Source organism: Ostrea edulis, chromosome 8 (assembly GCF_947568905.1).
Source record: "Ostrea edulis chromosome 8, xbOstEdul1.1, whole genome shotgun sequence".
NCBI lineage: Eukaryota > Metazoa > Mollusca > Bivalvia > Ostreida > Ostreidae > Ostrea > Ostrea edulis.
In genome coordinates, this window is record NC_079171.1 from 11,327,331 (window position 1) to 11,392,251 (window position 64,921).

A 64,921-nucleotide genomic window follows, 5' to 3' on the forward strand; every position below is an offset into this window, starting at 1 on the left:
AAAAATATCACTAAATGTACTCCATTTTGAATTTATATTTTATTGTATTGCTTTTATAAATATAAATACGTTTGTTTAATACTTAAACGAGAGACACTAACACACTTGCAAAACATGTGTTATGTCGGGAGCGATTGTTTTAAGATATTTCTTGTCAGTGTACCCCGGGTCAGAACAGTTTTGTTAGTTGTGATGTGTATTCCTTATTCCTCTTTTCTACAAATAATCAACCATCATGTAATTGGAACCCGCGCAGGCGCAAAAACTTTGGATGAAGCGCATTTGATAGAAGTCTGGGTACAACTTACTTTGGAATCATTTTAATTCGCGGGGGGTAATGTTCGTGGGTAAGCAAAATGGTATTGGTTCGTAGCGCCGTAATGTTACGAGGGTAAGCAATACGATTCCACAACTGTACTTGATTTTAGGAAAAAATATGTTCGAGGACACGTAAATTCATGGGTAAGTGTGACCCGCAAAATTCATAAACATCAATCCCCCATGAACAGTGGTGATTCCACAGTCACTGTGCTGGTTTACGAAGTCTTTTTATGCAGTAGATTCGGATCCGTTGAAGGTATTTAAAAAATATAAATACTAAACGTGTTGAACTTGTGCATAAGCGATTTATTGAAGAAATACGTATTATACAATTACATATATCATAGCATTTATAAATAACTATTTAGATATTTATATGTGTAAAAAAAGCGTGATACTGTATCATAGTATATATCGCTTACATTGTTACATCATTTATCGCTTAGATATTAACTTGGAGCAAAATTAAAACGGCCAGTCTAACGAATATCTTTCCAAAAGCTAAGAAAAGCCATGTTTTTTTTTTATCTTGAACAAGAAATTCACCACCCCACAATAATGAATGAACATTAATGAGACGAAAGTCTTGAACAATTAAGGAATTGTACCTCTACAGAATTCAGGTTACCTAAGTTTAGTTGTTTGTAATGCAAAATAGGTGCCTATGTCAAAATAAGATGTCGTTATGATGATTATTTGCATGAATCAAAATAACTTTCTCTATGATGATCATTATCTGAAATACAAACTATTTCTTTTAGAACACATTCAATGGCATACATATTTACAATATGCACAACAAAGTATCATGATGATTAATAATACACCACAAACATTAATGTATTATTCAAAATAATACAGATCATGTAGTACATATACTATGTTGATCATTTGTTTGACAGAATTATATATACATATAATATAGTCATTCCACACGACGTGCTACCATTCACTACTTAACGGTTAAATTGTTAAAATACGTATACTTTCATTGGTATTGATGAGCCATCCGTTGCTATCCCACTTCATAGAAAGTTTCACTCGCATACAGACGTCACCATTGGTGGTGAAGGGATGCAAAATTTAGGCCTATGCTCGTCGCTTTCGGCCTTTGAGCAGAGAGGGATCTTTATCGCGCAGTACCTGCAGTGACATGGTACGTCGGTTTTTGCCCTCTCATTCGAAGAACAGCCCTATTTAGTAATATTTTACGACAAGCAAGGGGTACTGACGATATATTCTAACCCGGATCACCACCTGCTTTCATCATAGATTTATGATGTAAAATAAGTATCTTTAGGACACAATTTTGTCATCTCTTAAGCGCGCTACATATTTTGATTTTAACAAATCTGTTAAGCGCTGTACATATTGATGCTAACATGTCTGTTAAGTGCAGTATAAATTGATGTTAACAGATCTGTTAAGTGCGGTATATATTAATGTTAAGATATATGCTAAGCGCAGTATATATTGCTGTTAACAGATCTGTTAGGCGCGGTATATATTGATGTTAACATATATGTTAAGCGCAGTATATATTGCTGTTAACAGATCTGTTAAGCGTGGTAAATATCAATGTTAGCAGATCTGTTAAGGCGGTATATATTGTTGTTAACAGATCTGTTAAGCGCGGTATATATTGATGTTAAGAGATCTGTCAAGCACGGTATTTATGCATGTTAACACATCTGTTAAGCGCGGTATATATTGATGTTAACAGATATGTCAATCACGGTATATATGCATGTTAACACATCTGTTAAGCGCGGTATATATTGATGTTAACAGATATGTTAAGCGCGGCATATATTGATGTTAAAAAATCTGTTTAAGAGCAGTCTATATTGCTGTTAACAGATCGGTTAAGCGCGGTACATATTGATGTTAAGACATATGTTAAGCGTGGTGTATATTGATGTTAACAGATCTATTAAACACGGTCTACAATTATGTTGAAAGATCTGTTAAGCGCGGTGTCCTTTGATGTTAACAGATCTGTTAAGCACGATATATATTGATGTTAATTCTTAGGTCTGATCTGCATTACGGTCCCTTTTAACGCCATTTCTTCTTTCCAATCATACCAGTACGGGCTAGTCCAATCTAACTTAGCATAATTGGCGTACTGCCCGTTCAGGTTGCAGTAAGTACAGTTAGCGTGCCACCAGGCTCCTTGATGGTGTACCGCGCAGTTACCGATGTTCCACATCTCGTTATCCTGATCACGTGTAGTGAATTTCTGTCCATTACTGTAATCCAAACTGTCTCCTACAACAGAGTGTTGATAACTGTTATAAATATCAACTGTATCCTACAACAAAGTATTGCTAGCTGTTATAAACATCAACTGTCTTCTACAACTGAGTATAGATATTTGTTATCAACATCAATTGTCCCCTACAACATAGTGCTGATATCTGTTATAAACATCAACTGTCTCCTACAACAGAGTGTTGATAACTGTCATAAACATCAACTGTCTCCTACAACAGAGTGTTAATAACTGTTATGAACATCAACTGTCTCCTACAACATAGTGTTGATAACTGTTATAAATATCAACTGTCTCCTACAGCAGAGTGTTGATAACTGTTATAAACATCAACTGTCTCCTACAACAGAGTGTTAATAACTGTTATGAACATCAACTGTCTCCTACAACAGAGTGTTGATAACTGTTATAAATATCAACTGTCTCCTACAACAGAGTGCTGATGACTGTCATCAACATCAACTGTCTCCTACAACAGAGTGTTAATAACTGCTATGAACATCAACTGTCTCCTACAACAGAGTGTTGATAACTGCTATAAATATCAACTGTCTCCTACAATAGAGTGTTGATAACTGTTATAAACATCAACTGTCTCCTACAACAGAGTGTTGATAACTGTTATAAATATCAACTGTCTCCTACAAGAGTGTTGATAACTGTTATAAACATCAACTGTATCCTACAACTGAGTATTATTAACTGTCATAAATATCAACTGTCTCCTACAACAGAGTGTTGATAACTATTATAAATATCAACTGTCTCCTACAACAAAGTAATGATAACTGTTATAAATATCAACTGTCTCCTACAACAAAGTATTGATAACTGTTATAAACATCAATATATACTGATAAGACTTACTGACACATACTGATAATACTTACTAACGCATACTGATGTAAAACTTATGCGGTACCAGTTTTGGTGCACCAGATGCGCATTTCGACAAGTAATGTTTATCCAGTGATGCTCAACCGAAATGTTTGAAATCCAACATAACGGTGAACTTTTAGAGCTATTTAGGGGTAAACAGATCGCCAAAAAAAAGTGGAGTCAAATTCGTCTAAGGATAAGAGCTATGCGTGAGGGAGGTAATCCTTAATTTTGAAATGAATTTCTAAATTGTATAAGGCCAATTAATCATACATCAGTATCTTCAAGCTAATAACGAAGTACTTACATACTAGGCTGTAGTGACCCTCGTGGACTAACAGTCCACCAGCAGAGGTGTCTACCCAGCGGCCATACTGTAAAACTTATACGTTACCAATTTTGATGCACCGGATGCGCATTTCGATAAATAATGTCTCTTCAATGACGCTCACCCGAAATGTTTGAAATCCGAAATAACAATGAACTTTTAGAGCTATTTTAAATCATGCCTACTAACACATACTGATCATACTCACTGTCATTTACAGATAATACTTACTAACACACACTAACAATGCTTTGATTTTTTTGCAGTCAGATCTTTCATGTGATTTAATGGTGTGTGATCTTTTGATATTGACCTGGAAATTTGACCTAGTTGAAATAAAATTCTGACCTACACAATATGTTTTGAACTACATGTACTTATGGTTGATCTTTCATAATTATCATACATAAATTTCTTATTACAAGGCCTTTTATTTCATATCATATCGTTTGACCTATTAAGCATAACCAAAACTATCTAGGTAGGACTTTCATATTCTGTGTATAGATTTTAAGGACAAAACCTTTTGACAAAATGGTGTTCGATCTTTTGACCTTGGAGTTTGAATTACTTTTGAAAAATCCCTGACCTTTTTAAATTTCCCTGAACTATTTCAGTTACGACTTTCATATTTATATATTAAACCGGTTATACTTTGTTGTTTTTCCTAATGACTATGAAAAACGGTAGGGTTTAGATGGCTTAGATGAGCAGTATGGCCCATTGGCATGCTGATTGACAGCGTACATTTTGCCGTATAGTTTCACATTCAAAACCATCTTTGCAATCCAAAGTAAAATACACTGCGTTATACCCCCTTGTCTTCAAAGTAGTATTGAGTAGTAACCGCAGGATTTAGCAGACTCAGGTGAGCGATGTGACCCATTGTTCACTTGCTTTGCAACGTACATTCTTCCTTGTAGTTTACATCCAAAAACTATCTTTACAATCCAAAGCAAAATACGTTGTGTTATACCCCCCTTTTCTTCAAAGTACTATCAAGCGTTAATGATGTAAGCTTGAAAAAGTGGATGTATCGAACGTTGACAGTCACACCCCGCAGTAAGTCCATATCTTGATAAGTTAATCGGAGTATTCCTCAGTCAAAAGCAGTATGCAAAGAACGTCCTCAAAATCGCTATGTGCTGTAACTTGGCAGACAGCATGTGACCCAATGAATTGGACCCGTGTAGAAGAAGACGAACACTTGCTAACTCCTCCCCCTCGACTGATTACAATTTAAGATAGTGAGGTGTGAGTAAAGATCGTCATTTAGTTTGTGTGTGTTTTTCCTTCTACCCCATCCAGGATTTTGAAGTTTTGGCTTATCTAGATTTTGAATTTTTTGGCTGACTACGAGAATAAACACCACCAGAAAAAATAGAAAGGAAGAGAGACACGACAGTAGACGGAAGACATAATGTCACTATTCCTGTTAGATACCGCTGCCTTGTTACATACCGTCTCGTTATTACATACCGTGCCGCATCACAAGCATTTGACGTATGAGCAATAAATACCCATCTTAGATTTAACTTATATTTAACTCGGTCATGACACGAGCGGGACTCCAATGCACAATATCTCGGCTATGAAGAAAACAATTTACCACTTTGCTACTGCGATCGGTGACGACACACGAACATTAACCAATCAAATGCTCAATTATGTGTGGTGGTTATGCCAATATAGTTTGCATCTAGTGCAAATAAATGCAATGATCTCTTAAGACCATATTCATTGACCGTTTTTATATCTTAAATTTATTTTTTTCTGATATTGTGCTTGTGATTTGAATGTGTTTTGTTTTGTAGTAAGTTAGGATATGTAAAACATACATACCAGCCGTTCCTGAGTACCCCGATACTGTAAGCCGGTATTTACTGTTCTCGTCTTCAACTTGAAATGCGGAGTACAGGGCGTGTGCTTTCTCACCAGAAAAACTCAACAGCTCCACTCGTAGTTCCTGATCTGTCTTTGTTAAAAGATGAATTGCATCGTTTCCTGATGCATGAAAATAAATTATATTATATTCAGTTTGGCAAAAAGATATGCAAAATAAACTTTTCACACGAAATTAATTGTTGTTTTTTTTTGTTCCTCTAGAATTTTCGGGCATGTTTGATTCCAAGCTTACAAAAAGTACCCAACATATTGTGCATGATCTGGTACTGAACATTCGTTACCTTATAACGGTTCCGTGCAAGCAAGCGTATTATTTTCTTCCCGTATATACATTTTAAACATATATATCTTTTAAAGTACCTCATTACACTAAATATCTTTGATGGCTCGTTAAAATACCTCTTATGAAGTACGACTTCACCATCGAAAAGGTGACAGAAGCTCTCATTTAATTATAGGAATATTTTAATGTATCCCGGAATGACAAAAAGGGTACTTTGTTTGCAAATAAGATACTCTAGAGTCTAGATTTTGTTGTGATGTGATGCATGATATGCATTTCTAAGAAAACATGCTTAAACGACTCAGATAAACATTCTATTGTTTTGAATAAAAATGCATTGATGAAAATCGAAAACGTTATTTTTTGGTATCTTTAAATGTGCGGAGAAAATTTTCAGAAGACATGTCAATTAAAAAAACACATATATTAGAAAAATATATTTTAAAAAGAAATTGAAATGAAATGGCCAAAATTAAGAAATATTACAAATTTTCTCATTGGAGCCAAGTTCAATCGGAATTCTTAATCAAAGTATTGAAAGTACAGATGGGAGTTGATTTTATGTAGGTTTGTACCAGATGCTTCTTCGGATTAAAAATAATTTCTCTAAAATATTCCAAAATTGAAAATTATCCCCAAAAAGTTATAAACTTATGCATAAATGAATGTTGTGTCTCTATAACAATCAAAACATAAACTGGTACGTTAACACCTCGTCTGGATTGTATTCTACTTAAGGTATTCAATGTATAATGACCATATTTCATATCTAATAAATGGATGGTGGAATTTTTGTAATCATGGTATCATTTTGAAGGAACCATCAAATAAAAATAATCCACCATAGGAATTTTCAAGAATTTTGTTTACTGTTTGATTTATTTCACCTAGAATTTAACATTGAGGTATATGGGAAAAGCATTTTTTATTACAATATTTTAAGAAGAAATTATATTTTCGTACAAATCTCTTGGTAGAATGTTACATACACTTTCTCTTAATGAAAATATGAAATAAAATTAATCATTGACCACATACATTTTTTAAAAAATTAGATTTTTCTTATTTTTACAAAGGGAAGACAACTCTTCCAAAAAAGTCTTAAGTGCAAAAAGGTCAGCTTTTAATCATTTACCAGTCATGTGAATTTCATCTGCTTCACTTTCATCATTATTTAGCAATAAACATTTATGTTGATCTAAATCCTTCAAAATTGTTCATTATCCTTTCATTATACATGGAATACCTTAAGTCATTTATCCAATGTCAACCTGTTTTCTATTCCATCTGTTCTACTCTCAAGGTGAAGATAACGAACAGTGATCATCTGTTCTACATGTAACATGAATAGTAATCCTACCAATCCAGTAGTTTTTGGATGGGTCTCCAAATCCTTTCTTGTAATCTGTCCAACTCCTATAAAAGTATGTGGAATCATCCTGTCGTTTTTGGATAGCCTACAAAATATACAAACTACAAATTTTATATTCTGTGAAGTAATCAATTCTATACAGAGTTCTTGAGAGTCTTTCAAATGTATGCTTACTATATCCTTATTTAGTTTAGATGGGAGATTAATCAACATATTATACACAAAAAGGATGCTGATCATGTGATCGAAGTGCACTGTGTTCAAGTCTCCATCATGTTTGTCTTCTCTTTACTAGTCATGGTAACACAGCTTATTAAACTAATCTCAGAATGTATAGGAATTGTCGCTACTCTTTGGAACTTAAATAAACGATTCTATCCTATTTAACTGTGTAATTAATGCAATTTAAAAATACTGTAATATATTTGACTGTACAAGTAACCTTAATTTGACCATATCATTGTGTAGTGCGTTTGTATTAGATATTGCCACATGCCACCTATAACGATTTTAAGTGTTCTATTTTAGAACGATATGTGGAAAACCTGAAATACAGTAAGGTATAAACTGTTTATTTCCAATGACATAATTTCAAAACCTAGAATTATCTAGGATATTATATCAATTTTGGTCCAAATACATTGTATTAATAGCTTGAAAATACGGATATATATTTAATTGCTGTTGTAAAATTTACAAATATATTTCAAAATTAAGGATTATCTCCCTCATGCAGAGTTCTTATCCTTAGACGAATTTGAATCCACTTTTTTGGCACGCTGTTTTTCACTATAATAGCTCTAATCTTCATTGTTATTTCGGATTTCAAACATTTTGATTGAACATCACTGAAGAGACATTATTTGTATAAATGTCCATCTGGTGCATTAAAATTGGTACCGTATAAGTTTTACATTGTAAAGTTTGAGGTATGACGCGACATGGTATAATTACTTCTATATTCTATTACTGGGGACTGGACTTAATGACCTATTTACGGCAACGTATAAAAGACACTTATCATTGTGTGTGAATTCAACTTCATTGTTGGTGGTAAATCAACATCGGTCGATGATTTGTGAACATCGATTAGGCCTTCTGTATGTTAGTATCCATCCATTGATATGTCTTACTGTAAATGCTTGTATATAAATTGTTAAATCTTTGAATCGATGTAATGGATTTTTTGGTGAACTTAAAACAGGTGATTTCGACCGATAACAATGCTATTTTTAACTGTACAACTCAACACAATTTGAACACATTGTGTTTGATTTACAATCCGGAGAGGTATGTTATAGAACCGTGCGTTTCATGTACAATTGGGAGATATCTGTTATAGAATCGTGGGTTTGGTGTACGGATATGTCTGCTATAAAACCGTGCGTTTAGTGTTCGGAGATGTCTGTTACATAAACGTGTGTTTAATGTAGAATTCCGAGAAATTTCTTATAGAATCGTGCGTTTCATGTAAAATACGTGGAGATTTTTTAAAGAACCGTGCGTTTGGGGTACGATTCGGAGATATTTGTTACAGAACCGTGCGTTTGGTGTACAATTCGGAGAGATTTGTTACAGAACCGTGCGTTTGGTGTACGATTTGGAGAGATTTGTTACAGAACCGTGCGTTTGGTGTACAATTTGGAGAGATTTGTTACAGAACCGTGCGTTTGGTGTACAATTCGGAGAGATTTGTTACAGAACCGTGCGTTTGATGTGCGATTTGGATAGGTCTGTTATATAACCGTGCGTTTGGTGTACGATTTGGAGAGATTTGTTACATAACCGTGCGTTTGGTGTACAATTCGGAGAGATTTGTTACAGAACCGTGCGTTTGATGTATGGAAAGGTATTTATAGAACCATATGTTTGTTATGGAACCGTGCGTTTTCTGTACGGATATGTTTGTTATGGAACCGTGCGTTTGATGTACGGATAGGTCTGTTACAGAACCGTGCGTTTGCTGTACAATTCGGATAGGTCTGTTACAGAACCGTGTGTTTAATGTACGGATGTTTGTTATGGAACCGTGCGTTTGATACAAATGATGTACCTACCTAAGTGCACCTCCCAACAAAGTTTATTTCTGGAGGATTTAAGTTTCTCATTTTTAATATTGCCAATGAGATAAGGTGACCACTCTACTATAGTGTAGGCTATCGCCAGGTATCTGTGACGTCACCGATTACTCGTATTTAAAATGAATGTAAACCAAACCATCTAAATGTTGTTTTTATAATATTGTCAGAATTACTCAATCTCAAATACACAATAATTCGATTTATAGAATGATGGCATGTAGCTGGCAATTGTTGATACAACGCTCAGATCCTTGATATATCTAACAAAGAATATGTGGGATTACAACAGTATCTTCACTTTCTAGAGAAAGCCTTACGGTTTGTGTTTCTGATTTATATGTACTCACCGTCCAGCCCCCTCCATCTGTAGTCATGTCACAGTACACTTTCTTTTCCTGATCATTGACGTTTATTGAATATACCCCATCTTTTCCTTCCACGTCTGGGTAACTTTGTAAAATCTCCATACAGCTTTTATGCAAATGTTGCACTGAAAGAAAGACGTATACAGTTATTGATTGCTACAAATAATCTAAAGTTGTAGTGCTAATAAATGTACATACTGATATAGGTATTTTAATTCGGTTGTCGACGTATGCATTTTTGTTAACAAAACAGAATATAAAAGTTTTAAAGGATTTGCTGGATAAGATAAACGAATGTGTGTGTATGTATGTGTGTATGTGTATGTGGATGTGTGTGTTTGTGTATGTGTGTGTGTGTGTGTATGTATGTGTGTATGTGTATGTGGATGTGTGTGTTTGTGTATGTGTGTGTGTGTGTATGTGTGTGTGTACATTTTGTACTTCCAAATGAGGATGTGATGGGACACACACCAACATTCTATGTAATATATTCATGAACATAGTATGTAAAGTCCTAGAAAAGTTCAACCCCCAAAAATTAGGTTTGTGAGACAACATACCGTCAGGATAAAAATTCCTCCATCCTCTTTCAATAATGATTATGTCTGATTGGTCACATGATTGATGGATGCGGCATTTCTGTAGTTGGGGATTAAAACCAAAACATGCACAACGTTCACCACCACATATAGCGGAACATTTAGCGAGGGACTCCGCATGATGTATTGCCATGAGGCTGACATTCGACACTTTGTTGTCAAGTGAAGATTTCATCACGTAGCTTTGGGGTTTTACATCTGCTTTTGATGAAGTACATAAAATGATGTACATCAAACAGCGAATCAATATAGTGATGACTTTCATTTTTATACTAAGAGAACTAACAAAATTATAAGCACAAGTCCGATTAAGTAATGATCAAAAAACCCCACAGCCAAAGACAGAAGTCCTCACTATCTCCTGTCTGACTTACAGAAGTCCTCACTATATCCTGTCTGACTTACAGAAGCCCTCACTATCTCCTGTCTGACTTACAGAAGTCCTCTTCATCTCCTGTCTGACTTACAAAACTCCTCACTATATCCTGTCTGACTAACAGTCGCTTTGTGTACATGTACGGTTGTTGTATTATTAACGACTTCTATTATTGTTGCCTTTTAGTTCCATTATTTGATCCGATACCCTGGCACCATGCATCAGGAAACTAATGAACCAATTGAAGTTGGCGTATCTGACACACAGTCAACATAATACAAAACGTTTAGGTTTATTCCTCTTGGGTATCAAATGCGGTATCAAATAGCAGTATTGTTAAGTGCGCGCAGTTATTTTACTGTCACTATTCTTCAGTGACGTGTATGTGCATTTATCATCATAGTTAGTATTTCACCGATGTCTCACATCTCGCAGTAGACATATTAATCAATATGACGTGCATATATTCATAAAGTTTTGATATGATCATCACAGATGAGAAATTGCAGAGGGGGATCAATTTTAAAGTGTTTAAAGTAATTTGGACATTTCTGCAAACTGCACAATTCACACAGTACTGACCAAATCATTTACAGTCAAGTGAAAGACTAATGTTCAATGGTTATGCTATCGAATTGTCTGTCTGTCCATCATCCAGAAACCAACATCAATTACTTTTAGAATTTCATGACATGCACTAGATTACCATTATTATTTTTTAAATCATACAAATTCACTTTTGGAATAATATTTTCCATATTGATGAAGAAAATATTGCAAAAACAAAACCTAATAAGATATTCTTACAGATATAAGATCTTATGTCATACTGTCATTAAATTTAATTTGATTGTGTTTTATTGTTGCCTTCCTCGCCTTACCCTTCAAGCGCGTCTTAGAGTAATTTGTGTTATGAATATGAATAGTATCATCTTTATCTATCATTATCATTATTATTTACGATTTGCAGGTAAGAAGATTAAGATATACATTTAATTGTGATAACATGTATGAGGAGTTCAGTAAAGGCTTGTGGAGGACTTGTCACCTGCCCTCTCTTTTGTTGTGCCCAGGGATTTGTGTTTACCATACCTTGCATTCGTGGTAGGAATTGAGACTTAAGCTTCTCTATTGTCATATTTTCTTATAATATGGGACGGCTGAGAGCAAAATAGGGCATCATTTGTTTGCATTTTACTCAAAGCTGATGAAGTATTTATCAGCGGAACATATTTGCGTGTGTGATGTTTACCACAAAGACAAAATCTAAAACTCGAGGCCGAACCCGTACACAAATCAATATAAAAAGCAATGACAACATAAAGTTGGGCAGTGTTATTTTTTCTTCCCAAATTCGATGTTTTATACGACAAACAAATAGCAAAATTTTTCCTGATTTCATATCATAGGGGAAACATCCAATCCTTCAAGACTTCTAATAAAAGAATAAAAAAGATACAAAGAGAGAGAGAGAGAGAGAGAGAGAGAGAGAGAGAGAGAGAGAGAGAGAGAGAGAGATATGCAGAAATACGGTGACAGAGAGAGATAAATAGATATATAGATAAATGTGGTCGTTATAACGACCTATTTTACCAAAACAACATTTCAATGGGTCAAATAAGTGTCTGTCGTGTTTCATACCGATTCTTGACAAACTGATTTTGACTACAAATAACCTCATTTAAGGCTTAAGGAGGGTGTGACTGCTCGACAGAGGATGCTTAATCCTCATATGCACCTGGTTCCACCTCTGGTGTGTCCAGTGGTCCGTGTTTCCCCAACTATCTATTTTACATTGCTTATTTTTCGGAATTGCAATATTTCGGTTTGAGCATTACTGAAGATATATTATTTGTCGAAATGCGCATCTGGTGCATCAAAATTGGTACCATATACGTTTACATTATACGAGCTCTGCACAATTTTCAGCAATTCTGCAATATCTCTGGTGTTTATGAATCGTATGAAATATCTTCATTGCGAGCTCAAAGCACTGCGAGCTGCAATCATAACCACCTGCTTTCAATTGTCACTCTTGATTTTCTGAACCGATTGAGCTATACAGTAAAATTCGAATATAGCGAACACGGATAAAGCGAAATTACGGCTATAGCGAAGTGAAAACGATTTTCTCTGCAAATTCTTTATATATTTTATATAAAAATCTGCGTTGATAACGAACACGGATATAGCGAATTTACGGATATAACGAAGAAAATTCCTATTCCCCTTGAATTAAAAATGAACGTAAAAATCACCTTTTATAACGAATTTATTTTTTTCATTTTAAACTCTTTGTGATTTTGAACAATCATTTTCCATTGACATAAAGGATCCACACTTATTACAAAATTTCTGTATTTTTTTAAAAAAAGGTTGTTAACGCAAAATAATACTTACACATACGTTTAGGAAATATATTGTCGGTATTGTTTACTATTCTCAGTAATTAAATTTGAAGTTTGGTTGCATTTATTTTATCGTACACTTCTTTATTTGTGTAAAGCAACAAGTAAATGACAATTGCAATAGACTGTCTATGTATTTATTGCGCAAAATTTTGTTGACATTTCTCTCTCAACATGTTCTTGCATGCCTTAATAATCCATCAAGATAAATTATCATATATAAATCAATGTGTATATTTCTTGTATAAAAATATATAGGCTTCATTTCTCTTAAAAACAACATAAACGCAAGTATATCGATTGCTGATTTCTTATAGAACTGATATACATATATAAGAAATCAGTTTTATAACGAATTCGTTATATTTGAATTATGAATTCACTATAAACATATAGCGAATTATGCTTATAGCGAATTTTTATAGAGGGTCCCCAGAAATTCGCTATATCAGAGTTTTACTGTAATTGTGTATGTATGTTATATGGGACTGAGCACATAGGTTTCATTCATTTGTATGTTTGTTTGTTTGTTGATTTACTTATCTAGAGAGCAAGGAGGGACAGCGCAATGAGTGAATCAAATACAGATATTGAGAAATAATGAGGAAGGGTGGGTGTTCTTGAGGTTTTCACGAGTGTCCAAACGAGTGTCTAACAGGCATAATGTAACTTGATCTGAGGTCACTAACAAATCTGCTGTGCATAAGAACTAACAACCCCATATTCAACAGAATGACCTTACAACATAAGGTCAAACGTTATATTGTCGGACATATTCTCTCTCTCTCTCTCTCTCTCTCTCTCTCTCTCTCTCTCTCTCTCTCTCTCTCTCTCTCTCTCTCTCTGGAGGTCTGGAAGATAAAAAACAATGTACAGATAACAATGGCACCACCACCACCACCACAAACAACAACAAATATAAATATTTCAATAGCAACAAAACCAATCAATACCAACCAAAACAACAATAACAAATACTGTGATTATAATGATTTAAAAAAATACACAATAGAACAAGTAGAAGACGAAGTAGAAGACGAAGTAGAAGATTACAAAGAAGAAGAAGAAAGAGGAGAGGAGAATGAGTTAACAAACAGAGCCAGTTTGTATTCACTTTAAAACAAAATATCGATTCTTCTTGGCTGCATACAATCCTAACATCTTCCTAAAATCAAGAAATGTTTTTAAAAAATGTACATTTGTATGTCCTCCTTATGGTGCAAAATTGAAAAGGTGAGTGTAGCCGATAAGCAGGGGATAATTGCTCACCCAAGGCACCTGATTCCATATCTCGTACATCCAGGGGTCTGTGTTTGACCGACTCTGTTTTTGTATTTCTTATGGAAGTTATTAGACGGATCACTGTTCCTTAGATCCACCTTTCAATTACATTTGTATCATAAAATTCATAGATATGCCAAAGTAATCCAGCACATTGAGCACCCACTATCTTCTTATGCCCAGAGTCGATTGACTCTTGCTCTTTGACCCTGTGACCGGAAGATTAATAGCCGTAAACTATTTCCTAAGATATAATAATGTTCCAAGTTTGATGTCTGTCAATAAAAGGATTTTCAAGATATGGAGCGGCTACGTATTAATAAATGAAGGTTATTATTATTATCATTAATGATATGGAGTTGATACTTATCAATACGTTAGGACTTGTTCTACAGTCCGATTGACCGAAAAAGCAAAAATATGCCCCCTCGTGTTCAAAGGCTGCATAAAATTAATACATGTCACAATAGGTCATCAGAATTGAACCTCTCTCTGTTGGATTACAACTCAGGTATACTCATTCTAAGATGAGTACGGAACAAAGTCCCCTTATGTATTCAAAGACTCGGTGGACACGAATCACCGAGGCTCTGTGAAGACGAAAGCATTGGTACGAGGGGTGTTTCGACTTTGTTGTTCATACTTTTTTATTTAAAAAAAGCAGGATGTAAAACTTAAACGGTGCCAATTTTGATGCACCTGATGCACATTTCGGCAAATAATGTCTCTTCAGTAATGCTCGACCGAAATTTTGGGAATCAGAAATAACAATAAACGTGTAAGAACTAAAATGAAAAACAGAGTTCTAAAGACTGGACTCAAATTCATCTGGGGATCAGAGCTATGCATGCGGGACATAATCCTTAATTCTAAAATGAATTTATAAATTGTATCACAGCAATTAAACATACATTCGTATTTTCAAACTAGTAATGAAGTACTTAGCTACTGGACTGTAGCATTCCCCAGGGACTAGCAGTCCATCAGCAGAGGTCTCGACCCAGGGGTCTTAATGTAAAACTTATACGGTACCAATTTTAATGCACCAGATGCGCATTTCGACAAATAATGTCTCCTCATATATCATTTCATATTGAAATGTCATCGAGAGAGAAAAGAGACACTTATTTAGTTATATGCATTTCGCAAGACATATAATTTTTTGCGCAAGCAAATAACAATGGTAAATCCGAAATGCATGAAAAAATATGGCTTTAATATAGAACCAACCAAATAACATTGGTTAATCCCTACATGTTACCAGATAACTGAAAAATTGTTGAGAGTGGCGGAAATCATCAATTAATCAACCAATCATCCTAAATGTTACATCTATTATTCAAAAGACGAATGTGTATGTGGTGATTATAGACGGGTTTTCCCGGTTCCATACAGCAAATTGAAGTTAATAAAATATATTTAGCTGACATATAGATAAAAGAATGAGGGCAGGTGATGTATCTATACAGTTTCAGGAATCATGTTCGCGGTATCGTGGGACTGTCAGGAGAGGAAACACTAACTAAAATCAATGTATAATGGTAATACGGAATATGTCATCTCAGTGTCGTTCCTCCTCACGTTTTAAGGGACTTCAAACTGGTCCATCCATTCTTTGATTGGTGTTCATGAAAAATTCAGAGGTTCTAATTTCTACCTAACCGTTCTTGAAATCATTGACTGAATATTATATAACATACTAAAAGTCAACATTTAAAAGAAAAATGCAACATTTTATAAAGATGCATTCCAAATGAGATCAATTGATCGTGTTTCCAAGCATCTAAGAACAATCAATATCACATGATTAGTTTAAAACGATAATTAGCCTTCAGGAACGATTTGAAATGCTCTGCATTGCGTTTTATATCTTCATTATAACCTTTTTCGCTAACGGCACAGTATATCGGTCTTTAAACACCAAATAACAATATTCTCAAATGGATTTAAATAAGGTAATACCAAATAATCTGGACAAAAACACAGTTTACTTATCCTCAAGCATTAATGTATATTTAGAGCTTTTGGATACTCAATTGTCTCTTTAAATATCATATTTAATAATGGCCACCAATTTTTGAAGATATATAATTTTAATTAGCAAAATAAGACATTGGTTATTTTGTTATATTTTACACATAAAGGGATGAATTAAATCACATATACTTTTAATAGATGTACGTTGTTGTGTTTTCCTGTAAATAATATCATAAAATCGGTTAAGATTGATTTTTTTCAAAAGTAGTCAAAATGCCAAAAACATTTCTCAGCTTCAGGAACAATAGGAAATCCAATATTGATTTATTGATGTTTTATTGTGTACTTGCTATGCTTAACCTAATCTTTAAACAAGCAATAGAGGCATCTGTGCACCAGTAAAATTAATTTGTGTTTGTTTAATCAAAAACATCTTGGGAGCTATTTTCAAGATGTTCTTGTTACGATGGCAACGGAACCTCAATTACGAAGTTTGGTACCAGATTCTATGAGAGGGTATTAAATAATCACTATATGCCAACTTTCAGCAACATCAGTGAGGGCACCTATCCATCCTTATATTGAAATTGTTGATGCTCACAGAAAACGGCTGTTAAGATGGTTTCAATTCTTTAATGTTATTATTTCTTTATTTCATACATAGCATTTTTCTTAAATGGTATATGATCATTTATCATAGTTTGAAAGGTGGTGCTCTTCATGGAGTTGACTTCGAACGAATGCAGATGAATTTTGACATCCCTGTTGAATGTGACTATTACCCTTCGGCACAAACAAGAAAAGACATATGTTGTTACTGTAGTGACGATAATGTTTAAACAGACAGAGAACTTGCAAAGTCCTTTAAAATTGTTCGGCCAGTGTGTCAGAATTGTTTAAATATGGGAAAAACACCTTTGACTCAAAATCTAATAAAACTGACATTCAAGTTAATTGTTATTAATGTTTTTAAAAAATAATGTATCCTACCTACCTACCAATTCCAAAACAGATGGGTCTGCAACTGCAAACAGATAAGGTTTTAATGAAGGGCGAAACTAACGAACAGTGATCATCACTGTTTGTTAATTTCGCCTTTCATTACTTATTAGGTAATTACAATACGCATTTAATGAACATGTTAGATGTAAAGTCAAATCAATTTTGGTATAGGTGATTTCATATTAGCTTTTATATTTATATTTATATTTTGCTTTTTCAACAAAAACAGAAAACGGAAATATTCGTATTTAGTGATCAGTCATCCAAAAAATTACTTTGTTAAACACCACTCTGATTTCACGCACAAGTACGCTGAAGTTGGAATAAAAAGTATGCTAGAGTTCCTCATTGGCAATATATTCGTGTTCTTTGGTGACCAGGTCTTCCAACAATGAATTGGAAATCCCATGGGCACGAATTATGCTCCTTTGCTAGCTGACCTGTTTTTATATTCGTATGGAACAGAATTTATTCCAAATCTTCTACGTGAGAAGAAAAATTATCTCTCTGTGGCCTTCATGTCCTCATTTAAATATATCGACGATGTGTTCTCTATTATCAGTGATAACTTTCATTCATATGTCGATTCAATATATGCTAATTCGATATATCCCTGTTAGCTCGAAATAAAAAAAAAAACACACCACATAGTCGTCTTCTTCTGCTTCATACTTAGATATTTTATTGAAGACGTTAACGGCAAACTAACAACTGAACTTTATGACAAACGGGATGATTTCGACTTCTCCATCGTCAACCTCCCATATTTACGAGTATGTAGCAATAATTCTATTATCACCTGCGGGTGTTGTCTATATCTCTCAACTGATTCTATACGCAAGAGCCAGTTTTGCTTATGGTCATTTTTTAAATCGAAACAGGCTAATGACACACACGTATGAGAGGTGAGACAACAAACGGTGAACAATCTCATAATCTCTACAAGTAATGCAACATAGATAGTTGGGCAAACAATATGTATGTATAGACCTAAAATGGATGTTTGACTATCTGGATTAGAGATATATTAAAATACATAGGAAGTTCTTTAAATCTTAAATTCTAGAATCCATAAAATATCTCAGTAACGGATTCCCCCCACCCCCTTCCCCCTCTGGGTTCCAGAATATTAACCCGTATACTGTTTTACATACCAAATGAATATACCATAGTATTAGTAGTGCAGTTACAAAGTGGAAACAAAGATGACTCGTGGGACTGTTATATGTCACTGGTAAGACTGATGCCGGTTCTGTTTTCATTTTCAAGAAATATCTTTATGAAATAAGATTTAAATAAATTTTTAAATGACACAGCCAAAACCACGGAATAGAATATTACTTTGTTTCCATTTTACACACAACGAGAAAAAATAGTTATCTTCCAGTGCAATAATATTCACTCGATGCAGATAATGAGGGGGTGATTACCACAACATCAATCAAGAATCAGTTTAATCAAACCCACGTAAATGTACGAGTATATTGCTGAAATCTTGATCGAGGAATTTCGGTATCTTGAATTCTGAGATATAGATTTGTGACAAGGGGCCTCCTATTTTGCCTCTTACAAAATAAAGCAAGATTGTAGAGCAAGGGGCTCTTAGGCCCTATTCTAGCCCGGATCACATAAGAACAACAAAAGTCGAGATACCTATCCCTATTCTGTGAAAACAAAACCGCAATCGAGCGTATGGGATTATTAACATCTGATTTCTGATGATTTTATTCTGATTGCAATAAAATTTAGAGTTAAAAATCAAGTGAATGTGATATATCCATGCCATAAATTTGAAATGAATAAAGTTCGCTTATTTGTCAATTAATCAATCGAAAAGGTGCCTCCAATTAATCCAATTATCGATCAATATTTCCCCTGAATGTCCATCACTACCTAACAGTGTAATGTGGTACTAGTTTCTCACAATGTCTGTCTTCAGATGTTCGATACTTCAGAGACTGGGTTGGAAATTGTTCCTCATATTGCAATCGAATTGAAGGCCTATGGACTTTTTGAAGCACTAATATTAAGTGCATGTGGTAAATAAATGATATCTGATGATTTTAATTTTAGAGATTTATTTTAAACCTCTCACTATTTGAAATCTTACGTAGTCAAATTAAATTTTTTTTAATTTCTTGTATTCGCTCGCCTCATAATTTTATCTCAAAAATGAAAAGTAATATTTGTAGACTAATTTCACCCTCTCACCCCACATTTTTTGTTTGAAAATCCGAAGATTTATTTTACAAATTGTTATGGGTTTGGTAACTATTTCCATTCATGCCTAACGGTATCTATGACTTTTGCTTGCAAATTTAAAACAAAATCCCTGTTTTAGTATAGGATATTGAATGCTTCTGTTATACTCACGCTGTTGTAGGTTAATGCCACCTTGTTTTTCTCTGTTTCTGTTCCATCTTTATTTTTCGTCGGTTTATTAGTTGATCATTCTGAAAGTAAGCGGAGCTGTCAATGAAAAAAAAAATCGCGATCAGTGTAAAATTCATTACATAAATGATAGTGGGAAATAAAACGCTCACGAAAACGGGAGGGGTGATTTATGCGGTTACTAATAACTTGAAATCATTTCAATATTATATGGTTCCTTTCTGTTTTGCTAAATACCAGTTCGTGTATATATTAGTATTAAGCAGACAGAATGAAACATTGAAATACAATCGTTATTCTACACCTGGAAGTAGTCTGTTGCTTTCTAATTATTCTCATTCTATTTCAATCGTATCTGAAGACATCGAAGTCTCTCTCTTTTGAAGGGGGATTTTTTTTTGCAATTTTTGTATTGTATATTATCGATACATTATGTCCCCCTCTTTCTGTTGAGGCTTTCTTTTTTCTTTGATTTATTACTTGGCCATTCTTAAAATAAGAGTTGTTAATTAAAAACAAAATCGTGGTCAGTGTACAATTTTCTGCATCAATGATAGTGGTGACTAAAAAACCCACCAGAAATAGTTTGTAAATTTGCGAGGTTACTAACAAGTTAAAATAATTTCTAGGATTGTCTTAATCCGTTCCATTCCGCTAAATACCAATATCTAATTGGATACTAGTATTTAGCGGAACTGAACGAAACATCGAGATAAAGGGTTATTCCACACCTGCGAGTAGTCTGTTACTGAATTATTCTCATTCTTTTAATCATATCGTAAGCCACCAAATCTCTTTTTTCTTTTTGTTTTAGAGATGTGTTTTTTGTAAATCAATGTCACATTGTTTCCCCTGGTTTCCGTTGAAGCCATCTAGTTTTTCTGTTTATCAGTTGATCACCCTGAAAGTGTGTGTGGGGAAAAATGATATTAAACAATTTCTGAGAAAACTCCAGAATGTTGAACTCACTGGCCTTTGAGAAAATATTGCAAAATTACTGCATGCTTTATTCTTTTAACACTCCCTATACATTTATAACTAATACTTTTGTAAACAACCTGGAGTTGTGTATATTGCAAGAATTGTGATTCTGAACATTTTTCTAATTTTCGTTGATATTTATAAAAAGGGGAAGTTATTGAGTTGAGACAATTGTAACGAAATATTTCACAAATACATATGTTGGTTTAACTATTCACCTTAGGTCTTATCTATAACCTGAGTCCTTTATCAATACGATGCAAAATAAAGTATGTCAAGCTTGACTACGTTCAGTAAAGTTTGTCACGGCATGACTTCAGAGAACACTTTAAATAAGTTTGTAGCAGGTTTGTTACATACCGCTCCCGTACTCTTGGTCCTAATAGTTTTCCAGCTCGATTTATTTGTTCGCCTGTAAACTGAAACCTTTGAATCCATTTCGCGCACGTGATATAATTGACAGAACGGTGTCATTATCTCTCAAATCAAAGTTTTGATACCTGTTTGAATTTTACATATATGAACCGAAATAGTACACAGAGATCATAAGGGATGGATTTGATTCTTACCCGAGTAGGTGCCTAGTAAGAGTTCTGAATATCCCTAACCTCTTTTTTCTCATATGTATAATACCACTGCTACCCACATATATCGTTTTAAAACGAACACATGCGCAGCATCACTTTAAGACAGCTATAATACTACCACACTAATCTTTGTAGCAGGGAGGGCTAGTGTTGGGTAGAATTCAAATGTCACAACACGTCTTAAGAGTTGACCCCCCATTTGGATTACAACTTGGTTAACCATTTTCAATCCAAATACGGAGATTATTTTATGTTGAAATTGCATAAAGAGAAAAAAAGACACCGAGTTAGTCATATGTGTTTTCTTGGTTTTTTTTTTTTTTTTTTGGTATATAGTTTATGACTTACCAAGTAAAGTACCAATACTGGATTCGAAATGCAAAAGAAACACTTGGGTATGATTTAAGAATATGCCAGTAGCGGTGGTGAATATTAAATATCACATCTCATATGCAAGAGATGAATTAGGCTGTGATAATTAGAAATGTTTTTTTTTTTTTTTTTGCTGTTCCATACAGCGAATTGCAGTGATTAAAATATATTTAACTGACATATAGATAATAGAATAAGAGCAGGTGATGTATCTACTTAGTTTCGGGAATTATATTCGGAGTATCGTGGGACTGTCAGGAGAGGAAACACTAACTAATATCAATATGTAATGATAATACAAAATTTGTCATCCAAGTGTCGTTCTTCCTCACTTTTAAAGGGACTTCAAACTAGTCCATTCATTTTTTGATTGGGGTTCATTAACAATTCAGAAGTTCTAATTTCTACCAAGCAATTCTTGGAATCTATGACTTAATATTACATAACATACTAAATGTCAATATTTAAAAAAAATGCAACATTTTATAAAGATGCATTCCAAATGAGATCAATTGATCGTGTTTCCAAGCATCTAGGAGCAATCAATATCACATGATTAGTTTAAAACGATAATTAGCCTTCTGGAACGATTTGAAATGCTCTGCATTGCGTTTGATATTTTCATGATAAAGTTTTCGCTAACGGCACAGTATAGCGGTCTTTAAACACTAAATAACAATATTCTCAAATGGATTTAAATAAGGTAATAGCAAACAATCTGGACAAAAACATAATTTACTTATCCTCAAACATTAATGTATATTTAGAGCTTTTGGATATTCAATTGGCTCTGTAAATATCATATTTAATTATGGCAACAAATTTTTGAAGATATATAATTTTAATTAGCAAAATATGACATCGGTTATGTTGTTATATTTTACACATAGAGGGATGAATTAAATTATATATAATTATAATGGATTTATGTTGTTGTGTTTTTCTGTAAATGATATAATAAAATTGCTTAAAATTGATTCTTTTTTCAAATAGTCAAAATGCCAAAACATTTTTCAGCTTCAGGAACAATAGGAAATCCAATATTGATTTATTGATGTTTTATTGTGTACTTGTTATGCTTAACCTAATCTTTAAACAAGCCATAGAGGAATATGTGCATCAGTAAAATAAATCAATTTTCGTTGAATCAAAAACATCTTGGGAGCTATTTTCAAGATGGTCTTGTTACCATGGCAACGGTACCTCAATTACGAAGTTTGTTACCAGATTCTATGAGAAGGTCTTAATTAATCAGTATATGCCAAATATCAGCAACATCAGTGAGGGCACCTATACATCCCTTTATTGAAAATGTTGATGCTCACAGAAAACGGCTGTTAAGATGGTTTCAATTCTTTAATGTTATTATTTCTTTATTTCATACATAGCATTCTTCTTAAATGGTAAATGATCATTTATCATATTTTGAAAGGTGGTGCTCTTCATGGAGTTGTCTTCAAACGAATGCAGATGGATTTTGACATCCGTGTTGAATATGATTATTACCCTTCGGCACAAACAAGGAAAGATATATGTTGTTACTGTGGTGAAGATGATGTTTAAACGGACAGAGAACTTGCAAAATATTTTAAAATTGCTCGGCCTGTGTGTCAGAATTGTTTAACGTAGTTCCACACTCCTGTGACGTCATAGGATTTTGCAAAGTCAATGATTTAATGACAGGAACATCAATTTTTTTGGAGCCTTTTTCAAGAGTTATTGTAAAAAATAGTGTTTTCCATCAAGAGTTATTGTAAAAAATCTTGTTAGCCATAAAATATTTTGAAAGTCTTAGTTATATTTGAAAAGTCAATAATATGTTTCAAAATATTGAATCCAAGGACAATAACTCTGATTTCATTAAATTATTTATCAAGTCCATTATGCGATATATTTCCTTTAATTTTGACAAATATTTTACCAAGGTGATAAGGAATCATTATCTGAGTCTTTTCATGAAATTACATTAAATTTAAATTTAGATCAACTGTATGGTGCCAGACTTCGTTTTTTTATGGGGGTATATATACTCTGGAAGCTATATATTTGAAATTATTAAGGAAAGATATGGATATTTTTTCATAAATAATTATAACAGATATATATCTACTAATATAAACAGAAAAAATGATATGTAAACCATGCAATAAGGAAAATGCGTCCATATTTGTCTGTTTTTTAACATTTTGGAGAATAAAGCTAATTTAATGATTTTGCACATAGCATTCTAAAACTTGATGCACATATTAAAAACGACATGTGTTTTAGTTATTGACATGTTTCCCAACGAATAAATGCAATTCCAAAAATATTTTGTTGTTTTAATTAAGATAACAACAAATAACTGTTTTGAATGAATTTCATAAAAATGTACAAAGGGGTACACAACTTCAGAAGTGTCTGTGATAAAAATGCCACCTAAACCCCCAAAATACAGGAGTAAATACCCACCTTAAATAGGGGAAAAACATCTTTGACTCAAAATCCGATAAAAACTAACACTCAAGTTAAATATCATTTATGTTTTTTAAAAAAAATAATGTATCCTACCTACCTACCCACTCCAAAAAATGTGGGTCTGCAACAGCAAACAAAGATTTTGTTCAAGCTTGGCATGATCACTGTTCGTTAATTTCGCTTTTCATTACTTATTAGCCAATTTCAATACGCATTTAATGAACATGTTAGATGTAAAGTCAAACCAATTTTGGTATAAGTAATTTCATATTAGCTTTTATATTTATATTTATATTTCGCTTCTTCAACAAAAACCGAAAACGAAAATATCTAGTGATCAGTCAACCAAAAAATTACTTTGTTAAACACCACTCTGATTCCACGCACAAGTACTCTGAAGTTGGAATAAAAAATATCCTAGAGTTCCTCATCAGCAATATCTTCGTGGTCTTTGGTGATCAGGTCTTCCAACGATCAATTGGAATTCCCATGATCACGAATTGTGCTCCTTTGTTAGCTGACCTAATTTTATATTCGTATGGAACATAATTTATTCCAAATCTTCTACGTGAGAAGAAAAACTATCTCTCTGTGGCCGTCATGTCCTCATTTAAATATATCGACGACGTTTTGTCTATTAACAGTAATAACTATCATTCATATGTCGATTCAATATATGTCGATTCGATATATCCCTGTGAGCTCGAAATAAAAAAAATAAACACCACAGAGTCGTTCACTGCTGCTTCATACTTAGATATTTTATTGAAGACATTAACGACAAACTAACAACTCAACGTTATGACAAACGGGATGATTTCGGCTTCTCCATCGTCAACCTCACATATTTAGGAGTATGTAGCAATACTTCTATTATCACCTTCGGGTGTTGTCTATATCTCTCAACTGATTCGATACGCAAAAACCAGTGTTGCTTATGGTTAGCTTTTAAATCGAAACAGGCTAATGACACACACGTATGAGAGGTGAAGATAACAAACGGTGAACAATCTCATAATCTCTACAAGCAATGCAACATAGATAGTTGGGCAAACAATATGTATGTATAGACCTAAAATGGATGTTTGACTATCTGGATTAGAGATATATTAGATTAATCAAAATTCATAGGAAGTTCTTTAAATCTTAAATTCTAGAATCCAAAAAAATTCTCAATAACGGATTAACGCCCCCCCCCCCCCTCCGCCTCTGGGTGTCAGAATCTTACCCTGTATACTGTTTTACATACCAAATGAATATACTATGGTATTGGTTGTGCAGCTACAAAGTTGAAACAAAGCTGACTCGTGGGAATTTTATATGTCACTGGTAAGACTGATGCCGGTCCTGTTTTCATTTTCCAGAAATATCTTTATAAAATATGATTTAAATAAATTTCTAAATGAAAACTCCAAAAACCACGGGATAGAATATGACTTTATTTCCATTTTTCACACAACGAGAAAAAATAGTTATTTTCCAGTGCAACAAAATCTTGTACGTGAGAAGAAAAACTATCTTTCTGTGGACTTCATGTCCTCATTTAAATATATCGACGACGTTTTGTCTATTAACAGTAATAACTTTCATTCATAAGTCGATTCAATATATGTTCACTCGATGCCGAGGGGGTGATTACCACAACATCAATCAAGAATCAGTTTAATCAAAACCACTTAAGGTAACTCCATACTCGCAGTTTTATCTGATACAAGTTTGAAAAATGTATTTATTTCCATTCATTAGAGTTAAAACTAACAAATTATCAAATAAACTACATATGTCATCACATTTTTTAAGATACGAGACGTACATAAACAGAATCGTATATCACTGTCAGAAAATTGCAATTTTCCTTAAACAGCGTTATCAAAATTTCATACAAAGTGGTTATGACGATATGGTAGCATTCATAACAATTTCATGAAACTGTATCTTCACGAAAATATACCAAATGTCTGTAAAAAATAAAGGAAATATATCGCAGAATAATCTTGATAAAGAAATCAATAGAAACAGAGTTATTGCCCTTGGATTCAATATTTTGAAACGTATCATAGATTATTCATCTATAACTTACACTTCTAAAATAGTTTATTTTTAACAAGATTTTATACAATACTATCGGAAAAGACTCCAACAAAATTTATGTTCCTATCACGCATAAATCTAAATAAATCATTGATTTTGCAAAATCTGATGACATCACAGGAGGGTGGAATTACTTTAAATGTATTACTATTTTGCTGAAATCTTGATCGAGGAATTTCGGTATCTTGAATTTTCAGATATAGATTTGTGACAAGGGACCTCGTATTTTGCCTCTTACAAAATAAAGCAAGCTTGTAGAACAAGGGGGCGCTGAGGCCCTATTCTCACCCGGATCCCATAAGAACAGCAAAAGTCGAGATATTTATCCCCATTTCGTGAAAACAAAACCGAGATTAAAAGCATGGGATTATTATCATCTGATTCCTGATGGTTTTATTTTGATTGAAATAAAATTTAGAGTTAAAAATCAAGTGAATGTGATATATCCATGTCATAAATTTGAAATGAATGAAGTTCGCTTATTTGTCAATTAATCAATCGAAAAAGTGCCTCCGATTAATCCAATTATCGATCAATATTTCCCCTGAATGCCCATGACTACCTAACAGTGTAATGTGGTATTAGTTTCTCACAATGTATGTCTTCAGATGTTCGATACTTCAAAGACTGGATTGGAAGTTGTTCCTCATATTGCAATCGAATTGAAGGCCTATGAACTTTTTGAAGCACTAATATTAAGTGCACGTGGTAAATAAATAATATCTGTTAATTTTAGAGATTTATCTTAAAGCTCTCACTATTTGAAATCTTACTTAGTGAAAATAAAAATATATTTATTTCTTGTATTCGCTCGCATCATAATGTTATCTCAAAAATGAAAAATAATATTTGTAGAATATTTTCACCCTCTCACCTCACATTTTCGTTTGAAAATCCGAAGAATTATTTTACAAATAGTTATGGGTTTGGTAACTATTCCCATCCATGCATTACGGTATCTATGACTTTTGCTTACAAATTTAAAACCAAATCCCTGTTTCAGTATAAGATATTGAATACTTGTGTTTCTTTGATATTGTTATGATCACGCTGTTGTAGGTTAATTTCACCTTGTTTTTCGCTGTTGTCTGTTCATTCTTTGTTTTTCGTCGGTTTATTAGATCACTCTGAAAGGAAGCGGAACTGTCAATGAAAAAATCACAATCACTGTAGAATTAATTGCTAAAATGACAGCGGCAAATAAAACGCGCCCGGAAACGGGACAGGGGATTTGTGCGGTTAACAAATAACTAGAAATCATTGCAATATTATTGGGTTCCTTTTTGCTTTGCTACATACCAATACGTGTATATATTAGTATTAAGCGGAACAGAACGAAAATATTGAAATCAGAGCGCTATTCTACACCTACAACAAGTAATCTATTGCTATTTGATTATTCTCATTCGTTTTTCAATCATATCTTAAGCCATTGAATTCTCTCTCTTTTGAAAGGGGGGGGGGGGGGGGTTGGTAAATTGTGTATAGTAAATTATCGATACATTGTGTCCCCTCTTTCTGTTGAGGCTTTATTTTTTCTTTGATTTATTAGTTGATCATTCTGAAAACAAATATTGTTGTTAATTAAAAACAAAATCGTGATCAGTGTACAATGTTCTACATCAATGACAGTGGTGAGTAAAAACCTCACCAGAAATAGATTGTAAATTTGCGAGGTTACTAACAAATTAAAATAGTTTCTAGCATTTTCTTATTCCGTTCCAGTCCACTAAATACCAATACCTAATTGGATACTAGTATTTAGCGAAACTGAACGAAACGTCGAGATAAAAGGGTTATTCCACAACTGCGAGTAGTCTGTAGTTACTGAATTATTCTCCTTCTTTTAATCACTAACTAATATCAATATATAATGGAAATATGAAATCTGTCATCTCAGTATCGTTCCTGTTCACTTTTAAAGGGACTTCAAAGTAGTCCATTCATTCTTTGATTGGAGTTCATTATAGGATTAAACATTCTTTTTGAAGAATTTATCGATGTGTAAACTCCGGACATTTTACTCAAAAACTGACTAAAAGTGCGAAGCACTTTTATGTTAAGTTTGTGAGTGAAACGTCCGGGGTTTACACATCGATAAATTCTTCAAAAAGAATGTTTAATTGTTATAATTTCAATTTATTCACTTTATTAACAATTGGAAAACTTTAAATAGTTTCTCTGCACTATGTTATTTGTTTTCATGCGTGTATGAATACATTGCGTTTTCGGATTTATTGATGTGTAAACTCTTGTTCAGCTTTATTTTTGTCCAATCAAAACAATTGTAATAAATAACATTGGAATTATTAACAATTCAGGGGTTCTAATCTTTTACCCAACCATTATTGGAATATCTGAGTGAATATCGTATAGCATAATAAAAGACAACATTTTTTTTTCATAATGATACATTTCATATGAATGAATTTTAAACAAGATCAATTAATCGTGTTTTGAAGCATCCCGGGACAATAAATGATATCTAATGATTATTCTATAAAATATTCTAAAACAATTAATTGCCTTCCAGAACGATTTGAAATGATCTCAATTGTATTTTATTACTTCATTTTAAGTCTTTCTCTACCGGCATATTTTTAGAGATTTTAAGGTACAAATAACACGATTCTTTAAATCAATTGAAATTTATACGATCCCCACTCTGTGATGGGCATGTAACATATAATAAAATATAATTTTGTAAGGAATTTGACAAAGAACATTTTTTCAAAGTTTGTAATGATACCGTATGACCACAAAAAGGTCATATTACATAAAGCTGCACATTTGTTTTCAATCGATTTTGTCTGATATATATATATATATATATATATATATATATATATATGAGCTGATGAGATTTTTACGATACGACAAAAACATCACAATCCCATTAACCATGTTTTGTCGCTAGGTAAGAACACCAAGAGTAAAAGTTTGACCATAAATTGCCTTGTATTCACCCATCCACAGAATTCAAAGAAATACATAGACTTATACTTAGTAAATGTCAATATGTGTTAAAATATAATTGTAATATAGATCTAAATCATTTTAAGAGGATTTTTAACGAAACTATTTTAAGAACTAACTAATAACAGCTAACATCTTCAAGTAAGGTCAAATGTCATCAAGTGCAAATTTCGTACTTAATTACATATTTATAATTTTCTAATTATAAGATATGTTGCCATTATTTCCCACTACACAGAATAAATAGTGCAACACCAATACAAAGATCAACACTGTTAATCTAAAATAATTCAAATATGTTTGGCTGCTGAGCAACAACACCATATTAAGTATTATAGCAAACTACTGCCCGGTTTTTGTTTCTACTCAAGTTTAATGTGTATGAATGTTCAAGTACTTGCATCATATTCAAGAGAAATGTTTTTAATTTCAACCTCTTAAAACCTATGTCTAGACCTAATTCTTGATACTGAGTTGTTCCGATAGGGGGGTGCGTTGATAATTGTATTTATTTCAACTGGAACGTCACAAAAGAAATGTATCAGATAATGCCAGAATATTTCTAAATAAAAATCTCAGTTTACTTATTCCCACACATAAATGCATACCGTAGTTAAAGTTTTTAGATACATAATTGTCTCTGTAAATGTTGTCTATAATCAAGGATATATATATATATATATATATATATGTATATATATATATATATATATATATATATATATATATATATATATATATATATATATATATATATTCATAATACTTACTGTGACGTTATAGTACTTTCGTGTATGTAGTCTTGTGTTACGTTGCTATGACAGATAAACACGACTGAAGGAGACCAATAACACAGTCGAAATATCTATAAAGTGTTTAGAGTTTTGTAACGTCCTTCAGTTCACTCGGATATATTGGCACACGTCCATGATATTTGTTTTATTCTATACAAGTTATAGGTATCACACCGGTAATTGTCCAATCAAAATGAACTTAGTCAATTGTAGTTCCATATATTTAAAGAAATATTTTTTTCCTTGCGCGATTTTTCTCATTTCCACTTCTTCTTTTTTCTTAATTTTTGTACCCTTGATTAGGAAATTTTGTGTAATTTGTAGAAATGGCCAAGTGTATAGAAAGGAACTATTTGCTGTTAGTAGCTGAGGCTACTTCCTGGGGTGCACTACAGCTGTTTACACACATGTGAAAAACACATGGATTTGAAGGTAATCTTGATTGTGGGTAATTTATTTTCGAAAATGCCGCGTAGGGTGTTGTTTTTCTGGTGTCGGCAGACGAGATAAGTAACATAGAACGTGTCTGCGTTATTCGGCATCAATTTTGTAAACTGATTTTTAATGATTTTTCCCCTCTATAGTAATATATAGTGAAAATAATTACCGGTGTGATACCTTGAAGGAAGTCATGAATTTCACAATTTCCCGTTTTTCTCAGTCCTTTCCCTTTTCATCGGCTCCAAATCAGCACTGGATATCAACACAAAAGGTTTGAAAAACAAAACGGTGTTTTAATAGGTCATTCAAGAAACACGACGCAATACACAATGCGAAATTTCAATTACATCTAATTAGGTATGAACAACGTATTTTTTGCCGTATACAGCTAGAAATCGTAAGTAGTTGTATAAATACCCATCTACATAGCATACACCGGCGGTTTTAATACTTAACACATCCAAAAAATGTATCAAAATTTCACATCGATTTTATAATACCCTTATTGAACAATAACACCCCCTCCTCCTGCCTTGCGCAACTGTTAGATGGACTTTCCTTGACATCCATAAGCATCATACATAACTCTATGACTTCTTGATTCAATGTCCTTATTGTAAATTAACCCAAGTAAGAGATTTCGTATTTCTGCGTAGAGTTTAGAAATTTTATTTTATTTTTAATTTTATGTCCTAAAGAGAAATTTAGATAATTCATGGTAAATGCCCGTCAAGGTCACTGATATGAACATCAACATGTCTTTATTAGAAGATTTCAAATTATTCGTTTTAAGGGCTCAACACACAAAGTAATATTTCTGGCACGATTTACGACAGTCCACTCCGTAGCAGGATACCAAGGCTCTGACGGCGTAGGCCATAATTCTATTACCGGCTTTTAAAGCGTTGACCAAAAATATGTGTTCTGTTCTGCATATTAAGTTTGTCACTAGATATTCTTACCGTTTTGAGCAGTTTTAACACTTGCAATTCAACGTCACTATACCTAGCGCCCTTGATATTTGACCTACATCTTCTTTAGAACCAAAATTTAGGAAATGTTTTAGCTTGATTTTTTTGTAATGAACAGTTACATGGATGATTTCTCTATGATTTGTGTACACGTTTAAAAACGTCATATTATCCATTCAGACTTTAGTCTTATTTATTTATTTTAACCATTATTTAGTCTTTTTAATGTGTTACCCATGCTTTGAAGAAAGGCAAAATACGCACAACCCCTGACAGATTAGGGGGCCATTATCTGAAACACTAATCATCCGTGAGTATCAACTTGGTTTAACCTGTTGAGGGTAATTAATTGACCAGATGCAGATTCTATTATAGTACCGGAAATTGAATATTTTCACAAAACCAAAGATCTCACTCATATGAAATTTGAAATAATTAGCATTTAAAAAAAATTATAAATAAATTCAGGATTAATAAGTGATTGAAACTGCAAATTTCGTCATTCTTCTTTCTAATGAAATCATTTTTGCGGAAATATCTTGATTTTATACAAAGTTATTTCAATTCAAAAAGTACCACACGCGCCTCATATTTCACTGATGAAACAGGCAGAAATCACGATAATCCCAAGGGGAAGTAAATCACCAGTTACGTCAGTTATCTTGCTCCGATCGCTATGTGCATAGGATATACTATTGATGAATGAAACGGGCACCTGTTGTGCAAATTTGATATTTTTGATCGAGGTTTAGATGTCTTCAAGTCGTGTTATGCGGTCAGACATAAATTAGAGTTATCTTTCTTACACTAAAGTTTGAAATTGAGGCGATTTGTCTCAATTTGACTTATTCTTGAAGTGAGAAGTCCATGTTCTTCCCCAACTTCGTCATTCTGCAGTTATCTTATACTACTCACCCGTACGATTAATTCTTCTACCAAAAGATTTCTAAAGGGTAGCAGAAAAAAAGTAAAAGTTAGTGAACAGCTGTGATTCGGTTTTATAAAATATCGAACAAAGTCTTGCAGGGTTTATTTAATAAAAAATGAAGATAACTAAGTGACCAATCTCATAACAGATTATGTGATTTGTACATTTACAATATTTTCAGTGAAAATCAGGCACAGATTGAAATCTTCATTTCAAAGACACCGATTTTACGTTTCCTCTGAAAGTGTTTGCACAATCAGTTAAACCAGTTGAATGTTTGCAATGTACATGAAAGTTGACAGATCAAGTCATTTAACATAAGACTCGTTAAAAAAAAACATGTTTCATACCCATCATGTAGGCCCCTGGACATACCAGAAGTTATTTCAAGCGAACAATAGGAAAAAAATATCCCTTCGTGATAGGTGACACCTGCCGAAAGTCATATACATATCTTACAGGTAAGAGGAGTATCCCGTAGTCAAAATCTGTACGGGTTACTCCTTTCACCTGAACAATGAGTTTGGTATCATTCTTTATTCATACAAGGTTGAACAATTAAATGTATACACTACTTTACATTGTGGTCCTGTCAATAAATATATACTTATCGAGAACATAATATATCACAAAACTGGAGATATCACAGTGCATATACATACAGATAAGAACTACATGAAAATAGACCGTACACACATTAGTATCATTCAGAATCAAAATAATGTTTGAGATAAGCTGATTTAAAAGATGTGCTAGTTGTACATTTTCTAATAACATCTGGTAATGAGTTCCATAAAAAATGCTGCTGAAATGATGAAATATCTTCTAAAACAAGATAGAAGGCGTTCAGTGGTCAATATTTGTCAAACTCTTACTTTTGTATTTTTAATGGGATATATGAGACTGCTTACTGTTTGTTTTATTCACTTTTCATGTGTAGTCGAAAGGGAAAGATCTTCGTCAAATATAGGTCTGTTTTATAAAACTGGTCTATAATATGTGTCGCGCACAATTTTTAAGATGATATGTGATGTAACGAGCAGGTCTTCTCAGAAGGGATAGGCTTATAAACAAGTAATTCCCACATTATATGTATATGAATTATCTTAATATTAGTTTCATTTCACCTTTATTTGCTCCTGCAGTAGAAAAGAATGGTTCAACATAGAATTTGAAAAGGATTCTAGGCCACTGACCCGTCCTTCCATATAACAATATTTCATTATTGATTAATTACAGCTTACAAATGTGTGAAAAATTCTCAAACGGGACGTAAAATAATATACAAGCAAGCAACTAACCAAACATATATATTTAATTCATAATTATAGTTATCTAAAACAGTTGGTCGGGGCAAACGACGGCTTTATTTGAAGCACTCGATAACGACCATTCCTTGCGTCGCTATATTGTATATTTCTAGCCGATTTCATAGTTTCTAACACATCGATCATTTTTTTAAATACTTTTAATCGTGCAATTTGTTGTCACTTTCCTGAAGGGGGGGGGGGGTTCTGTGTAACTATTATTTAAAATAAAATCCTTTGTATTTTGTCCGATTGGATTTCAAGTTGGAAACATTATATTCCGAAAACTACCGTGATCTTACCGATCTTTACCGAACATTTCTTCCTATTGGTACAATGAATAACTGAAGTAAGCAACGTGAAACAAAGAAAGACGTGGTACATTGTAAGTAGGTTTTATCACTTACACAAACTTACACAGGTGGCTTCAACGGGGGAAACAATATATTAATCGAACAACAGAAGAATGTTAAAGCAATACAAGCTGTAACTCAGACGGCAAATCAATTGAAAAATAACAGAACAAATATTTAACATATGTTTGATTAAATACATACAATTTAATAGAATCAAAGTGAATCTGAAGCAATAAACCCGTCAAATCAGCAGAAAATGTCGATTCATGAATCATTGTCATCCTGTCAGTAATTCCTGCTCGTAATTTCCAATGTGCATTGACCTCGGAGGTCAACAGTTCAGAAAAAAGCGAAAGAGAGGCACCGAGTACGTGTCAGATTTGTAAACAATTTAACATGCCAATTTTATAGAAAATTCGATATCAAAATTTCATTTGAGCTGCACATTTGCGTAATTATTGCTTCCTTACACTTAGAGCACTTCTTGTCATTCATGAAACGATGTAATATTTTAAACAAACATCACGTGTAGTTACTCACGTCAGTTTCCATCTTTGTATATGACGTCGGTCTCAGCCACCCGATTATATTCGGCAATCATCGTTCCCGTGTCCGTGTATACGAAGCAATGGTGGCTTATACGAAATGCTCATTGTAGGTATGCTCTCAAATAATATTCCCGTGTTTATTTTGTTGAGTTATTCTTTAGGTCTTTGGGATTATATCAGTTATATCGATAGGAGGTAAATGATTCATAATTAGATAGTTTAAAAAATACCGTCAGTTTCAGCTTGTATTGCTTTAAGTGATGCAAACAAGGCAAAACATAAAATTAAGCAAAAAAACTAAAGATTGGGTAACCCAGGGATCATACTAAATGTACTGAAATAAGAGCTCCGCATGGCGGTGTGTATCTCCTCGCAATTATTTCTATGACGTCCCTTGACGTGTCTAATGGACCAGTGTTCAATTCATCAACGATGTCATTTAGAATAATGGGATTATCACTGATATAAATTTAGGGTACGTGCTTCTTAAGAGAACTTAGGGTAGATAATCCCGATTAAGTTAAAAGTTATTGTAATAACAGTTTGTAGATTTCAATTTTGATTTCATACCAGCATGATTTTCTGATTTATTTGATATAATGTTAAATGGTTTTGGAGAATCTATTTTACAAATTAAAAATATTTTAACTCCAATGTTATTTGACACAATTGTTTTGATTGGACAAAAATAACGCTAAACGAGAACTTACACATCAATAAATCCAAAACCGTTATCTATACATACACGACGGGAAACAAATAACATAGTGCGGGGAAGCTATTCAAATGTTTGAAATCCATAATACAGGGAACGGAATGCTGTTATAAGAATCAAACGTTGATCTGAAGAATGTATCGATGCAAAAACTCCGGACATTTTACTGACAAACTTAACATAAATGTTTGGCACTTCTATTAAGTTTGTGCGTAAAATGTCCAGAGTTGGCATATTGATCAATTCTTGGAAAAAAATCTTTAATCCTATGATAAATTACATTTCCTTCATGTATTTCCTATAGATGGAAAGTGAGGAATTAGTCACAGAAAGTTTCCTGAAACTCGATCTAAGTAATTACTCATGCAATAATATAAACGCACGGCGTGTAAGTTTTCACTGTCGCTATCTGCGCCAAGAGTTTTAAAGTGGTGAGAACACATTATGCATGTAGTTTGTTTAGACTATCTAAGTAAGTAGAGGATCCGAGAACCCCTCTTATAACGAAGGTCGTTAACTGTAACACAAAAACAACAATGTCAGGCAAATATATCGCATAATCACACACCTCTGGTTTCTATTTTCATTTTATGCGGATTGTTCCCTCTGTTTTTCAAGCAATCATTTAACGACAAGTCGAATTGATCTTGTTATTTTCAAAGTGAACAACAATTATTATGATTCAATACGTATATCATCATATAAAACTGATACGGTACCAATTTTGGTGCAACAGATGCGCATTACGACAAATTATGTCTCTTCAGTGATGCTCAACCGAAATGTTTGAAATCCGAAATAACGATAAACTTGGTAGAGCAATTTTAAGGGAAAACAAGAGTGTCAAAAATGGATTTTGAAAGTATTACGTAAACGTTTTCCGGAATACTGATGTATAATGAAATCTCTTTTGACACCTTCAACAGGCATTGCTATGAGACCCTACCGAGGAAATCCGTTGTAATGTTTTCATATTCTCTATCTTGTTGTAATTAAATGACTCCAGGTGTGTTTGCCATAGTTAACGGATTCCCTGCTTTATCTCCAATAAATAGTCATATACAGTAATTAATGAATATTCATATATTGTAATTAATGAATATCTAGATATTGTGAGTTTTATATTGATGAGGTAGACACGTGGGATGCCCACTTCCTGTATCCCTGTGAACATCATGGTTTTTGTGTGACACGATGTGATTAATGGATATGTTTTAATGTAGATAAGGAAGTAGTGTTTACCAGAAGCCTCTTTTTCAAAATGAGGTCGCAAAAATATTTTTCCTTCTCTTGTACAAGCAGTCATTCAGCAAAATTGTTAAATTTTTATTTTTTTATTTTCACAGTATACAACAAATATTGTGGTTCAATTTTTACATTCATATTATCATTTGAAGTATATCGTAATCGTAATCGTTTTCCTGAATACCGATGTTTATCTGTGACCTGAAGGCACTTTAGACAGGCCTATCTTACCAAGTAAGTTCGTCATAATCATTAATATTTTGTCTTAGCAAAATATACCCAGGTGCGTTTGTCATACCTCATCGATCCTCTGCTTTGTTTCGATGAGTGCATATCCGATAAATATTGTTGTAGAGATAGGCAACATGAAATTATGTAAAACATTATACGTTTGATAAAAACTGACAAAATAAATAGTTTATTCAACAGATATGAACATGCATATTCTTTACTCGGGAAACGGCATACACATTTACATGGAGTCAAAACATGTTGTTTAAAGCAGTGATAAATCCCATTGTAACTCGCATACAGAATGTACGATTAGCAGAAGGGCAAACACGAACCCTTGCCGCCCTAAAAGTGAAACCAGGTGCCCAGTTACCACCCCCTGTTGACTTGTTTTTAAAGGTTTCTTCATACAAATACATCTCAAGCGATATATAGAAGAACAGCAAGGATGCATGTAGTCTGCACTTTCATCTCGTTTTCGCTCGCTGAAGATTGGGTTTCCTCTGAAAATAAAAATGACGAATATTGATTGTCGTTGGGCAATCCTCGTATGGAATATGTTTCAAAATATTTTACTACATGTATTTTATTCTGGGAATTTCAAAGATTTATACTGGCGAGTTTTTGTTCGTTTTATTTTTTTCTCTCAATCAATGCAATATTCATTCTCATTTCAGAAACTACCTACTTTCCCGTTGACAGCATCGTTGGTAAAGTTTGGCAAACTAAGACTCTCTTCATTGCCTTTGTTATTCTCTGCTTGTGGTGAGATCGGAATAGTCTGACCATCCAATGAACAGGCGAGTTTCATTCCTTGTTTATACGGGGTAGTATATTGAACGCCATCCGCCAGAGCTGAAAAATATTGAGAATTTTCATTGGCGTGAAATTGTAATATTGACAATTAATCGCAAAGAATTAGAAACAACGCGATATTTCCATCCCCTGTAATAGAGATATCGTGAAATCTTACCTGCTGCATGTTTACAATACTTAGTGCTGTGCATCATGGAATATTTAGTACATTTTCTAGCATAGGTAGCAGTGAAATTGACATGTACAGACACTTCTTACCTGTCGCCCCAAAGGTGCAAATGTTTTCCTGAGATGATTTGTTCCATGAACATTTCGACAATGTCTCGTTACCATGTATCCGTATTCCGGTGTTCGAATCATTAAAGGACGAGTGCTCACAAGCTATCATCACGTGAGTGGTGTTGTGGTGAGCGTGTGCTTTGAAGCCTGAGACTAAACAATAAATAACAGACTCTGCATGTTAATTGACTATGTCATAAATATAACAAAATTATTATATTTTAAAGAATATGTATTTGGGAAATGCATTCAAAATTAAGAATGAAGAACGAACTCAAGTGAATTTCAATTTGATTCAGGTTTGACGAGACTCGCCCTCCTGTAGACTGTCATGTGTTACTAGTTGTTGTCTTCTGTTTTATATCCTAACGTTATTTCCTCAATTTACAAACAGACGGTGAACAACATGAGACAAGAATTTTATGATCGTATCCAAGCACTAATGAAGCATGCTATTAAGACATACCCGGTTTAGTAATAAGTTATCAAAAGCAATATTTTGACCGTTCTTTACATACATATTTTGACTACGCATTACACCGTTTACCTGGTCAATCTAGAAAGTTTATTGTCGATGTAACCGGTCAACTGAGAGTCTCACTCCTCTTAGATATATCATCCCATCTTTGGTGTTTCAAGGGACCTGTTTATCCTGCTCGACATTTCATATTCTTTATAGGATTTATCATATTGATGATTGTCCGTTATGTTCACTTTTTTTCATTGTTAAAGATAGTATTTATTGACAGAATCACTTATTTCTACTTACCACAAGGTAAAAGTGGCACATATTCCGTTCCATTGGTGCAGGAAGACTTAATCCACATCTTTTTTCCCGCGTGTTTTGTGTGGTTGAATTGTGTGCTGAACGTCATGATATTGCTGCTTGTGTTGTACACTGAGTTTGCTGAGCTGTCCACGTGACACTGTGGTTCGCCACTAGTAACAGAGCACTGTACCAGGGTGTTGTTGAATACGATCTGTATTTGGTATTCTCTCACATCACAGTCTAGCAAAATGTCTACTTTTAATGTTTCTAAATGGCACGTCCCGTTTTTTATTTCGCGAACATTTAGCAGGGTTGCAAATGTTCCTTCAAGAGAGAAATAAATATGTCAAAAGTTAAACAGGACCAATTGGAATGATATGCGAAAATAACGAAGAGTGATAAATCTCACAAAGAATATGAAATAAATAGTTGGTCAAACACGGGCCCCTGAACATACCAGAGGTGGGATCAGGTGCTTAGAAGGAGTAAGTATCCTATGTAGACTGGGAAAACCCATCGTGGGCCTCATACCTTGATTAGGTAAATTTCCATCATCAATGCTTGATCGGCGTTGGCAATATGATTTTTGCTGTCAACTATTGTTTGTTAGTAGATACTGGCACTGTCAGCACAAGTAATCGGTTTCATGGGGATTAGGGGTAGAATAGGATCTCGGTACCACTTTTCTGTCGTATGAGGTGATCAAATGTGGCGGTCCTTCGGATGAGACCGCAAAAACCAGGCCCCGTGTCACAGCAGATGTGGCAAGATAAAGATCCCCCCCCGTTCAAAGGTCGTAAGCACAGAGTATAGATTTAAATCTTACAGTTGTTTACCGGCAATAGTGAGGTCTCCATATGAGTGAAAAATTTTGGAGAGGGACGTTAAATAATATAACATTAAAAAATTAAACATAAAATTTACAGATCACAAATCAATTTTATACAGAGTAACAAGAAATTAACATCACTGTAGTAGACAAATAATTTAAAGGGATAGGGACACGTTTTGAGCTGAAAATATTCAAATTGCATTTTATTGAGGGGTACAATGCTTAACTACAATATTTCTAATAGTCAATTAAATGTCAGCTGTTGAGTTACAAGTAAGATACGGCACTCACACTTCTTTGTTAATGTAAAGAAGGCCCGTGCAATGTATTTTGTTTACATTCATATTGCTTGATAGAAATTATCATGTTTAAAAAAAATGAGATGTGACAAACACTAGAAACTGTTTAATTTTTCTTAGAATTGACTTTTAAATTGAAAAACAAAAAGCTGCTATGAACGAATCTATTGATAGTATATTCAACCCATGTAAACAAAAACATAGCACGAACTTTATTTGTATATTAAAGAATTGTGAAATCTGCATCTCTCTTGTACCTTGGCATCAGAAATTCAATTTTTCCTAACCATTAGAAATACCTTAGTGAAGCATTCTAAACATTAAAAATGGAATTTATTTTTGATGTTCAGCTCAAATCGTGTTAATGCCCCTTAAACCACCAGAAAAAACCCTAAATTATATGTTAGATGTCCCTAACCTGTGTGTAATTGTTAGAGAGACTGATATTCGCCCCTGAAAACATTATATCACATTATACCACACCATAACACAGTATATCACACCATAACACATTATATCACCCAATAAAACATTATACCACACCATAACACATTATCCCACACCATAAAACATAATACCACACCATAACACATTATATCACACCATAAAACATTACGCCCACTCTATCAGAGTGTAGCGGTAGCAGCATACTTTAATCGGCACCAAAAGCAATTATGATATATGATGAGTTGTGTGTTTTTTAACTGATAACCACTTGATCTATAACTAATGTAAAACCTACCTTGAATTAGAAAAAATCCGAATACTGCATTTACTATTCCATTCATCGCAAATGAGAAACTGATATTGGAAATCCCCAGCGATGCAAATAATGAATTGTTATAATCTGCGTATATACCGTTACTATTTTTATATTTCTTTAATATCACGATTTCCGTCTTATATATATATATATATATATATATATATATATATATATATATATATATATATAGTGTGTTTAGAGTATATATATATATATATATATATATATATATATATATATATATATATATAACATCAACAACACAGAGTTATGTACACATGAAGTCAAATGAATAAGGAAGTAAAACATGACCATTAATAAATGTAATGTTTATGATTAACCGAACTTCCGAAAGTTATTTAGGAAACTTTATCACTTACCGACACGAGCGGAAATAAGCATCCTATGTCGACCGGTCACACCCGCAGTGAGTCTTACATATTGATGTTAGATCATGGATGGATAAGACATGAGTTCTAAGTTGTTGATTTTTCCTTGCTAATTAATATTTATTATGCATTGATACGATGTACCTTTTGGACAGTAATCAGGATGCATTTGCCAGCGTGGTCAACACAGATACATGTAAAACTTATACGGTACCAATTTTGATGCGCCAGATGCGCATTTTGACAAATAATGTCTCTTCAGTGATGCTGAAGCCGAAATTTTGGAAATTCGAAATACCTGTAAGAGCTACGAGGAAAACTAGAGTGCCAAAAACTGGAGCGAAATTCGTCTAAAGATAAGAGATACGCATAAGGGACATGATCCTTAATTTTGAAATTAATTTCTAAATTTCATCCCAACAATTAAATATACATTCGTATTTTCAAGCTAGTCCTTCGAACGACACCGCAAAAAACCAGGTCACCATGTTAAAGCAGGTGTGGCACAATGAAACCCCTCCCTGTTTATAGGCCGTAAGTGCAGAGCATAACCCTAAATCTTACAGTTTCTCACCGGCAATGGTGACGTCTCCATATGAGTGAAAAAATTTGAAGAGGGACGTTAAACAATATAAAATCAAAAATTAAACATATAAGATTTACAGATCACAAATCAATTTTATACAAAGTAATAGGTAGCTACCATCACTGTGGTAGACAACTAATTTACAGGGATAGGGACACGTTTTGAGCTGAAAATTTTCAAATTGCATTGCTCCATTTCTATTGTGTGGTACAATGCTTAACTACAGTATTTCTAATAGTCAACCAAATGTCAGTTCTAGAGTTACAAGTAAGATACGGCACTCACACTTCTTTGTTAATGTAAAGAAGGCCGGTGCCGTGTATTTTGTTTACATTCATATTGCTTAATAGAAATTATTATGTTTAAAACAAAATGAGATGTGACAAACACTAGAAACTGTTTAATTTTTCTTAGAATTGAGTTGTAAATTGAAAAACAAAACGCTGCTATGAACAAATATATTCCTAGTATATTCAACCCATGTAAACAAAAACAGCACGAGCTTTGTTTGTATATTAAAGAATTGTGAAAGCTGCATCTCTCTCTACCTTGGCAACATACTTTCATTTTTTTCCTAACCATACAAAATACCTTAGTGAAGCATTCTAAACATTAAAAATGGAATTCATTTTTGATTTTCAACTCAAATCGTGTTAATGTCCCTTAAACCACCAGGAAAACCCCTAAATTATATTTTAGATGTCCCTAGTCTGTGTGTAATCGATAGACAGACTGATATTCGCCCCTTAAAACATTATATCACCCAATAAAACATTATATCACACCATAGACATTATATCACACCCTAACACATTATATCACACCACAACACATTATATCACACCATAAAACATTATATCACTCCATAAAACATTACATCCCACTCTATCAGAGTGTAGCGGTAGCAGCATATTTTAATCGGCACCAAAAGCAATAATGATATATGATGTGTTTTTAAATGATTAACATTTGATCTATAACTAATGTAAAACCTACCTTGAATTAGAAACAATCCGAAGACTGCATTTACTTTTCCACCCATCTTTCATTTAGAAGCGCAGATGAGAAACTGATAGTGAAAATCCCCAACGATTAAAATAATGAATTGTTGTAATCTGCGTAATAACCCTTACTATTTTTACATCTCTTTATGATTACGATTTCTGTCTCATCTCTTAACTATGTATATATATATATATATATATATATATATATATATATATATATACGAATCGTATTGCATGATGGCAAGTAATACGGTCTGAAATGTCACTCAGTGGCAAACAAAACATAGTAGCATAAAATGGATTGCCATTATGTCTGGTTTTTAAATCGCTATAACGCTGTAAATCGTTCATTTAGATAAGATTGTTAAATATCATGATAAAAAGGTTTCTTGTCAGAGTTAAATTCAAGTTTTAAAGTTTTATTTTGATGAAGTATAATTTAGAAACAGATTGGTTTATGAGGGCACCGTATTTTCTCACGTATATGATCGCTCGATGATTTTCGTCTGCATCGACAGTTAGTGGCAAACGTCGGTTTTTTGGGGTATTCTTTCTTAAATGAATTATATATGTCGACGTAAAGGTTTAGAAGATATTGATTGGGCAATGTTGCTTGCATCATTCTTAATTTGTCCTCGATATATATGTACTTTAAAAAAGATATCACCGATTTTCGAAAAATGAATGCTCAATTTTAGCCGTTTTATTTATATATATAATTCGAGACTACGACGCATGCTTGACCCACTAAATATTCAGAAAAGGAAAGTAATGGCGACTGAAAAGTTAGCCTTGGTCTGGTTTTTAGCAATTTCGAATTTAACAGGGCATGTTTAAAAGATGTATATAAGAACATGTGATTTATGAGATATGATTTCGATCGACGGATTTATATTCCACGGTTCTAGATGTGTTAGATTACAGAACTACAGCATGTGAGTATGTATACATTATGATTTTTATGGACAGAACTGTATATAGTCATGATATAATTTACATTAATGATATTTACAGAAATTCAAGCCGAGAGTGTTTTAAAAGATACAAACATCCAATATACCAGTATGTTTCCCAAAATGTTACAGCTAAACAAATGATATGAAAAGGAAATGTTTCAATTTTCCTAAGAGATAGATAGGGTTTTATTAATTCTAAAACACATTTACCTAATTAGAAAACCATTTTTGTATGGATGTCAACATATTTTACGGTAATGTTCAACTGTAATCCGATTTTCATAACCGTTGAAAATAAATTGGACAGATTTTACATAAATTCCCAACAACTTATAATCCTAATTATTTAAGATGTACTTTGATCACAAATATTGCTGGAAACACATAAAACGAATGAAACATGAAGCTGTAACAGACTTCACAGCAATGACAGCTAGGCACATTTTTCAAAACATCATGTGCCGATCTTATCAGTAAAGTTATCAGGGATGCATAGAAGCACATGTATGCATTACTGATTGACCTCCCTGTATAGGTAGCAGGGGACAGTTTCGCACTATAGGCCCGGTCAACTTTTTCAAAAAATGGAATTACCCTGTATTTGAAGTGATATTACATGTGTAAAAATGTATACAATAATTTTAGGATGCATGTCAAATGTAGCTGAGTGCTTAGTAAAAATGTTGATATACAACATGTAGGTGTCACCATGATTCCTAGCATATAGATGGGTGCAAATACGAAACTAAGACACGTGGTCAGTTGCTGAAGAAATTCCGGTGAAAACATGCAGGGTCTAGCAAAAGGTCTGTAGCTGTGAGGGAAGGTGGATGGCCCCATATGAGAGGTAGATTTTTGAGAAGGGCAGATAGTGTTCTTGATTGTGCACAGTGTCTAAATCCCCATGTTTGGTACTGTGATGGTGTGGGGGTGGTGCGGATTAGCCCAAATGAGGGAAAATCAAAGCAAAAAAGGGGAACCTGCTCAGAGCATGTTTTGTGCACCAGCACCAGTATTTATAGATTACATGTAATTTAGGGTCATAATTTATTAACTACACTAATATGAAATACAAGTATTGACATAAAAGGGAAATATGATTTTTCATTAGTCTGTCATAATCTGACTTTGGTGTATACCCCCTATCCACATGTTTCAAAACCAAAGAAACTGTCCCCTGCCACCTTTAAGAGAATGGCATTTTTTGAAACCCATGGAATTCAGTCAATTTCATTAATATTATCAAGATAAATGTATTAGATATGTAATACAACCCCTTATTTCAATAGATGTATCACATTAGTGTCACAATGGTAGACAACAGAGTCAAGGGGGGTAAGCTATGCTTTAGTACTATGGAAAACCAGAATCTGGTCAAGTATCATAGTGACATGTAAGTACATGTAAATAAGCTTAGTGGTTAAAATAATGTTATTTGGGGTACTTCATATACTGTGTATTCTTTTTACATAGATTACATGTAGTTTTACATGTTCTACATGTAATTAACAAATTGTACTGATTGACAGGTCTCAGGTACAGTAGATCACATTTCTTCTCAGCACCATGATACATATTTATGAAAAAATACTTGCAGATAGAGAAATAAGTCATTTTAGAGACATTTTGTACACAAAAAACACAGTTAACACCATTTTGTCATTTATGGGTGGTACTTGTAAACAAGCCACCTCCCCTTTGACATTTGACTGAATTGCATGAATCTTTAGTTTTCACTATTAGGATGGCATAGAATAGAATGTAAGAAGAGAACAGGTATTCAAAATCTTGTTGGGGAGTTGTTTACTTAATTAGAGCATATTTCAGGTCTATACATATACAGTATGTAAAGAAGTAGACAGTGAAGTTGGAAATTTTCTTGATTTTAAGAGCAGTTATGTCCCTTTATCTCTCTCTAATCCATCATTTTCTACACAGGTTCTCATGATTACATGTTCAGCATGTAGCACCACATATAAGGTCACTTTTACCATAGATACAATATACTTGTAATATTATTTGTTAGGCACAGGGATCTTACTCGAACACTCTCATCACTCTAAAATGAAAACATCATACACAGAAATGTAGGGTTTTTAAATAATTTTATTGCGTACACATTTAGGGCGGTCGACATGATGTATTGGTGTAGTTTCACTCAGAATAAGTCAGATTTGTCAAAAATGGGAGTTGACGTCAATGACATGAGATGTCAGAATTCTTAAAGGTAGCAGGGGACAGTTTCGCACTATAGGCCCGGTCAACTTTTTCAAAAAATGGAATTACCCTGTATTTGAAGTGATATTACATGTGTAAAAATGTATACAATAATTTTAGGATGCATGTCAAATGTAGCTGAGTGCTTAGTAAAAATGTTGATATACAACATGTAGGTGTCACCATGATTCCTAGCATATAGATGGGTGCAAATACGAAACTAAGACACGTGGTCAGTTGCTGAAGAAATTCCGGTGAAAACATGCAGGGTCTAGCAAAAGGTCTGTAGCTGTGAGGGAAGGTGGATGGCCCCATATGAGAGGTAGATTTTTGAGAAGGGCAGATAGTGTTCTTGATTGTGCACAGTGTCTAAATCCCCATGTTTGGTACTGTGATGGTGTGGGGGTGGTGCGGATTAGCCCAAATGAGGGAAAATCAAAGCAAAAAAGGGGAACCTGCTCAGAGCATGTTTTGTGCACCAGCACCAGTATTTATAGATTACATGTAATTTAGGGTCATAATTTATTAACTACACTAATATGAAATACAAGTATTGACATAAAAGGGAAATATGATTTTTCATTAGTCTGTCATAATCTGACTTTGGTGTATACCCCCTATCCACATGTTTCAAAACCAAAGAAACTGTCCCCTGCCACCATATTGCAATGTTCTCGGTGTGAATCAACACATTGCTTCTTCATTGCTTAATCATCGTCCGTTTCTCTTAAACAAGCATTAAATACATATTTTTTTTTACGAATGATTTGTATCCTTATTATGTACTATAGCAATATTATGACACTGCATGAGTGATACATTAGATATTTCCTCATCTCTTACATTAACTTACAATACCTTGTCTTAAGGTGATATCGAAATATCGAAATATTTTTTTAAATTAGATTTATTGTCTTTTGCTTCCTTCACTCTTTTCTCTTTGTTTACATTCCACAGCTTGTACTCCGTGACCTAGGTGAAGTTACCTCCTCTTTGACCCACGGATCCTTTTTTAGCTCAATGACAAAACTTAAATAGAGTAATTTAGATTGATTTTGTATTCGAATGAACGAATTATTTCGTGTAAATGTCATATTGTAATGCTCATTATAAACAAAATAGTCTTTTTTTTAGTTTTACGATAGACATAATATACTTAAAGTATTGACAACATCAATGTAATATGTTTTGTTTGACTATTAAAATCAAAACATGACAGTGGTGAGGGTTCTTCTCAGTTTCAAATACAGGTAGCTTAAGGTAAAGCAACCATAATCTTTTAAGGTATATCTAGGTTCAACTCCTGGTCTGGATTACTTAACAAGAAATTTAACCAACTGTTGAGACTGCGTGCAATTTATTTTCAACGGTTGATATGAAAATAGATTGAACTTTGTAATATATTGAAATTTGTAATTGAAATAATTTTGTCATCCACCTGAAATACGGTGTTTATCTAAGCAAACATTTTTACTTGGAAATACATTGTACATTAAGATAAAATATTTAGATATTCGTTATTAAACTATCCTTTAGTCTTTTTGAATACGTGTACGTATCAATTATTAATTTGTTATCAAAATGATATCTATGGAAATTCCAATTTAATTTCAACGGTTAACAAAAGGCGAACTAAAGTTTATGCTGTTGAAATAGTTTGACATCCATACAAAAAAGGGGGAATTCTTTTTAAGTGTCTTTTAGAATTAGTAAACTTTATCTTTCTCTTAGCAATCATATTGCACATCATATCTGTCTAAGTCTAACTGTAATTAGTGGATGTTAACCCCCATGCAATCCTGATAACTTTACTGATAAGATGATCGGCACATGACGGTTTGAAAAATTTGCCTAGCTGTCATTGCTGTGAAGTCTGTTACAGCTTCATGTTTCATTCATTTTATGTGTTTCCAGCAATATTTGTGGCCAATATACATCTTAAATAATTATCATTATGCATACATTTAACATTTTAAAGAAACAACTTATTTTTAGAAACGCATTATTTATTGACCTTCTTGAAATATCATTAAAAATGTAGATATTGCAATGTTCTAGGTGTGAATTAAAATATTGCTTCTTCGTTGCTTAATCATCTTAAACAAGCATTTAATTAATAGATAATTTTCAACAAATTATTTTCATCCCAATAATGTACTATAGCAAGAATATGCCACCGCATGAGTTATATATTAGATATTTCCTCATCTCTTACATTGATTTACAATACCTTGTCTTAAAGTAATATCGAATCTTTTTTTAAAAATTCGATTTATTGTCGTTTGCTTCTTACTAATAGTTCACTCTTTTCTCTTTATTTGCATTCCACAGCTTGTACTCCGTGACCTAGGTGAAGTTACATCCTCTTTGACCTACGGGAAAAACAATAGTAAAATTAACACTTTCACAAATTTGTATTCTAATGAAGGACATCGTTCGTATAAATGTCATATTCTAATGCTCATCATAATCAAAATAATCTTTTTTCGGTTTTACGATAGACATAATCTACTTAAAGTATTGACAACATCAATGTGATCTGTTTCTTGACTATTAAGATCTAAACATGGTAGTGGTGAAGGTTCTTCTCAGTTTCAAATCCAGGTAGCTTAAGGTAAAGCAACCATAATCTTTTGTGGTATATCTAGCTTCAAATCCTGGTCTGGATTACTTAACAAGAACTTTAACCAGCTGTTGAGATTGAATGCAATTCATTTTCAACAGTTGATATGAAAATAGATTGAAAATTGTAATTTTAAAAAAGTGTCATCCACCCGAAATATGGTTTTTATTTAAGTAAACTCCTTTACTTGGAAATTCATACTCTCTGCATGAGTTATATATTAGATATTACATTAAAAGGAATTGTCACAAGGTTACCACTATAATTTCAAAGTTAGCTTTCATTGTGTAATCAATTTTAAAATTGTAATCATCTACTTCATTCATATTTTATAGTACTTTAAATTCGTAAAGAAAAGAAATAGTTACAATATTTTGTGTCGCCTAGCTTGTAGGGGTAAAGGTGGCAGAATCAGAAAAAAGATCTTCAAAAGAAACAGGACACATCTTGCAGTATTTTGTAAATGGAAATATATAAGACGTTTGAATGTTGTGATGTCAAGTTCTGGGAAAACATGCAAGAACTGTCTTGCGATGTAAAGCACAACTGGTAACATGATTACAGGAACTATAACTTGAAACCTCCATGTAGAGTTGCCCAAGTCTCTAAGTTGTTTCTATTACTTTGTCATTTTGTCCAAATTTTACTGAATTTCAGAAGTCTAGAGTTTTGCTCTCTATCATACTTAATGCCAAAATTGTACATTTTATTATCCCTTTGATATACAGTACACGACACGAGTTTTATGCGTGTTCCACGCAACGCGGTGGAACAAATTTGCTCAAAACACGGTGGACCTATAAAATTGTCGGCACCTTTGAAGTCCTATTTTTCCCGAGCGAGCTAGATATTGAAGTCCACGGAGGATCTCCGTGGATGACACCGCGTATCTCCGTGGATTTTACCTTGACTCTCCGTCGATGCACCGTGTACCTCCGTGTGATAACATCTCTGTTAAACAATAAAAATGTTAATGGAATTAAGATTAACAGACTTGTACATTTAACTTGCTATAATTATTTTTCTTTTTAATCGAATGAGACAAAATGATAGTTTAATATATGTTTGAAGTGAGTTACGAATTACAGTGTTAAAAAATCTCGGAATAACGTGGACAGCGATTTAATTTTTTTTAATCAAAGCGACAAAATAGTAGTTTCTATATTTGAAGTGAAATCACATTATTAATGCCAGTATTAAACAATTTCGAAATTGCATGGACGGTGCTAAATGGACAGTTTTGTTTTCAAGTTGAAAACTTGACAACCGTATACAAACTATGGTAAAAACTTCCTGCCCCCGCATACGTTTACACCTTTTTCATGAAACGTCCAAATTCTAGACATCCCATACCCAAACACCCGTGTGACACGTAATTCCACCACTCGTCGGTACTTTGAAAAGCTCCGTTTTATTTGGATAATAATGAAGCCAAAGAAACCCTGGAGTCCCCATGAAACACCTTGACATCCTGTACACAAACACTTGCATTGGTATCTCCACCGCTCTTCAGTGCGTTGTATAGTACAAACACATACCTGTAAGGGAAGGGTCATTTGCCTTTGAAAAGCCGACGGTAACCCTGGAGCCCACGTGACACACCCTAACCCTTCGTCGGAGAAAATCTTATGTACCTGGGTTACTCTCATCCTACACATCATGGAGAAAAGCAGGAAGATCACCAGACTTAATCCCAAGCCAAACTTTTTTCTTGTTCGATATTTATGTGACAGCAAACTGCAGGTGCGCCGTAGAGCATGTATAAAGAGTGCCGAAGTAAGTAAAAGATACATGTTTTTAATTTTACAGTTTTAATACTTATATTTTAAGGTATTGCATGGACAAATTTCGTTTGAGTTTATGACATAAATGATAAATCGAGTTAGAACACATGTGGCCTGTTTCCGAACTATATAAAATATATACATCTTGTCTCTCTTATGCATCGTACATAATTCTAATAGTTCACCGAAATATTGCGATAATCAATCAGAATACGGATGTAAATCTAAGTCACGATTGTCGAAAATCTTTTTAATTAGTTACAATGTTACATGTACAAAGAATTGATCAGCTTATAGTGAAAGTACTGTTAGATATCTGTAAAAAAAAAAAAAATCAATTCATATTCACCATGGTCAACACTTATTTCGATATTGAAAATTTTCCCCGAGTTTTAACATCAAATTGTATATAGCCACCAGCGCTTACAAAATCGATGTAAATACACAAATGTAGCGAGGAAAACGATTATGAAATTGCGAGTAAATTATGTCTATATGGGTCACTATTTGGTAAGATTATTCCTTAACCAATCTGTAATTGGCGTTTTAAAAAAAAATAGTAATCATTATTGGATTAGACAAATTATGGTACATAAAATTACCAAAATACCCGTGATGTACCGAAAGACCCCCCTAAGGAAAGCTGAGCAGGTAATTTTCTCCTCCTCATTAATATAAAGATAAAGAAAGTACTATCATTTGCTTAGATCAAACTAATTCTATTCTAACATTTAGAAATTAAAGAGGGATTTAATGAGATGAACAATTTACTTTTCAAAATTTGAAATATACAAGAAAAAAATCCATAAATTATTGATTGTTTGATGTTTTCCGCCACACTCAACAATTTTTCAGTTACTTGGTTTTATATAGAATAACTTCTGATACAAATATTTCAATTACAATAGTGAAATAATAGGGTATTGCGGTAGGTTAGAGGCGTATTTCGGTGTTTTCTGAGGGTATTTACGTAAAGCACAGGTATTTTAATAATTCTAGTTACCGGACAAATTATAGTACATACATGTATTACTCTTTGACAACTAGGCCTACTTTGACGGTGCAGAAAATCTAAATAGTAATTTACTTTAATATTATAAGCAATCTTTTTTAAATTGGGATCTACGCGTCAGTTTACTGGATTTAATTTTAAAATCAGGAATTAGACTATCTTATTCTCTTTAAATGCAAGTTTTATTTAAATATTTTGTAAATCAAAGAGTTGATAGGACTTGGTAGTAGAAGTATGTTATTACAAGGTCAGGTTTTATTCCCAAGGTGCGAGTGTGTAATTTGGGAAAGTGGGGTCGCATACACGTATGACACACACAATGGCGCGTAAATATCCATATGGCAAGATTTCAATTTTCTCGCTTTCAAATAAAAAAAAACAAGAATGCGTGAAATATTTCATTTAAAACACATGTAAGTCATTTTATTAATTTGCTTAAAATATATCAAAAAGTTTAATCTTTTAAGAAATGTAAAGAAGCTATCATGCATATAATTATTTGCTTGTCTACGTATTTAAATATAAAACACGCTTACTTATTCTTTCTGGGTGGGTACATGTAGAAACTGTACATATGTTTATGAAATTAATACGATATGGTAACCCAAATGAATTATTAGTGGGTGCAAGTTAAAACGTAAAAACGGCACTTGTATGCATTTAATATCTCTTATGCTATTTCTTAGCAAATTTATAATAATTCTTTTTTTTTCTAAAAGTGTTTTCACAACACATTTTGTAAGAATTATCATACATACAGCTGTATCAAAGAAACGTCTTATCCGTCAGTTGAAAAATACGTTCATTTTTTTTGTTCCGTTATAACACCCGAAAACAGGAACATAAATTCATCTTCGCTAACCAAAGGTTTTAGGTCCATTCTGCTCCCCGTGGACCGTACACCCTTTGCTAGCGAAGATGGAAACAAGTAAAATAAACGGGAAAATTAAATTACTTTTATTTATACAATGCATCTATTTCACTTTTCAGATATTTTAATTGCATATTTTAGTAGACTTTTAACGAAAAATCCTAATGATATTGACCATCGTTAAAGTCTTTTGGGAAGCATATTGCATTTACTATATGCAATTCAAAGTTTTTAGCGTGTAAACCCAACTTCAACATCTCAAAAAAAAATCGTTTCTTTTATAAACATCGTCGCAGATTCCGGTCGATGAAATCCAGAAACAGGAGGGATGAACTCTATACCAGGACGATTTTTCCGCCCAGGGGGGGGGGGGGGACTCTATATTGACTTTGTACATAGGGGGAAATTCTATACTGGGGAGCTTTTTCCTCCTGTGGGGGGGGGGTCTATCCCGGGCCCGTTTTTCCGGGGGGAAAGTATATGCTACAACACCGGACCATTCGATATCCGATATATTGGACAGTTTTCATCTTATCACTGTCTTTCAACATCTGTGTCATTACAAAACATTTTCAACCAAAATAAGAAATTGTTTGTGTTTATCCATGTGTTTGTACATACATGTATCAATAACTGTTAATGAATAATTCCTAAATGTCGTAACAGTGACTTCTATAATAGATAAAGAACATAGAAAATATCAAATGAATAATATCGTATTTAAATATTTATCGATGTGTCAGATCGTTGGTCTCGGGAGAGGGGGGGTGTCCTTCGCTGAAGTAATACCGTTATTAATCTTTATGGGCCTAGTCAAAACTATTTTAAGTGTAAATAACACTGAACATCTACACAATGTAATTTTTTACATGCACGGAATTCGAAAAACTGTAATGCAAAAGAGGAAATATTTGATGATAAAAAAATCATTTAATCGATATCTTTTTTAAATTTCATAAGTGAAAGCGCTTGCTTCAGACAAGTACTACAAGTATAATTTAAGGAAGAAAGTATCCTTCCCGGAATTGAATTTTTTTAAAATAAACATTTAGACTACAAAGTCCTTACTGGCGGTCATGCACGGGTTTTCCTTTTAATTTTTCTGATTTCTATGTTATTTGGGAGGGTTTGTATAAATAAAGAAAACAATAGGAGGGTATTTACACAAAATAGAGAATATAGAGGAAGCAACCATTACCAGTTCGATTGCTGCATTTGATTATATTTTTGGACATGTGTCTTGTTATTTGTGAACTTATTGGTTGGATGTCAATACATTTAAAAAAAAATATTCCTAACAAAGCTGATAAATGAAATACACCACAGTACAAAACATCATTAAAATTTTTCAGAAATTGACTCGGAATTTTCTATACAACTACTAACTTTATTTTGAGAAATTTTACAAATTAAAACAAACGACCAAAACTTAAAGTCTGTCAAGGCATCGTAACCCTGTCGTGACTACATGTATTTACACATTTAGGTTAATTTGCGTCGAGTCTATGTTGTCCAGTGGGGACGGCCTTCAGAAAAGGACAGGGCAAGAATTATTGGAGCCGGCACAGAGCCAGAGATGAGAGCCCTATATCTAGAACAGAGTGCTTTAGAATCGAGTCTAACATCACCCTGCTCTTCCACTCCTCCTCGCTCACCGACCCCACCCAGATCCCCGACTCCACCTAGATCGCCAACACCTCCTAGATCTTCGACCCCACCTCGCCCCCCAAAGAAGCAACCAAACAAGAAGAAACAGACAGATAAAAAACAAAGGTATTATATACATGTACTTATATAATTTATCAATTAAATAGTTTTTGATAGTATGATGTAGGCGTAGACATTATTGCCATTCTTAATGTTTTGAAATTGTTTTACACCGACCAACAAATTCATTTGTTAGGATCTACTATCGCTCTCTCTCTCCCCCCCACCACCACACACACACACACTCACTTCCTCTGTGTCTGTCTTGCATTTTATTTTGTGTGGTTGTAATAGAGATATCTTTTCGAATAGTTTGAGTGGCCCTGAAAAGGGCCATTTCATGAATTTTGCTTTACTGTCGTTCTTCCAACTTCCTTTGGAAATAGACGATGTCTTTTCCGGCAGATCGTTCTCCACCAAGTAGTTGCTTAGGGTTATCTCCAGTTGCTGCTCCGTTTACATAAATACATACGGGAACTACCTTGTAAGTATGTTCGATGTATTTGGTGCACTGCTCTGGGGTCATCTTCGTAGCCCAGAATGTGTGGATGCAGCGTATTAGTTCATCTTTTGTCTTTGGTCCCTCAACTCCAATATACCCTTTCAACTGTTTCCATACCATTTCGATGGGGTTTAAGTCCGGACTTTCAGAGGGCCAGTCCTTCCACCAATTTATTCCATTTTCTTCCATGAATTGTTTTGCCCTCTTTGATGTATGTTTAGGGTCATTGTCTTGCTGGAATCGGTGTCCGTCTGGGAAAGTTTGGCGAAGAAAAGGAAGTAGGCTTTCTCTTAGAATGTTTTCTGTGAAGAATTCTGCATCCATAATCCCGTCAAAGAGTACTAGAGGCGATGGTCCTCTCTTTGAGATTGCTCCCCAGCAATGTAATTTTAATGGATGCTTGGCCTTTGGTATAGTTTGCGATAAGGCTCCCAGTGGTCGATATGACGTAACTTTGTTCGCTGTGAGCTGTATGGAGGTCTCATCAGAGAAGATTACATCATCAAACTTCTCGTTTGTTGCCAGAAGTTGCTGACAAAAGGTGACTCGTTTTCCCTTATTCACGTCCCGAACCATCTGCCCATATCGGATTCCTCTGTTTGTAAGACCGCATGAAGCGATCACTCGAAGTGTGGTTCTCTGGCTAACCTGAGAACCAGCTGCCTTCAACTCTCGGAACATCTGTGTACTTGAGAAGGTGTTTTCTTTTTCATGATACTGTTCCTTGATCATGTCTCTGTCAACTTCAGTTGCCGTTTTAAAATTTTTCCTTTTTAGTGGGTGGTTGTAGGTCGACATCGCCGAAGAGCCCGGTTTCATGCCTTATATCTCTGTCATGTTTCTCGCTCAACATTCTGGAGATAACCGAGCTGTTGAAACCCATTTTTCTCAAATAGATTATATCAAGTTTCATCTGGTGGGTGAGATTAGGCAGGCGGTGCCTTATTTCCATCTTCTAGTCTTTTAAATCTTCTTTCTTCAATCTTCTTTTTTCTACCTTCTTTCTTCGTTGATATCCAAATTACGAGTGATGCCCTTCTCTTGAGAAATTCAAATATGCATACTTCTGGTACGTCGGTATGTTTTTGATGTAGTAGCAAAACAGATAACACAATAGCCTTTGTGGATTCTATGTGAATTGCAAGGGTTTTTCGTTTCAAACATTCTTACAAATCGGCATTTTCAAAGGCCGATTATTTTGACCTTGGCACTAGTTGAGAAGGGAACATCATGTCCCATTTCCCATCTAAGTATCAGAAAATTTTATTAATAAATGAATACCAAGTGTGAATACAGTACTTCTAGTTAGTGTTTTAGTGCGGTTTTATTCTTCTTTCTTAATTAATTAACTATGGAATGAATATTATATCCAATATTTTGATTTTTAGTTGACAACCCCACCTTTACTTTTTTTATAGCAATGGTGAATGTAAAGAATGTACATGTAGGCTTGAAAGTTATTACGAATTCAGCCCATGTAACGAGCGCTCCAATTTCCACCACCCCTTTAGAAAATCGGTCAATAATTTTAGATAAGTTACCGTAACTTTTAAAACACCCTTCCACTTTCCAAAAACGATAGTACTAAGAGGATGAATTTACATTCTCTCCAACTGTCAATATGCATTTTGGTCATATTTCGTTATTCTGTAGTTTTTCTTTCCATCAAAAATTGTTTATCGCAACTGTTTAGACAAGACCATGATGTGTATATATGCAAATTCCAAGGGGTTTTCGTCACAATATACCTTGTTTGTCATGGGGTCAAATACTTTGGGTATTTGAATTCACACAAGTCTAGCGAAAGGTGTAAAATTTATTGGGTCCGCGCAGAGGAGGTGTTTTATGAAGTAAGATATTTCTCAATAGCACAGGTTCTCTGACAATTACGTAAATTATCCAAACGTACAGAGACTAATAGCTTAAGTTTTCAAACTCACTTTCAAACAGGGTGTAAAAATGAAACAACATGATCAATTTTCCTTCAGAAAATAGGACTGTTATTTGATTATTACAAATGAGATGAAATGAATGCAATTTGCAACAATAAATTAACCCGTTTCAAGCTGAGACATGTAAAGCGCTTTAGGATATGTTTGTTAGATAAAGCGCTATATAAATGTCCCCTAATAATAAATAATAATCCATTATACTATAAGTAATTATACTTGTCCTTTTTGCATGAGCTAAATTCGTCCACTACTACTATAAATAAAATAGTGGGGCGCAGTCACTAAATTATGTCTGTGTGTGAAAATAACGGAAAATGTTCGTTATCAGAAAGCTCCACCCACCTGTATTTCTCTTAAAGATGCATGCATTTTGATCAGTAATATAATATCTATTTTTATTTCTAAAAAGGTTTCTATTTAGGATTTGTTCAATTTGCTGATGTAAGCATGTAGAAACATTCATTCAAAAGTCCAATAAATATATGAAATTAATTGCACAGGAAAATATATACATTTGTTTTATCTTCTATTTTGTAGCAAGCAGCTCGTGTTATATCCGTGGTGGAGACTACAGGAAATGCGGAGAATGACAGCACCGTTGTTTTAGGAGACCCATGCCTGCCCGTAACCCCTATCATAAGGAGACCAAATGAGAACCCCCCTTCAGCATCGTCAACAGCTAGCGACTGTGGAAACTTAGAGGGTATGCTAAAGTTGGCCCTTCGCCATTTGAAAACGATGGTGTCAGTGTCGGACCTTCAACGAGAATTAAAAATTGTGAACACGAAGTTGGATGTCGCCAATACAAGGATCGTAAGGCTAGAGGGGACAATCAAGGACTTGTCCAATGGGATTGTCGGGAACACCTGTGCGCCGCCTCCAGTCCAAGCTCCTGCTTTTGACCAAGTCCATGGAGAGGATCTCAACAACGGAGTCCCCCAGGAGTTCCAAATTGACTTGGAAACTTTGAACCATCTGAAAGCTGCATCAAACAACCCGGGGCATTTAGCGTGCCTTCTAGTGAAGAAGTTATTTCCGGAACTATTTCTCTCAGGGCGAAAAAGCGAGTATAATTGGTTTGGTGGAGGTGTGAAGGGTAAAAAAGAGTTAGAGAACAGACGCAAAAACGCTATTAAAAAATATGTGACCTTTTTCCATCCGGAAGTAAAGGAACCAATGGTGTGGCGGGAACGGGTGGTGACCAGAATTAATGAGTGCCTCCGCCGTCCTAAAAAAGTCAGGGCTCAACAGAAAGTTGTCAATGATGGTGGTGATGATGATGATGATGATGATGTGCAGCATATAAGTGTTCCTCTTACCGCGATTATGTACGCTCAAATTTAGAACTTGCGTGTCAATGTTGCCAGAAGTACAGACTTAGATGTTACATACATGTACTATATTTATGAATACTAGAAGTTTTCATCTATTAAGAAATTTTTAACATTTGCTACATGACATACAGTATGTAAATGAAATGATGATAATGTACTAATCTAAATAAAAGTTTTCCTTATCTCGATAAGATGGCTTTTTGTATTCAAGTTAACCATCCTTCGATTCAACACAAATCCCGATTAGACTACGTGGAATTTAAAAAAAAAAGATACCATGTGTAGACCAACATTCCCGATGTTCAAATTTTAGAAAGGAAGTTGGGGGGGGGGGGGGGGGGGGGCTTGATCTACAAACATTGTTTCAATTATACGGTTCAATATGAATTAGGAATTTCTCAAATTGCTCTTGATTTGAGCATATCAAAATGCGGTTCATATGAAAAGTTGGAATGCAGTTACATTCCCAGGCTCTTATCTTTGAAGATTACATTGATTTAATAAATGTACTTTACGTTAAGTGTCTGTAAGCACACTTTCATTTTTAAAAAAAACCAAGGTTGATCTTTAAAAATTGTCACGTGCCATATGCGGTGATTTACTTCCATCGACGATAGTCATTCAAGGACTGTGACGTATTGTATTTATTGAATCACACATGTTTATCTATTAAATTATAGAATCGTAAATTACACGATTTAAGTTTTTAAAGATCGAAAAATTTAAGCACCATTTTTGTTGTTATTGTTTTCTTTTGTTAAACCTTTAAAACTGTAACATGTTCTCTGGGATACGTAAAAAAAAAAATATATAAGTAATGATAGCACCGGACTTTATAAAGTTCAATCTGCAGTTTGATCATGTTTCGTCATTTAATAACTCTTTCAATTTTTTTTTTGTCGGGATAGCGGGACTATTGTTCATAACAACTTGTATGTTCCATGCATATTCGAAGGGCTTTTCGCCACAATAAAACTTCAGAGGGTCAGCTAATCCACGTGTTTGAAATTAACACAGGTGGTTGACTTCAAGCGAAAGGTGTAAAATATATGGGGTCGGCGCGAACAGATGTAATCTAAAATCATAGGTATCTTGCGCCGACTCCCTTTCTGACTTTTCGCAAAGTCAAACACTTCTGTAAATTTCAAATACCCAGACTAGCTAACTGTAATTTACATGTAGTTCTCCTTGGTATTTGCACGGAATATACTAGTAAGATTATTGAATTTTTTCTTTATGAATATCTCTATCGAAATATAGAAGCCTCGGTCAAATATAATTAATTCACGATCATTTAAAAAAAAAAATTATAGTTAATATCTTTGCTTCTATTGATAAATATTATCAATTAATTCAAATTTGTAATAATCGACATTGCTCTGATTTCGATATTGAATGAAGTTAATCTAATTAGATCCATATTCTCATAATATGAAGTAATTTAGTACCTTAAACACGCTTTTGAAGGAGAGAGAGAAAACACGTAAGTAATTATTGAATATCCCTATTACATGTAGTATGCTTTTTATTTACTGAATATACTAATTCGCATTCAAAACGGGAATTGTACGTATTACTCGTTATTACTTCTATTATAATTAAACTGGGAATTAATGAATATATTAATGAAGAAAGGGATTAGAGTATTTAAATGAAGATTTTCAAACAAGGTTTTCTAAAAGACATATAGTGTTTGGTATCGTTGGAATCGTCTCAAAAAGCTGAACAACAATTTACATATCAGCGGGGAAATATTGAATTTTTTTCTTTTTTTTTAATTCCACCGTTATCATGTTATTTAGCCTGCGGCACATTTTCACAAATTCTGCAAGGCGTCGATAGCTCCCGCGAGCTGTGTGTATTCGCAAATAACACACACCGTGGAACACTGAGGACACGGTGTATCTCCGTGGATTTTCCTCCGTGGTCTTTCCACGGTGGGGTGTATAAAACTCGTGTCGTGTACTGTAGGTTCTTACCCCAGGGCAGAGCCAAACTTGATACATGTATACAGTGTTTATGTGTAAAACACTTAAATAGCATCTTCTTTAGTGCTATCAGTCTATTCTCAGTACCTCGGTGAACAAAAGAGATTTATAATTAGTCCGATACTGGGGATATGTACATGTAGGTTGGTCTAACTTGGAGATCATTGTACCTTATTACAATTAATGGCGTTTGTAGAATTAATTTAAAACATCACATGTATCACATCATTTTGAATTGATAGCTATAATTTCTTAAATCATTAACAATTGTTTTATAGACCTAATCTGCATGTTAAACCATGTTTATGGTGACTTAAAGAAAAAAGTTTTATGTTATCTAGGGGGATGCAAATTAAAAGGAAGTGACATTAAGAAGTAATTATCAGAAATTTTCATGAAAATTACATGTTATGCCCAAGAGAGGATACGTAGGTGGTCACGTTCCATCCAAGGAGATTTGATGAGAAGAAGGGTCGAGAAGAGGGCGGAAGATGATGGTGCGTGTAATTTTAGGTTCTGGCAATTGATAATTTGAGTTGTAATATGCCGGTGTTGATCAACGTATTGTCATTTACAGAAAACAAGATCCAGCCGGACGATATTAAACGATTAGAAAATTCACCTATATGTCGAAGGACAGAGGAGCTGTTTACCAGGTTCGCGGGTGTGGTGGATAGAATGATGACCGAGGCAGAAAACACTTTTATGAGGAATTTTGTCTTGGTCAACATCCTCATCGATAACGCTCAGAGATTTGGGCCCTTCACCAGCATCACCTTGAAGATCATCCGGCAAGCTGAGCGAAATGGGGATATCCATGTCCTTGTCGTGAGTTTGGGGTTTTCTTTGTTTTGGTTTTACACTTTCGGGGAGGTGGTTACATAAAACCCTGCACAAGGACTTGCAATTGCGGCCTTGAATGAAATATTGATCTCAGTACTGTTTGAATTTTTCAGATAGCTGCACACAAGACCGGCACCATTGCTCCTGGGACGCTACTGTTAGGACCCTCCCTTTGGGAGAAATTTCAAGTTTACCTGGAGCTGCGCAAGAAACTGTCAGGGTTTACCACCGTACTGGACATGGAATCGCCGTCGTATTCCTTACCTTCCCTAGCCGGACCGAGGTGCTTCAGGCCATGAACTCGTCAAGCATATCGAAGGCCATCCAATCAATATGGAGGCAGGCGGGGTTGAAGAAACCCATTTCTGGCACACAGCTACAAAAAGCTACTGCAACCACGGTAGATTTTGTAGCATATAAAAGATACTATAGTATATAGAAATAAATGCATAGATAAATGAGTGAGTGCATGAAAGGTGAAGATAACGAACAGTGATCAATCTCATAACTCCTACAAGCAATTCATTTCAAAATTAAGGATTATCTCCCTCATGCATAGCTCTTATCCTTGGACGAATTTGGCTCCACTTGTTTGGCACGCTGTTTTTGGCTATATTTAGATCTAAAACTTCATAGTTATTTCGGATTTCAAACATTTCGGTTGAGCATCACTGAAGAGACATTATTTGTCGAAATGCGCATCTGGTGCATCAAAATTGGTACCGTATAAGTTTTACAAAATAGATAATTGGGCAAACACGGACCCATGTACACACCGGAGGTGGCATCAGGTGCCGAGGAGTAGTAAACATCCCCTGTCGAATGTCTGGATTTTTTCAGATGCGCAAGATATTTCCAGAGACCAGGCTTATGTTGGCCCAACAAATGAGCCACAGGTCAAACACCCAGCTAACTCACCAAAAAGAGGACGCTGTGAGGATCGTAATTGTGATCTCTCACGTGATGAGAAATATAGCGACCCCGGGAGAGGTATATATTAGCTTAATTTAGGTACTAAATGTGGCAAGAATTTTCAATAATTCAGGAAAAATACCACTTTTTGAAAATAATATTTGTATTACCATTAGGCAGAGGTACTGGAAGACAGGCCATGTCATCGAAGAGGTTGAAGAGGAAGAGGAAACCCTCTCCTTGGTATTGCACTAATAAACAATTTTTGTCTTAAAATCACGTATACAAAGAATTCAACATGAACAAATTAGCCTTAGATCACAGCTATATTTATCCAGTCCAGACTGCGACGGCATCCGCCGATGAACTGACGCTGGAACCACTGACTCCGCTGCGGTCAAGCACCACTGTATCTAGTCAGTTACCATCAAACATTCACGCTCACGGTAGGCTGCTATTCTTGGAGGAGGAAGCCAAGTTCATCCTTAATGAATGCCGCCATATGATTTCTGGTAAGAAATATGATAAACAGCAAAAATAGCTGACGACAACTTGATAAATGAGTCAAATCACAACATAATTTTTGCAGATCCAGATCTTCCTATAACTAGTGGAGCGTGTGACCGGGTGCTGCGGGGGACGCCAGAGGGGAGAGCCATCATCTCAAGTGTAAGAGGAATAGATCCAAAGGGATATCTGAAGAGGATTGCAGAAGATTGCAGATAAAGTGTGCACTGCACGAAGGCAACAGACAGAGTAAGAATTGGTATCAAGGTTTTAATAGTATGAATGAATCAAGGTCGCAAAAATATCAGCATTCATATCAATGCTTCTTACGTTATGAATTGATCATTTTCTTCACAAGCCTTTAAATTGTTCATTCTCATTTTAGGAAATAGGAGACATAGCATAGGAGAGATGGAGTGTTCATCGGGGGCGCAAACGGTCCCCTCTGGTTTTTTTTTTTTTTTTTTTTTTGGAGAAAGACAGTACCATCATTTCCTCCTACAAGTGTTATAGTTAGAATTATAGGGAGAGATGGAGTGTTCCTTCGGGGGCGGAAATAATCCGTTCCGGGTTTTATGGAGAGAGAGAGAGAGAGAGAGAGAGAGAGAGAGAGAGAGAGAGAGAGAGAGAGAGAAACGGTACCTATTTTTGTAATCAACACTTACAGCATTTATTTGACATCCTTCAGACCTTGTACAGCTGTTATGAAAGCATTGTAGATGTGCATGTGTCTTTTTGGAAGTGATAAGACATTCTTCGAAATATTTGCATGTGCATGATGTAAGCATGGTACCTACTATTTGTAACCAACTCCTCTCATAGCTTTTACTTACATTCTTCAGACCCTGTACATTATAAATGTTATAAAATATTGAAGATATACATGTGATATTTTAAAAATGCTACTGTTTTTGTTTTTTTGTTGTTTTTTTTTTTTTGTTTTTTTTTTTAAATTCTACATTTAATATGCAATTTTCCAGTATGTTCTCTACGGCTGTTTCTATAATAGATTAACATATTTTAAAGCTACCCGGTCATTTCTGTTCTTGAATCAACTTTTTAAATTTGTATTTTTGAATATGGTAAACATTACTTGCTATGTCATTGTTCTTGAAATTAAATTAATTGAATTGTTATTGTGTTTTTGTAACTACAGTTTATGTAGGATCCCTTAATTTCAAGCAGACAAGAATGTGCCGCAAAGTTGCGGCAAACTGTTTTCTAGAAACAACAATAACAAATCCATTAACATAGAGATTCCATTTGCAAGAGTTTGTTCTCCATATGACCAGATTTTAAGTCAAAGCAGGCTACTGACAAACAAGTTAGAAGCAGGCTACTGACAGAGAAGTTAATGTTGCAGGGATTTCAAATTCTATAAGAGTATACATTCCCTCTCCTTTCGTAACAGTATGGCAGCCCATGAACGAACTGCATTTTCTCCAATTCAGAAATGATGAGCACTTTACTTGTTTATTTACGTAGAATTGTGACTGAAAATATTAAAGTAGTCTTTATTCGCATTAGTCGCAGCAGGTACTTTGTCGAAAAAGATAACTATGACTAAAAGAATGTATTTTTTTTAAAAATGTAAAATTTGACACATAGTCAAAATGGTCTAACTCTGGGGTTAGCATTTAGAGTAGCGATACCCACATTTAGGTACCCACAGAGAAGTACCTACAAACAGGTACCCATATAGAGGTACCCACATACAGGTACCCAGATATAGGTAGCTATATACAAGTACCCACATCCAGGCACCTACACACAGGTACCCACATAGAGGTACCTACAAACAGGTACCCACATACAGGTACCCACATACAGGTACCCAGATATAGATAGCTATATACAAGTACCTACATACAGGTACCTATAAACAAGTACCCACATATAGGTATCCACATACAGTTTTATACAAACAAGTACACAGATACCCACATACAGGTATCCAGATATAGTCAGGTGTATACAGGTACCCACATACAGGTACTCACATACTGGTACCCAGATATAGGTAACTATATTCAGGTGCTCACATACAGGTACCCAGATATATAGGTACCTACATATAGGTACCCACATGCATGTACTATTCTGTGCCCTCTTGTAAGGAGACAAGACCTAATTTCTTTTAAATTTGGGATCAGTACCTTTATTAAAGATATATTCTCAAGAAAGTTTTATTGCAACTCTCTTCAAAAAAGGGAGCCTAAAATGACAATTCATCCTAAATCTCTATTATGAGTATTGTTTCTCATATTTTCCACGGGTCACCATTGTGAACAGTAAAGTATTCTTTATGCGCATTTGTTGCAACAGGTAGTTTGTCGAAAAAAGAAATCGCGACTGAAATAAATGCCATTAAGTAGATTCAACATCTTTCGGATACGATTTGGTCAAAAACGTATCGAAAGGATTTTTTTCTTGGGAAACAATTTATTTTGCAATACAGAGTCAATATCAACCTCAATCACCCATAAGAAATGCATTCTCTCCAAGAAAAGTCTCAATCACTCTGTATTTATGACAGCATTTTCAGCAAGATTGCTTGTTACAAGAGAGCACAGGTCGATTTTTAATTTAGGATGAGTATCTTAATTAGAGATAATTTTTTCCTTAAAAAAAAATTGTTTCGACTCTATTCGTAAACTTGTGAGAGCGAAAAGGGGAGCATAAAATAACGATTTTTCCTAATCATCTGTTTTGAGCGTTTTTCCCCATTTTTTTTTTTTTGGACTAACCATTGCGAACAATGAATTATTCTTCATTTGCATTTGCCCAAGATGGTAGTCTAGTTTGTCGAAAAAAAAAAGAAATTGCGACTGAATGAGAGGCGATTAAATGCTGCGGAGAAATAATCGCTCTAATTTTTGTCGAAAGTGTATCGCAAAAGAATTTTTAATGGATATCAGTTTATCTTCCTATACTGAGTTAATATTCACCTTAAACACCCAGAAGAACTGCATTCCCTGCAAGAAAAATCCATATTTGCAAAATTAGTGGGTAGAGAACCCAGATACAATGTACCTCAGAAGAGACCACCAATCTTCCGAAAGTAAATTGGGAAACTTTATCATTTACCGGTACGAGCGGGAATAAGCATCCTATGTCGACCGGTTAC

At 34.1% G+C, this 64,921-nt stretch overlaps 3 protein-coding genes and 1 long non-coding RNA gene across 7 annotated transcripts; 2 read left to right on the forward strand and 2 right to left on the reverse strand.

The window, feature by feature from the left end:
- Nucleotides 1–614: 614 nt before the first annotated feature.
- LOC125662249 (fibrinogen-like protein A) lies at nucleotides 615–10,855 on the reverse strand. The gene is made up of 5 exons (XM_056146896.1): nucleotides 10,370–10,855; nucleotides 9,792–9,934; nucleotides 7,352–7,448; nucleotides 5,646–5,807; nucleotides 615–2,592 (listed from the first exon to the last, which is right to left on the reverse strand). Exons 1-5 carry the CDS (start codon nucleotides 10,671–10,673, stop codon nucleotides 2,345–2,347), a joined length of 954 nt encoding a protein of 317 aa, XP_056002871.1. The 5' UTR covers nucleotides 10,674–10,855; the 3' UTR covers nucleotides 615–2,344.
- Nucleotides 10,856–36,681: 25,826 nt separating this feature from the next.
- On the reverse strand, nucleotides 36,682–42,716 carry LOC125661838 (uncharacterized). Of its 4 annotated transcripts, none has more exons than XM_056146897.1 (5): nucleotides 42,576–42,716; nucleotides 38,708–39,031; nucleotides 37,918–38,091; nucleotides 37,532–37,698; nucleotides 36,682–37,346 (listed from the first exon to the last, which is right to left on the reverse strand). In XM_056146897.1, exons 1-5 carry the CDS (start codon nucleotides 42,619–42,621, stop codon nucleotides 37,311–37,313), a joined length of 747 nt encoding a protein of 248 aa, XP_056002872.1. In that variant the 5' UTR covers nucleotides 42,622–42,716; the 3' UTR covers nucleotides 36,682–37,310. The 4 variants fall into 4 exon arrangements, with proteins under 4 accessions (XP_056002872.1, XP_048749920.2, XP_048749919.2 ...); XM_048893963.2 differs by having other exon boundaries at nucleotides 37,528–37,698; XM_048893962.2 differs by lacking the exon at nucleotides 42,576–42,716 and adding an exon at nucleotides 40,581–40,684 and having other exon boundaries at nucleotides 37,528–37,698.
- Nucleotides 42,717–52,675: 9,959 nt separating this feature from the next.
- Nucleotides 52,676–57,843, forward strand: LOC125662248 (uncharacterized). The gene is made up of 2 exons (XM_056146900.1): nucleotides 52,676–53,822; nucleotides 56,748–57,843. Exon 2 carries the CDS (start codon nucleotides 56,916–56,918, stop codon nucleotides 57,552–57,554), a length of 639 nt encoding a protein of 212 aa, XP_056002875.1. The 5' UTR covers nucleotides 52,676–53,822; nucleotides 56,748–56,915; the 3' UTR covers nucleotides 57,555–57,843.
- Nucleotides 57,844–57,911: 68 nt separating this feature from the next.
- On the forward strand, nucleotides 57,912–63,423 carry LOC125661842 (uncharacterized). The gene is made up of 7 exons (XR_007365141.2): nucleotides 57,912–60,029; nucleotides 60,110–60,360; nucleotides 60,489–61,365; nucleotides 61,464–61,530; nucleotides 61,626–61,799; nucleotides 61,877–62,043; nucleotides 62,180–63,423. It is a non-coding gene; the product is annotated as an uncharacterized LOC125661842 (long non-coding RNA).
- The last annotated feature ends 1,498 nt before the right edge of the window (nucleotides 63,424–64,921 follow it).

Bases quoted from the DNA above. Each gene is read 5' to 3' on its own strand.
- LOC125662249 (XM_056146896.1), bottom strand. From the start codon at position 10,673: ATGAAAGTCATCACTATATTGATTCGCTGTTTGATGTACATCATTTTA. The intron at 9,935-10,369 runs GTATGTTGTCTC...TCTTTCTTTCAG, and splicing joins GAGGAATTTTTATCCTGACG to TGCAACATTTGCATAAAAGC. The intron at 7,449-9,791 runs GTGAGTACATAT...TATATTTTGTAG, and splicing joins CAGATGGAGGGGGCTGGACG to GCTATCCAAAAACGACAGGA.
- LOC125661838 (XM_048893963.2), bottom strand. From the start codon at position 42,621: ATGGGTGGAAAAGTAAATGCAGTCTTCGGATTGTTTCTAATTCAAG. The intron at 38,092-38,707 runs GTAAGTAGAAAT...TTTATTGTTTAG, and splicing joins TGTGCCACTTTTACCTTGTG to TCTCAGGCTTCAAAGCACAC. The intron at 37,347-37,527 runs GTAGTTTCTGAA...TTTTATTTTCAG, and splicing joins TGCTGTCAACGGGAAAGTAG to AGGAAACCCAATCTTCAGCG.
- LOC125662248 (XM_056146900.1), top strand. From the start codon at position 56,916: ATGCTAAAGTTGGCCCTTCGCCATTTGAAAACGATGGTGTCAGTGTCG.